General features: G+C 37.0%; 1 protein-coding gene across 1 annotated transcript; it reads left to right on the top strand.

The window, feature by feature from the left end:
• The first annotated feature begins 7,296 nt into the window (after positions 1 to 7,296).
• Positions 7,297 to 37,172, top strand: Rab1 (RAS oncogene family member Rab1). Its single transcript, XM_081730451.1, has 7 exons — positions 7,297 to 7,466; positions 13,839 to 13,911; positions 18,762 to 18,809; positions 20,699 to 20,746; positions 24,189 to 24,416; positions 30,178 to 30,390; positions 36,243 to 37,172. The coding sequence occupies exons 1-6, from the start codon at positions 7,444 to 7,446 to the stop codon at positions 30,373 to 30,375; spliced, it is 618 nt and encodes a 205-aa protein (XP_081586577.1). The 5' UTR covers positions 7,297 to 7,443; the 3' UTR covers positions 30,376 to 30,390; positions 36,243 to 37,172.
• Positions 37,173 to 59,084: the final 21,912 nt, after the last annotated feature.

Below are 59,084 nucleotides of genomic sequence, written 5' to 3'. Positions count from 1 at the left end.
TGAATTTACAGATGACTGATATTAGAAATAGACTAAGTGCTCAAACATTGTCTAACTTGTTGTTCATCAATGTTAATGGCCCACCGCTAGACAAGCTCAAAGTACACGAGCTAGTTATTTCTTGGCTGAAGGATGGACATCATTCCGCTGCGGATGATTTACCACGAAAATGTTACCAACAGGAAATAAACCCGATTTCAGGTTTGTTTTAAGGTGGCAAATTACGAGTTATAGAAAATGTATACTTGTATTAGTAATGGCTTATTTGTGTTATTCAACTTTGTACCTATTTTTTAGTAAGTTTCTTCTATGCTTTAAGTAAACTACTTTGAACAAATATTCATAATAATTTCAATTATGCATATTTGTAACTTAAATTTAACGTGGTGTTTTAGTGACTACACAAATTACAATTATGAGCATAGTTTATGGAGATGCTTTCACATAGGGTACCCGAGCACCTTTATAAACTATGAAAAACTGATTTTTCAAGTTTTTTTGTGAGAAAAATGCTGTAAACTGAGAAACCATAACCTTTTCCATATTGTACAGAGGTATTTTCCTGCGAATAGAAGTTTCTTTTGGAATGCGTTCAGAAATTAACACTTCCAAGAATACTCTCTTAGTACAAGTATATTTTAGGCACACACTAATTTCCCCCCACCTCGAACTGTTTCAATTTCCTCACTGACAAACACTTTACCATTTTATATCATAAAGGTCAGATCCACCGTTATTGTAACAGAGTGGTGCTTGAGCGATTGACTAGAAATTCAAACTCCGATTAGTGACAATTTCACAGTCTTGTTTTATTACAAGTGTAAACTCTTTAGTCAGTACAGAAGAGGCCGTGGATCGCGTTCAGAGTTGATGGCGATGGATTTTGGTTAGTCAGAATAGGTCACAGTGGATGAGAGTAATTCATGGTGGGTGGTGGGTCAGAGTGGGTCATGGTGGGTGGTGGGTCAGAGTGGGTCATGGTGGGTGGTGGGTCAGTGGGTCTGGGTCAAGTTTTCATTGACCCACGCCCCAACTCTGCCAGTAGAGTATTGAATTTGTTAAAAAATATAAAAAGATTGCGAAACGTTGTAATTTATCTTATAAGTAGTGAAGCGTGGGGACCCATTGAAAAAAAATAAAGGTTATCACCTATGTTGTATACTATCATCATACTTACACAAAGATAAGCTATATTTCATTTAGAAACATACATTGTATTTCCGTTACTATTGACGCATTGTAGAATTTATCCAGAGTAAAATTTACGTATGAAAAGCATAAGATTTCTTAAAAGCAAGATTTGCAAGACTTGCAGCAAGACCAAGAACAAGACCAAAAGTTCCAGTGCAAGACCAAAACCAAAAGTTCCAGTGCAAGACCAAGACCAAGACTGGATGTGCAAGACCAAGACCACCCGGGTCTTAGTCTTGGTCTTGCATTTGCTAATCACCACCAACAGATGGGGACCAGCATTGTCATGGATCAACACAATTCCTTTATTGAGCATTCCTCTCCTTTTGTTTTGGATTGCACGCCGAAATGTTCTGAGAGTCTCACAGTATTGTTCCGCATTGATGGCTTCAGCCCTGGATACGAAGTCAACCAGCAAAACCCCTTTCCTGTCGCAAAACACTGTGCACTGATTTTCTGTGCTGACATTGTCATTTTGAACTTTTGCTTCGTGGGAGATCCTGTGTGCCGCCACTCCATTGAATGCTGTTTCGATTCTGGGGAGACATGGCGAACACACGTTTCGTCACCAGCCACGTTTTGGTTTAAAAAAGTCCTCTCATTCCTCGCTGTAACGGGTAAGAAATGTCAAAGCAGCTCGGCAGCTCGGCAGTGTCATGGCGTGTTGGTCTGAAGTACCGGGCCGAAGCCCTTGCCTTCCATCTGTAGTGGTTGTTTGTCATTGGTGGTCCAGCGTTTCTGGTGTTGGAGTCTGCTACTGTCGCAGACTCTGGCTTGGGAAGATCTGGTCGACTACTGGGGTTGAGGCATCCTGTGGTGTCTTCTGGCTGGAGGCGGTGGTCTCGCTAGGTCGGTGACTGCAGGATTTTCGTGTTGTCGTGTTCGGGCCCAGAAGGTCGCTGAAAGGCTACGTCTGGTTTCGCTGAGGAGCGGTAGATTGAGGTCTTCATGGATCTGGTCGACTCTTGTGTCCATCGTGTGTCCTGTTATTGCCCTTGCTGCCCTATTCTGGACAACTTGAAGCGGTCTAAGATGGCATTGCGCTGTGTGTTCCCATGCTTGATGGGCGTAGAGCAGGAGTGGCCGTATGTATACTATGTACACATTTCTTCTCGCCTCGTGGGATAGTTGTCTGGTGAGGAAGATAGGCAGCAGGGCACGGAATCTCCGGTTCGCTCTGTCTGTGGTATCTGTCAAGTGCTGCCGGAAGGTGAGTTTCTGGTCCAAGAGTATACCCAGGTATCTGGCACTCTGCTGCAGTTGTAGCGGAGTCCCTTGGTACTTAATGTTGTATTCCTTCGGGGCACGTTTCCTGTTGAAGTCCACCAGGGCAGTTTTGTCCGTGTTGATCTTTATTTTCCAGTTCCGCGTTCATGTCTCAAGGAGAGCGATGTGTCTCCTAAAAGCCATTTCCGCGTACCTGTGGTTCCTGTTGCTGGCGAACAGTGCAGTGTCGTCCGCGAACGTCACTGTCATCGTTGCGGTTGTGGTGGGCGGGTCTGCTGTGTAGATGTTGTACAGCAAGGGTGAAATGCATGACCCTTGTGGTACTCCTGCTCGTATTGGCCTCGGATCTGTGTTTGCTCCGGAGTGAGTGACTCGGGAGCTCCTGTTAGAGAGGTAGCTCTTCACTATTCGGGTGAGGTATCTGGGAATGCCAGCTGAGGTCATCTTATCTAGAAGTCCATCATGCCACACTCGATCGAAGGCTTTCTCCACGTCTAAAAACAAGCCTAATGTGTGACCACCTTCTTTGAATTGGTGGGTGATTGTTTCTACTGCTCGGACCAGTTGCAGCGTAGTACTGTGTCCAGCTCGGAAGCCGAACTGGTGGTGAGGAATGATGTTCCGGTCTGCGGCGCACTGTGTCAGTTTCTTCTGGAGGATGCGCTCCACAACCTTGCTGAGATGACTGAGCAAGCTTATGGGACGGTGGTTTCTGAGGTCCGTTCTTGTGCCTTTTGACTTGGGAATCATGATCAGGCGCGCTTCTTTCCAGCTGGTAGGATAGTGGCCAGTTTGTAGTATTGCATTGGTGATTCGACACAGGAGTACCATGACTTTGCGCGGAGCGTGTTTGATCGCCGCTGGTGGAATTCGATCAGGACCTGCTGCTCGCTGTGTGTTGAGCTTCCTGACAATCTTCTGGACTTCCCTGGGTGTCACTAGTTGGTCTGCTGGGCAGGGCTCTGGTTGCTCTAGGTTCTGTATGCTTCTTGCCATGGTTTCCATTGTGCGTCGGCCGGGTTGGATATTGTGCTCCTGGAAGACATTCTCCCAGTGTGTTGCAAATAGGTCTGCTTGTTCCTGAGGTGAATACACCAGTCCTTGAGGTCCGCGTAGAGGCTGAGTCGGGGTGGTCCTGAGGGTTTGCTCAGTAAACGAAGGAGTTTCCAGAACTCTGGCGATGGCGTCTCCATTTCTCGGATCTTCTGGTACCACTTTTCCATGTTTCTTCTCTGGAGTCTCTTCTTGACTCTGGTTGTAAGGTCGTTCCAGAGAGCCTTGTATTGGAGGTTGCGAGTTGTTTGCCATCTTCTTCTGACCCAGCGCTTCATATGGATGAGGGCTGTGGTCCGCAAGTCACTAGGATCCGGCTGGGGTTGGGGTATGTCGCTTGTGGTGGTAGCCAGTGTAAGGGCGGATTTCATCGCAGCAGTTAGGTCCTGGACTGCGGTGTCGATGTCCTCCGGAGTTTGTAGAGGATGTCTGGGGTCAACCATCTCTGCTAGCAGTCTGGTGTACTCCTGCCAGTTTGTTTCCTTGATCGTTGGAATCCTGCGGGATGAGACGTGATGCCTTGTCGCTAGTGTGAGTACCACCGGGATGTGGTCTAATTGGAGGTCATCAATCACACCCGGGCCCTCTGTGATGGCTGTGTTAGCAGTGAGCGTAATGTCGAGGACATCAGGGAGTCCCCCATTCCTTGGGGAGTGCGTTGGCTCCCTCGGTGCTGTTGGTAGGAGATCAATTTGTCTGAGGAGCTGGTGGAGGCGCCGGCCGTTTTGATTGGAGAGTCTCGAATTCCAGGCCTGGTGTTTACAGTTCAAGTCCCCTCCCAGGAATACTCGGTGGCCTAGCCTTCTTAGCAGCTGCAGATCTTGAGCACTGATTAGCCTGTCCGGTGGCCTATATACTGATAGGAGATGTAAGGGACCATCTGGGGAATGGATGGTGATTCCTGATGCCTCAATGGATTGCAGCGCAGGAAGTTGAAGTGTGTCGTGTGGTATATGCTGCTTGATGATCACTGCTGTTCCTCCTTTGGCTCGACCCACACGGTCGTTGCGGTACACCACATAATTCCGGATGCGTAGTAGGTCGGGTGGTTTGAGAAATGCCTCCAAGAGCAGAGCCACATTAATGTTTTCCCTGGTGAGGAAGTCAGTGAACTCTGCTCGCTGTTTTTGTAGACCTTCTGCGTTGAAGCAGGCTATTCGGATGTCTCGGTTGAGCCTCATATTATTCGGTGCCATCATCCAGGAGTGAAGCAGCGACTTGGAGTAGGGTGATCATCTTGGAGGTGGGATCGGTAGCTTGTGCTATCTGGCGAAGACCGGTTTTCAGCCGGTCGAGCAAGCGATTGAGTTGAGCCCCGCTAGCAGGTCCTGGATTTCACGGAGTGTACCTATCAGTGAGACGAGTTCACCTCCGCTTGCTGGCTGATTGGTGGTTGGGGTGTTGTTGCCTGCGTCTGGCCCAGTGTCAAGTCGTTTGGTTTTATGGACATCTGTGAGTAGTTCGGTTTTCGGAACTCAGCGGGAACATAGTTTGCGATAACCTAAGCAGACGGTAACAATCTCATGCAAAACAGTTGTCGATACTTGAGGAAACTCATTTGAAAGCATCATCATTGTGTATGGTCTATTCTCTCGAAGTTTCTTATCCACTTTCTTCACCAACTCATTACTCACAACAGAAGGCCGCCCACTTCGTGGTTCGTCGTGAACATTTGAGGTATTGGATGGCAAAGTGGCGTAACTACATATATATATATATAAATGTTTATGAGATTGTCATTTCAGTGAACTTGAAACCATAACCTGTTGGATGGCAAAGTTTCATATCTCAGAGTTAAAAGACCAGGCCATAGGCCAAAAGATGGCAGCACAAACAACCGATTTTGTCTGCTTTTTCTATATTTTATTCTAATAAAAGTTTCAGTATCTCACTATATCTCAAATCTGACTTACGCCACTGTGCCATCCAACGCCTCATTTGACCGGCCTTCATTGAACTGCCTCACTCACTTTCGCCTCACATCATCTCTTATTGTATTTTTACCGTAAGTTTCTACAATTTGACGATGAATTTCTACAAGCTTAACGTTCCTTGCATTCAAAAACTGGATAACAGAACAAATCTCACAATCGGCAGCAATTGTTTTAAACACTGTAAACGACGACAGTGCAGAATACATTCACGACAACCCAACCATACTGGGGTGTGGCGTCAGTGGAGAGGCCAGAGGCAATGAACCAGTGAAACGAACGCGCATGCGTGGAGCACCGCAGGCACTAGCGCTGCGATGGCGTTCAAACGAAACGGTGCATACTTGACGGACACTGGTGGGATGTTTCGTTGAGGAAGGTTTGGACAATTGGTCACCCACCCGCTCTGATAAGTGTTTGAATATTGGTGGAAACTATGTCGAAAAATAGTTTAAAGTGTGCTCTTTCATGTAAAAATAAATTTGGCTTGAACGAAAGTGTTTTAGTATTTTTTTCAAACGGTAATTACTTTCCGGACACGGCTCGTACTTTTATTATCCAGTGTTACAAACTAAGATTACCACAATATCACAGACATCTAATTTTGGTGGACTCTACAGAGTAATAATGCAAGTGATAGAAGACGGTTTGAGATATCAAATTACTGTAAAAACAGTAATATGATTTTGACATCTATTGAAAACCATTTACTCATTGGATACGACACCATCAAAGATTATTATTGTTTTTTTTTTTTTTTTTTTTTTTTAAATAAAGTCTTTGCCCCCTTTGACAGTTTCCTTTGTTGAGTGCACCCGCAGCAGATTATAATACATTCTGGCAACACTACGACAGATTCGCATTAACCACTAGTGTTCATTCTCGACATCTCTGAAAAACAAATACATTTAGGCCTTTGGAACATTTTTCATTCGTTTTTTTTTTAATATTATGGGCCTAATGCAGAATCGTTTTGAAGCGTGATTAGTGCCTTATTAAAGAGTTCGATTAACATAGGTTTCCCACAGTAGCCAGCCAGGCCTTTAGTATGACGCTAATCATACGTCAAAACGACTCTGCATAAGGCGGTATATTTTTATTTTCTACTTTAATTATCACATTACCTCGAACATTTATAGCTGCTCGAAAATTATTTTGTCTCATTGCGAATGTGTACAAACTTCCAATAAAAGGTTAATTTTATCCCCTTATCCTTGGTGAATTTTCAACCTCAAACAATAGAGTTATTTCCTAAGCTTGGAGGATGATGGCACGTCCTAGAGAAATGTTTAGTTAAAATCTGATACATTTTACGAACAGTCACACGTGTTGGTTGGGTCGAATGGTAAAAGTTCACTTCCATTAATAATAATAATAATAATAATAATAATAATAATAATAATAATAATAATAATAATAATAATAATAATAATAATAATAATAATAATAATAATAATGACGAATGTACAGGTTTATTTACGGTCAAAGTAAGTCTTGTGTCGTCACTGCTCTCTTTTTATTCTAACACGAAGTACTGCCCAGTATTATTACTCAGACAAAATGAAGTCATCTAAAGCGATTAATGCATTCGTACATCCAAAAGTACCAATTCTTGGAAGTTTTCCTGATCATACGGTATGTTTTAAGAGTTATCGCCCACGTAGGCCCCAATTTTTTTTTCACCGCCTTGTTTAGGATATGTATACACATCCTGTAATTACTTAACTTTTATAAATTATTTAGTGATATTAATATATAGTTTGAGAGTAAGTATGCCTATGCTTCTTTCTTTGTGAGAGACGGATTTTTCAGTTGCTTTTGTCATGAATAATACCACTACGTTGACATGATACGTAATATTCTCATCAGTGCTGCCACCTTGGCATTACGTCAATGGTGCAGACCCCAATAGGATAAGATTGGCCTTGGGGTGGAGGAAGCCATAGTGGAAGTGAGCTGGGAAGAAAATTGTCGATAAATATTTGGTGGGATAGAATTAAGAACTATCCACAGTGCTGTCTAACGTTGTTTGTGCACGGTAATGTCTACAATGAATCCAGAATAGTAAGTATTCCATGTGAAAGTGAAAAGTTTCACCTTAAGATCGTAGTTGACATAGGACCAGCCATCTTATGAAAGCTTTTGTAAAAATACTGTTATGTGGTTGAAATGACGTTGTGAATTTGTGTATTGATTCACATAATGTCTGTAAGTGAACAATATCATATAGAAAACGGCCCAGGAACGTAGCACTAATTATCGTGTATATTGTATACATGATTCATTGTTTTTTTCATGTACGTGATAATGACTCATCCTGCAATTCTCTCATATGGAGAAATTGGAAAGTAATATTCTTTAATTGAAAGATTAAAGAAATTCGAGAAAATGATATCGAGACAATTATCTGAGGAAAGGAAAAAAATGAATGTTTTCTGGAAGATGCTGTATGATTAAAAGTGGAGGTGATAAACAATAGTGATTTCGTGGCGTAATGGGATGGTGTCAGTACCCTGTAACCTATTATTTCTTTCCTTCCGCTTTTTTTTTTTTTTTTTTAGAAGAGCGAAGAAAGATGTTTACTTTTCTGTCCAGTAATTCTGAGAGAATGCAACATAATTTCTAGTGCAGAAGCATTACAAGAAAAGATGTACCGTAGATATATGTGCATATTAGTGCTTGCTTGAATATTATTTACGGCGAATTCTTGTTTCTACGCACTTGTGATGAATCGTTGCCCCTGAGATCACGACCTCTGTTACGTATTAATTAAAGTGTACTTATTCATGTTTGTAAATTGAAACTACATAAGTAGGTCAATCTAGAAATGCAAAGGAAAAAGTCTGGAAACAGTTTATTTCCATATGTGCGAGCACAAGGGAAAAGCAGACAATTAATTATTACAATTACAACATGCATTTAAGAACAGGATTTTATTGGCTACATGCTTTGGTTTTTTTTTTTTAAATCATCAATACGTACAGTAGCTAGAATGATAGGGTTGATTTAGGTGGGTGCTATTCTATTTTAGGGATCCATAGATTTATAAAATTTACAGAAGGAATATTTAGTGTTATTTCAAAAGAGAAATACATAAATCAAAAGATGTGGGAATTTTACATCTAACATTTCTAATAATGTTCAAAACTTCATCCAAGATATATGCTTTTCATCATGTAATAGTTCATACAGAAGTCGTAATTAATTGACTTTCTATGTCAATGCACGTACGTATTGGTCATGATCCGTACGATACGGATGTCCGACACGTAATTCATCTAGTAACATGAGGAACATGGTGTAGTTCCACTACCCTAGCTGACACATACACCCATCGTCACGGGAAGGCTCTAGAACACAGCCCCCCCCCCCCCATATAGGTCAGTAGCTGGGTTGCTTCTTTTCTGTACCAAAGTTCAATATTTACTTCACATGGTATTGCCGAGCGATCGTTAGCGAGTGAAGGCGGGTTAAAGCCCCGCAGGGCACGTTGTTTTCTGTCTACAGCTAAATGGGAAGGGAGACGTGTGTTCTAGAACCTTGCCCATCGTCACTGACGCGCCTGTTCTCTACGGATGTACTCTCGTTTCCTTCTAGCTTGACTTCGTTAGATACAATTTTTGCTTTTTGTAACCACCTAACACAAGTGATTTCGTGCTTTTTTCCACTGTCGTTTGTCGTTTTTTTTATAACAAATGAAATGTGTTAGAAAAGTAAAGAGACTGGCAATACTATGCATGAACCGACAATGGTGGTGCCTCCACCTTCACACGGCTGTTACATTAACCCTTACCTTTGGCTCAGTGTGAGTTTAAACTATCTTCAGTTGCTATACAATTATTGAGAGCGTCTGAAGTGAATTTGTGTTTGTGAAAAATGCGTTACGAAAATGGACCAACAAAAGATTGAGCAATGTTGTGCCACCAACTTTTGTGTAAATCTTTTCGTATCCACTACTTAAAAAGCTACAAAGGGCTTATGGAGAACACTCCCTATCCAGGGCACAAATAGTACAAATCTTTTTAGAAAGGTCGAAAATAGGTGGAAGACTAACTTGATACAGAATACCTTCAACCTCAAACAAATGACAATGTAGAATGAATCAGGGATGTTATAAAATAGAGGATCTGCCCATACTACAAAATCGTGAAGCCATACGTCACAGTTTCGCCACACCTACTTCACGCCACCTACTGCCCCCGCTTCACGTCACTAAGATCGCAATGTTTCGAGCCAACAGTCATGGCGGAAACGAAGAGTAGCTAATCAAATCAGACGTGCCGGCTCGGACGATGCTCTGTTTTTTGGCTTCATTGAGTTCATATGATGAAGAGGTATGGGCAGATCCTGTATTTTATAACATCCGTGTAATGAGTAGTCTCGTGTGAGATCAGACCGATAGTGAGAATAATTAGTAGTTACTTGAATATTTCTGTGCATTTCCCGTCAAATTTTAACACAAGACTTGGACATGAGAAAAGTGTGCACCAAGAGAACCGTGTCACACAGTAGCCTTCAGCAATGAATTTTTGGCAGAAAAAATTTTTTGTGGTTCTTCAGACTCCCTATTTGCCGGAGCTCAGTCCAGTTTATTTCCCTTGCTCAAACTCTACTTGAAAGGGCGCCATGTTAGTACTTTAGATCTACAGGGTGGCCCGAAAGTATGTATACAGTACCATCTGATCAGCTCACTGTATTTTATATAATTTCTTTTGTTATCCATAGTTCCTTTATTATTTTCTCTTAATGTCTTTTGACGTATATATTAAGCCCAGAATAACCGAAGCAAATAAACTTATAAGCTAGAATGTTATACTTGATCAATGCAGGGGTGTATACCTACTTTTGGGCCACCATATAGTATTCAGAAAAGTGTAACCGACGAGCTGAGAGGTATTGCAGTAGAAGCTTTCGAACACCGCTACGAAGAATGGACACCACTCCTCTATCACTGTGTAGCTACCCAAGGGTATTATTTTGAAGGGAATAACCTTGATTAGATATCTATGTCCATATGCTGTATTTATACTCATTGCACTTAAGCCCTCCTAAAGTGAATCTCCACCCAGGAGTGGAATTCCTCCCATATGAATCTAAAATAGGATAGCACATAAACAGACTCTTGGTATATATCTTGTCTGTTGTGTTCACCGAACGTTTGTATTACCTAGAAACGCTATTCAAACCCAAGTGATTCTAACGGTTACCCTTGCACTTCCACATGATTTTTCTCGTAAAATATTGCATTTTTTTTTTTTTTTTTTTTTAGTCTATACGCGTGAATATGTAGTCCAAAGGCTTTTTCTTTTGTGATTGTAGTAAACTTATTTTTTATTTGAAGATTTGTGAATAATTGACAACAAGAAACTGAGGAATTGAGTGAGAAGTACTAAGATTTATGCTCGTTAAAAAATAATAAAAAAAAATGTACTTCTATTGGCGTTCAAATGAAGTCAATAGTTTTGAGATAGCTATTCAGATCGGACTTTTGTCACTCCAGATTTTCTCAGAATTCTCATGTTCACATAGTTTTAACATGAAATAGCTTTCGTTAATAACGCTTAGAAGTGGTAACACTAGAAGAACCATAGGCTGTTATTTGCCCATCTCAAAGTTTTTGTACATTGAAATAACGTGAACCCTCCCCCTCTTTCCAGGAGCATTTGGATAAGGTCTGTTTCACGTAATAATGTTGTTCAATGGAACTATATAATAATTTATCTTCTAACAGCCAGGGTTCTTCCTCTGGTGGGATACGTTTATAACCAATACCCAGTATGAGGATGGAGTTCCTGTCAGGGTGCCAGATCTTGTAAGCAATTCTGAATTAAGGCCTCATGAGTGTTGCATTATTTTTTTAGTTGATGAGGTGATTACTACAGTCGACGGTTGGGTTTCCTTTGAATTGAATGAATGGTTCGGATAGATTTCATGTTCATACATCACTACCGAGAGGCCATAAAATCATGAATATCTCTCGATAAAATATTAGATAAATGAAACAATTCGCACGCACAGCTATCAGATCACGGGCATTACTAATCACATGCAAAGAAATAAAAATAATAATGAAAACCTGTTTCGATCTATTTATTGCTTCTTCTCATTCCCACTCAAATACATGTACGTGAATACACAACTCAAACAAAATAATATAGTAAAAATAAAACTGAGCGTTTGGGATTAAGCACTGATATTTAGCCTATAAGTCAGTTTGCTTTTTGATGCCTCCCTCCCCCCTCATATATGCAATTGAAATTAACTTGCGCTGAACACAGTGGTAGTAAAAAGAGGGAGTGCAGTCCAGATGTCGTCTTCCTGAAATTCGTATAAATTCTTCAGATGAAATAAATGTTTCCTAGAGACGTTGGGGCGCTTGCCTAGCTTCAATATACCGAAAATGAATATTTGGTGATGCGTTATCTCTAGATGGGTATTAAGAGAGATGTTGGACTACGCATAATAATCCAATAATGTATTTTTACTACAAGAAGTAGAAAAAGTACTTCTCCACACGTCAAATGTAATCAGGACGATAACAAAACTGCCCAAAATAGACAACCATGCACTTCAAATATTTTATAGCGGAATATATCATAAGTAGTTGAATGGTTATTCGTACGATTAAAATGTAATCGTATACTTAATATTACACTACAGTGCAGAACAGCAGCTCAAATGTGGTTCTACGTCTAGGATTCCAAACGCGAATTGTCTCTGGTTTTCTTGTTTTGTCAGAGGACGAGTCACTATTTATTCTGCAGAAGGGAAAGTCCCGGGGGCTCGCATTCTAGTATATATATACATGAACACACAAATCAAACAAAATAATATAATAAAAAAATAAAAATGAGCTCTTGGGATTTAAACAAACTGTTTCGCTGAGATTGTTCTGGACGATTGATTCCCATAATAAATTTTGAGTTTGATAAAAAGCACAATTACCTTACGAAATGCATGGACATCACTAATATAAGAAAACGATTCAGAAAATAAAAGTGAATTGACACTGATGTTATCATGAGAGTGTTTCTCGTCCACCTGTATTCTACATTGAACAAGGAACATTATTATTCGTAGTTTCTTAATAAAGATTTTCTTTGTGTTTAATACGAGCTGGCTATCGACACTTAAGTCTGGATGAACATTTGGGTTACTTTTGAATCAAGGAGTGATTATTCGTTGCGTAGAAAGAAAAGTCAGTGTCTTTATATTCTGCTTTCTCACATAGAACGAAGAATAGCATGATAAATTAATTTTAATCGAAGTAAATTGTGCAGTCTGTAAGAAAAGTTGTCCAACGGATCAATTGCATGTCCTACATGTTTGAGTGGAGCTCAGGAGTTCAGTAGTCTATCAGACAGGCATTACGTGTTTGATATATTTATGCAGACGACGAAGGTTGCGAACTAATTTTGATGTTCGCGAATAATAACAGACACACGGCAGTGTTAGCAGGATACTGCTTTTACATAAAACTTCCTTCCAAGTACTTTTTCAAGAAAATAAACGGATAAATTGAACCTATCAGATTTGTGTGAAAGCACAGGTCTTTTTGCATTTAATGTATAGAACTATTTAGCATGCGATCCAAATTAAACCAGTACTTCCTCGTGGAATTTATTTTACTGTTATACATAAAACATTTATAACGAAGTGTATTTCGAAATGTATTAACTAAAACAGCTTCTATTATTTAGGTAGTATTAATGTTAAGTTTACTTATTTAGATTCCTTCAGCGTAGGGCACCGAGGTTCGATTGGCAGAGAGAGCTCATGTGGTTTGGATCGTACGGTAGTTGTAGGTCGTCGTGTCATCGGGCCTTGGTGCTAAAAGAGACGCAAAACACCAAACCATACAGATGACTGCTAATCATAGTTCTGTGTGATTAAATAAATAAATAAACATTCAAGTATGCTTAAAAAAGCATCAACTTCAATGCGGCCACAAGTAGTTTTTCTTCTCCATGGGATTTCAGTACTTTATATATAATTTTCCTAGTATCAAACATAGTTACTTCCTGTGGCTGTTGTTTTGACGTTTTCCTCATCAAATCACAACAATGGTATACAGTAAAAGAACAAAACGAGAAATAGATGAAGTTTACTGCTCTTATATTCTGGCAACCCTATAAAATAATGTAGTAAACCACTCATATTTCTCCTTCAACCAATAACATATAAACAAAACAGCAGCAACTCTGGTAACTCATTTACCTGAGGGTAAAAACGTAACCACATTATTTCCTGTGTATGTCGGAGCCCTAGAAATAGATAGACCCTTACCTTCACAACTCCTATGGGCCTTAGTGGTATATCGGAAATGGAGCGTGTATTCTTACATTTATCCTTACGTTGTAGAATAATTTACTATATACGACTAATGTAATTGTCGTGGCAGTGATTAATGTGATTTTTTTTTTCTTTTCTTTCCAGTGATTATTTGTTCAAACTATTGCTTATCGGAGACTCTGGTGTGGGCAAATCCTGTTTGTTGCTAAGATTTGCAGTAAGTATCTTTGGAAATCTTAAAACAGTTCTTTAGTTACAACGTAAAAGTGTAAAAAAATATAAGTTGAGTATCGTCATTTTTAAAATGTAACTATTTTTAATGATTAATTAAATTAGCGTTTGGATGATCGGAAATGGGAGGAGGAAGGAGTTACGAAATTAACAAATTCATATCAGAGCTACTGAAATCTCTCTCCCCGATTATTTTGTCTTCCTCTCCAATACTTCTCGCTGAAAATCTTGTCCCGAGCAATGAGCTTTGAACATTTATGTTTCTGTTGTTAATTTAAATCTGTAATAGCATTGACACTCATCGTTCCGTGATGATCATTAAGTTTGGAGCGCACATAAATAACTAAGGTCATTATTTATAAGCATAAAAATATAAATAATAGATATCACTGGGATATCAAATTCGATGAGGATGTGGCCCATGTTTCATTTTCTTTCTAGAATACTGTAAATTTGGGATTATTTGTATTGACGAAGATTCATGCTGCTTGAGGTTAAATATCACAAGTATAGAACATTGTATCAAATCTTTGTGAATGTAATTTTACGCTTGGAACAGAAGAAAATACACAACCGTTTATTTTGTAGTTACTTAAAGAACGTAAGAAAGACTTGAATTTTTCACACTCACATCTATATTTTGTGAAGACTGATAAAGTTGGAAGATTCGCATTGGAAAGTCTCAATATTGCCAGCAGTTGATGTTAAGATTGAGACCCACCCGTTATTTTTAGCTTATACAGGGTGTCTATCGGTCACGAAAGTCACGAAATTTAGCTGTTGGGTCACGATTTTTTTTAGCTGTGCAAATGTAAGTACAGATTGAAAAATTTTGTTCTATAAAACGTCAAAATTCACCACTTAAAATACCAATGGTCTGCTTTAGACGCTACCAAATCGTAACCAAAATACGTTTGTATCGCATGGATGAAAATTCGGCCTAATTCGTACCCAAATTCGCTTTGGAAAATGTTTGAAAATTGTATGGTTTGGTAAAGAAAAGGTCACGAAATTTCATTTTGGAATTTTAATAGACACCCTGTTATAACTCCGTTTATTAGATTAGTGGTCTCCAACCAGTGTGTCGCGAAATATTTGAATTTAATAATTCTGAAACTTAGTTAAGATCAGTTTTAAGACACTACCAGTCAGTGGCTCTAGTGGCAGCAATAATGCTCAGTACTACATAACAGCCATTACTTTGTAGAAACTTATAGGTTACATTGTTATAGTTTATATTATTAACAGTGTCGCGGTGTCATAGGCATTCAGTAAAGTGTGCCGTTAGTCAAAAAGGTTGGAAATTATTTTATTGATGTTAACAGGGAGACATTCTTCAGTACATGTTCCTTAAATACGTTTATCTACTGTATTTCTTGATTAATCAGTGTCCTGCTTTATGAGATTGGATTAATAAAGGTTTTAAAGGTCGTTAACATACGCAATTTTATTTTCTATGAACGAAACAGAACACACATGTCCTATCTTTTGTGTGCAATTTTTTCGCTATACCACTACTAAGGTATAAAATAAGTTTAATACTCACCGAAACATCCAAATAGCAGTCGTAAACGTAGACTTTTTTCAGTGATGATGATTCATTATTCTCAGTGCGTATCTTTTAAGATGTTGCTGGAAGAAGTACACTCATGTCCAAAATGATTGTCGCATGTCTGTAAATATGTTGTTGTAAGAATATAATTTGATAACGAATTCGCCCGGTATTTCTTATAATGTTAATATGTGTATAATAGGCAAAGACATGTATGTGACAAATTTCGTGTCAAAAGATCAGTAAATAAGAACAATAAAACGAAAGTAAAACTTTCTTACATTTAGCAACATTTTATTTTACTCATTACAATTTTTGTATTTATAATTCTTTTCCTATGAAATTTACCACAAATATACATTTCCCGATTATACACATAGTATCAGTATTAAATCGTTATCATTATCAAATTATATTTTTACAAGAAGACAGTTATAGATATGCGATAATCATTTTGTACATGACTGTACATTATTGGTAATTCTCCTACTCTATAGAAATAATGATTATGCTTGTTAAAATAATAATCTTCAGATGCCTTGTTTGTAACCCATGCTGTCTTTCTGTTAGCTATCCTTCTGTGTAGAAATAACGATCAAGAGTCAATGAACTATTGAGGTTAAGTTTCCCTTATTTCACATTTGTCTTGTCTTCTCATTACTGATACTCAAAATTAAGGTTGGGGATTTCCGATGTTATATATCTGAACACAGAAACCTTCAACTTTTTTTTTTTTTTTTATTTTATTTATTTCCTGCTAGAGAAATATCAGTATAAGCGACAACTTAATTTTAATGTTGAAAACCGCAAGGTGACGACAGACCGGAAAATGAAATGTGAGGGCATTTGAGAAAACCTGCAAGCGTTAGGGAATTCTGCTAAGAGTCAGGGAATTTCGATTTGCGGAAAATGAGATTTTAAAATCATTTAAAAATGGAAATTTATATATATTCTGGTCAGAAGTGTTCATTTTTTCCTTTAGTGAGTTCGAGTCGTGATGGATAGAGTTGGAAATTTTTAATCTTTCACTACTATAATTTATATTATTAATTAATTAAAAATAGTGTGTGTCGCGATGCGGTTTGCATTCAGTAGTGTGTTAGTCAAAACAGGTTAGGAGCCACTAGGTTAGATGGCACTAAGGCAGATAGAGTTGACAGTTCAAACATTTGTATTCGAATCCCAATTTTAATACAATTATGAGTCCTTAATCTAGAACTGATCAGTGTTTGGATGACTTTTGGCTGAAAAATTTGAATACTTTAGAGTACAGTGATTTAGATGTTATTAAAATTAACTGGATTTTTCTCATGGGAAATCAAATCTACAGGATTTTCAATCAGTGGGTAATGAGTAGCAGATAATGTAAAAGAACAAACTTTAGTAGCATGCATACTTGTGTACGATTCAGTACCTTCTTCCGGCAATCTTGAGAAACTATCCATTATGCACGAAATGCTCGGGCTCGTTTTGCAGGAGAGGAAATCAACGAGAGGAAGAGCAAAAGAAACAAAAGCTGAATAGAGGAAAATAAAATAGATCATCATGAACGTACTTGAAGCTAAGAAAACTAAAAAAAAAAGAATGAAAGATCTGCGCATAGAGCGTTTGATTAGGTTTGCTACTATTGATTTTTTAAATAATGAAGTTTCAAGAAAGACGTTTAATTTCTTCCTTTGTGCAGGAATTATTAGGTAAGTACTCTGTAGCTCATGGTTGGCAAAAAACATGTTTTTTTTTACTGAAAAAAAACTTTAAACCTGTTTTTTGTTGGTTTAAATTATTTGCTCTATGTATTCATATTATATATGGACAGAAATAACTTTGTTTCGCCTTGGTTATGCAACAACCGGGTTATGCTGGAAGGGGTCACATAAGCTTAAAGCGAAATCCAAACCGCTTCTTGACTTACATCGGAGAGAAACTGTCCTCCGTTTAAACGCGGAACCAGAACTAACTGGCCACAAATGCGATAGGTCTGCCGATTCACTCACGAAGGACACCTGATAAAAATACGTTGTACTGATCTTTACGTAGGCCTACTTGTTAATATAATTGTCAAGAGTCATTTCAGAAGAACAAAAAGATAAACAGTTGCAGAAGTGAAACCATTATACAGAATTACATATGGACAATTTCAAAGTACTACAGAGTACAGAAGAACTAATTTAGTCCAAGTTAGTTAACAACTACTTCTATTAGTCCAAGTTAAAAAAAATAATAATTTGCATATCAGTAAGAAAAGTGAATAAAGATAGAATTATTGAGTTCACTTTGCCTCACACACATTTATACATAAATAGATGCCCAAGATACTTCTCATTTCACTAAATGTCTCTCGTGGGTTTGTATGACACCCTCCCCCCCGCACACACAAAAGTACGGCATTTCGATGTATTTTATCAATAGTAAACATTGAAACGAAACAATATTTAGAATTTTTCTTTGATTGCAATTACATAACAATAATAACAAACTATAAAAAAATCACAAAACAAACATTCATAAACTTACAAAATAAACAAAAGTTGCTTTTGTAGTATAATCTTTTTGAGTAATGACGGGGAATTTAGGTCTGAATATAATACAAATAATATACAGGAGTGAAACGTGATAACCCAAAAATGTGTGTTCATCAAGATTTTACAAACACTTACACGTTTACGAACATTTTTCGCTTTTTGGTTTAAACCAGTTGGTTTTTTTTGAAGAAAAAAAAAACAGCTGGTTTAAACCAGCCAAACCCTGCTGTAGCTTCATAATAAAATACGTTGTATTTTGATATTGTTCATTATTCTAGTTAATTAAGGAAAAAATGTATCATCGTTGCCCTTTTTTGTGTTTCCATTAACATGGGAAAGTGTGTGTGGCTGCTAACATATCAGGAAAAAACTTAGAAATGTTTTGGAAAACTGGAGAAAGTCAGGGAATTCTTGCTCATAATTTCTGTCGCTACCATATGGTGTTTTATAGTAGCGATTCATGACCACACAGTCATTACCGCATTCCATACTAATTAGACTGTGCTTAAGTGTGTTATCTTTGTTGAAAGTATATACGTAGTGACTATTATGAATGAAAATTGATGTTTGAAAATCTAACATCATCATCATGCGTTTGATTGCTATTTAGATGGTTCGGTAAGTGCCGACCTTTTGTTAATATAAATGATTAATAAATCTAGGTTCGCGTGTTTTATCATATTGTAACCATACATAAAATTCTATTGTGCATTAAACACACTTGGAACTACTGTTCTTAATTTATGGTTTCTTTTCTTTCAGGATGACACGTACACGGAAAGTTACATCAGCACAATCGGAGTGGACTTTGTGAGTATACAGTGATTAAGTTGGCTTTTTCTAGTTTAGTCTTAACAATATGGTGTGATATGATGTAATTCTGTAGTTTTCTTTAACAGTGTCTTTATTCATGTCAAGACTCAAACAAAAGCGAAAATAAAACTGAAAATGGAGCCGCGGTGGCTCAGTGATAATATTACCCTCTGATGCATGGGGTCCTGGTTAATTCCAGCTCGTGGGGGGAGGGGGGCTCATGAGGTTTGTGGTGTACAAATACCGCGTACATGGATTTTCTCGGGTCTTCCCATTTTCATCATTCCATCACTTTAATCTTTCTCATAATTTTCATCTCCCTTTCTCCACACAGCATGACCGTGGGACGTAAAATTGAAAATGATTCGTGGATATAATTTCGGTGCAATTTTTGTTCCCATCTAAGGTAGATTGAATGAATGTTATATTTTAAAGTGCTAATAAAGATTTGAGTGAGGTGAGATAATTCTATAAAAGAGCAAATGTTACTTGCGTGGTGCGTCAAGTGTTATTGTTTTTCTGCTGAATATTTCATGTGGTTTCAAACTAGAAAACTCGTTAGGGAGAAAATGGGATTAGTGCCTCCAAAGAACTTAAAGGACATGGAAGAATTTTAAAGTTCTTTCTTAAGCTTGAAAAGGTTCAGAGCACAACTTTTATAAAGTTCAAGTTGGCAAGAAGTTTGCATCGTCGATAGAAAGAAAGGTACACAAAACCTTTTTCACTTGGATGAAGAAATGAAAATTAAGCTCCGATAACATCAGTCCAAACGGAAGATGCGGTAACGTCATTGACACATCCACCGTTATTATAAACCATAAAGGAAAAAGCACAGTAGGTTAAAAATTTTTGTATCATGAATACTCCTTACTGAAAACCTTGAAAATCTCTAGCGTCGTCGAGAAAACTCTGTCCCGATTTGGTACTAACATTTATTTTCAGTATGGATCTCCCTAAATTTCTCTTTCGTGAACAGCCCTTTTCTTCCGCATTTTATATTTTATCTAGACCTTTTTTTAGGAATGTACCGATATATCGGTATCGGTGATATGCACTTTTTTATTGTTCTGGTAAATAATTAGTTTTCTATTCACAGATCCTTTACATATACGTAATAGAAATAATTTGACGCGTGCTGTTAAGTTAACTCATAGATGTTTAATACTGAGCGCTCACATTTGATGCATTCATTCCTGGTTCGGACCTAGTGGTCTTTATGGTTCCAGTTCGCGTGGGGTTTCTCGGAATTCCCCCGTTTCCTTCCACTTTCTTCATTCCACCATTTCATTCATTATCATAACCATCTCTCTCAGTCTCGGGAGCATAATTGTCCGGCGTTAAACTCAAAAGAGAAGAAATAGTCCCGTTTCCACAGCTGTAATTAAGTACCGACTGGTGAAGATAAACGATGCTTTCTTCAATGTAGTCACTATTCAAACAAGTTACTAACATGTATAGTGTCGTAATGTTAAGTGCAAATGTGACATCTAACTATAGAGTTTAAATCATATGAATAGGTTTTGTGTTACGAAAGCCTTAACTTAATAGTTTTGTTTTACTGCTACAGTCTTTTTAAGTTCTTTACATATTTTGTTTATAACCATTTCTTCTGGAAAATAATATAAAAGGGTTGTAGTTGTGAAACAATTGAAGTTAGGCTTTTTAGGTGAGAAATTTTACTACATTGTTAAGAAAGTAGTAAAATAGTTGAGTGAAGAAGCTAAATTTCAGTGAGGAATAAGGTACAGTAATGGTAATTACAAAAATCAACTAACACGTCTATTAGTAGAGAGGATGCTCTATTTGAGTTGGACAGTTTTGAGAAACTATGTAAGAACCATTACCATAATGATGAATATTGAAATGTGCTTTTCTTTCTTTTTCAGAAAATAAGAACAATTGAATTGGATGGGAAAACTATAAAGCTTCAAATTGTAAGTATATATTCTGAATGATAGCTACTATGACATAAGAAACTCAGAAGCTTATCACTAAGAATCTAATGCTTGCCATTGGATTTAGTCCTCTTCCAAGCCAATCCAGTTATTTTGGTGTGATCTATCTCGAAATCTCTTTCCAACAAGATTCTTGATTAGAATAACAATATGCAAAGTGCACGCAACTATCGATTGTTCCGAACACCCTGTCTGTTATATCTGAAACACAATGAATTTCAAAAAGTTATGTTCCCTGACTTAGTCACACCACGATATTTTCTACGCGTGGCGTGTTTCTTCTTTGTCGGATGTCTTGTTCCTTACTATCTGTGGGGGCCGTGTGGGCTCAATGGTAAAGTTTTCACCTCTGGTGCATGGGGTCCTTCGTTGGATCCCCGCATGCGCCAAGTGAACTTTGTGGTGGACAAACATCGTGTGCGTGGTTTTCTCGGGGTTCTCCCGTTTTTCACTTTCTTCATTCCGCCATCTCATTCATTTCTCATCATAACCGTCTCCTTTACCCTAGCCGGCATAACCGTAGGACGTAAAGATGTCATTTCATTTCTTATTATCTGTGTGATATTCAGTTATCTGTAGCTAAGTATGTTATTTTCCATTCGCCCATTTGTTCGTCTCTTATTGCATCCATTACTAAAATCATTTGATCCTTTTGATACTAACAATTATTTTCTTGTTTTAGAAAACTCGCAGTTTGTTTTAGTTAGATTTTAGCTTTTGTTTTTCATATTCATACATAATGACAGAATTATACTTTTATGAGTAAGTATATTAAAATTTATGAAATTGATAGAAGAAAAATGTTCGAAGAATCGAACCCGGACCTCCGGCTCACCGTACTGTGCCTTAACCAATGTGCTACTTAATCCGCTTCCTGATTAGTCAAAAACTTCGAAGCATGTATGTTGGTCTTGAGTGGTAAAATGAGGTGGACGTTCTTTCTCGTTTAATTTGGACTCTTGGTAACATTGATAATTTCACTTAAGCCATTGTATATGTGCTCCTAACGATGAGTGACAGATTGTTTCGCTCAAAGTATCGGAGGAAAGATTGATGAGAAACTTCTAAAGTGAGTTTCTCGAAATTATGCCTTTTGAAGAAAGTCAAATTTTCAGTCTTTTGTAACTTTGTTCCTATTTATTCGAAATAAATCATATGGTCCGACACTAACCTACTTTCGATGTGCATTGCTCCGCCGTGCTCACTTGCGTTAATATTATTGTAAAGGCCTCCAAAATTAAGATGTTTGTGATACTGTAGCGTCCTTAGTCTGTAATCCTGAATAACAAATGTGAATAACAAGTTTTCGTGGACTTAAAGTATGTAATATCCTGTCACAGTATCATGTGAAAAAAGTGTAACTTTATATTGAGTTTGAAATACTTAATCTAGTAGCAGAGTGTGTCCAAGAGTAGCTCGCTGTTTATAATTGCATTGTACAGAATTAAACTTTTTGAATGTATAAATTTAAAATTTACAACGGCATTTCAAGATAAATATTCCACCCACTATATATATATATATATATATATATATATATATATATATATATATATATATATATATATATATATATATATAATATAATTTTTATTATTATTTCGTCAAATTTCTTCATTAATTTTTTTCTTCCAAGTGTGTACATTTTTTCCACACATTTATTATTCCTTCGCTCTTCTGCATTCCAGCCGCCTGCTCATCCCATTATTTCTATCATTCTTTACCAAGCCTCATTGACTTACAGCATCGTAGTACTATCACGTAACCGTGCATTGCACCATGGTGCCCATTTCATACTTCCGAGTTGTTTAATTTTACTTTCCTTTCTTCTTTTCGTCCTTATCTGATGAAGAGCTTTGAATTTTTTTATTGTTCTGGTAAATAATTAGTTTTCTATTCGCAAATCCTTTACATATACGTAATAGAAATAATTTGACGCGTGCTGTGCGAGGTGTTTATGCCAGTGTTCCTCAAACCACACCAGTAAATGTCTGCCTGTGGTATTGGCATGTTGTCATCTAGAAAGACTGGATCGTTGTTAGGGAACGTCTGAATCATGGAAAGAGGAAGGCCACCCAAAGTGTTCTCATAGGCACTAACTGTAATAGGACAAACGAAATACCATGAAATTGCAGCTCTCACTGAAATAGAACGACCATTGCATTTTGGTAGGAAGTAGGCTGTCCGGAGCATAAGCAGTTCATAAACTTGGCCTGTTAGTAACAAGATGATGACTCATTGGGTCATTGGACTGTATTACTCTTTGTCATCAGCTCCGTGTTCTCGCCATTACCATTTTGTCGCCCCCTCGAATGCTCGAAAGTTTGACAACATAACTGTCTTATCACATATGCATGACAAATCTGCTCGTGCGTTTGACTTTTTAAATTTTCTGTGCCATACTCAGCAAGTTGCAAGATGTGTCAAACTTGTTACAGAGTCTGCAGGAAAAGTGTGCGGACAAGAAAACAGATGGCTGTAGAGTAACTTTGCTCTCAAAACTCACAATGACAAAATTTAATTTAAAAAATCTAAGACAACGTCCTTGACTAAATCAACATAATTTAGCACACCCTAATTGATTGGAGAGTTGTGTAGGGTGTGGGTGGAACAACTCGAATTGCAGCCACCTCCTCGTGATGAGTTCTGGGCCATTTCAAGGAAAAAAACGTTGAGAAATGGGCGAAGAGCTGCAAAGTCATTATGAAAATGTATAAAATTACCCACATTAACAAATTATTAACAAACATAATCTCACACAACTAAAATAAGGTACTTGAGCGAAAAAAAAAAAAAAAAAAAGTAATTTGTATATTTCTTGCGTAAAGGTAAGTTTTGGTGTTTTTTGTTATTTTTTCGAACTTCAGGCCGTTTTTGCGAACTGAAGATCCAAAGTGTGACTTTTTTCGTTATTTTTCCATTGATTAACATGTGAATACGCTTTTGAGCCCTATTAAAATTCGATACTCGATTCGATATTTTATTTTTTCGCTCCACCCTAATAAACACGCATTGAATCTCCTGTGGAAAGTTCGAAAATTTAAATTAAGAGGAATTTTTGTGTAAATCAAGTTTAAATATTATAAATAAAAGGATTGTGACAAGACGCACATATGTCGTAACGTTCAATAAGCAGATAAAGAAAAAATCGAAAAACATTATGGCAAACAATCAATACAAACCAGTGGTTAAAAAATGGTACATTCTAACGAAAGAAGACCCAGCTAATCACAATGTAAATTAAAGCCATTAAAAACATTCGCATTTTAACTACTATTTTAAACTTCAGACTTTATATAATGTGAAAAGATTCCCTAAACGCTATTTTGCTGTGTGTGAAGGTTCTTGATCCAATTGCTTAGATTGGTTATTTGTTCATGCTTTTTTGATTTGGTTTCTGATATTTTACTTTATATTTCAGTGGGACACAGCAGGTCAAGAGCGGTTTCGAACTATCACATCCAGTTACTACAGAGGAGCACATGGTATAATTGTCGTCTATGATTGTACTGATCAGGAGTCGTTCAACAATGTAAAACAGTGGCTAGAAGAAATTGATCGTTATGCATGTGATAATGTGAATAAACTTCTAGTAGGAAATAAATGTGATCTCACAACAAAGAAGGTGGTTGACTACACAACAGCAAAAGTAAGTATTGTCCTCCAATAGTAGCAATATTCGATTTGCGAATGAATTATTGTTTTGCGGATCACCTATTGCATTGATTATTTGGGATTTTACTAACACCCATCTGTAATGTGCTCCGGGAACCCTAAAAGATTTTTATATTCCTAATATAATTTTGGCAACAAATCCTGTTTCTTCGACAGCTAGTCAGTAATACAAACCTTCGGTTTCACAAATAATTTTTACACTTTATTCAACTTAGTGCTTTTTCCACAAAACACTAAAATCAGCAATAAGTTAAAATTTCAGTATCATACACAACTAGGAATAGTAATGCAAACTTAATCTACAGTGTATTTATAACACGCGTTTCATACAATATCAAAGGTTTCATTTCAATTTAATTCACTTACTTCTTTTTCTTCCGTAACCTTGCATCAACTGTATACAAATCTACCTACGTACAAATCTGAAAAAATGCTATCCCTATACAATGTGAAGTCAAAGGACCAGGTTTTTGAATGATACAGTTCATAATTAAATCTCTGTGCTTGTCGAGGTGAAGTGAGATTTTTTTAATACTGTATAAAACTCGTGTTAAGAGTACATTGTAGATGAGGCTGCGGTATTTCAGTGGTAGAACGCTTATCTCTAGTTCGATTCCAGCTCGCACCAATGGGTTTTGTGGTAGGCGAACACTATGTGCATGGATTTTCTAAGGGTTTCCCCGCTTCATTCCATTATTTCATTCATTATCATCATCATCACTATCTCCCTTAACCTCTGTGCATAGTCGTGGAAAGTGCATCCATTTCAGCATATTGTAGATAGCGTTTATTGTACTGGTACTTCTGGATGTGAGTTAGTGTGTGTAATAATCACTAACATTTTAAAAACGCATTGCTGATTTTAGTGTTTCGTGTAGAAGAAAGACTTCAATTGAATAAAATGTATAAAATAATTTGTGAAGTCGAAGCTCTTCATTACTGACTAGCCGCTAGGATTGATTGCTGAAATTACAGTAAGAATATTAAAATCCATGTAGGATTACCAATATACATTGTAGGCGAGTTGTGAGCAACTTTTTAATTATTACAAGTTTGAAATTACCAACTTGGCGTTTCGACAACGATTAGAAATGACAAACTAGAGATACGTGTAATATCGCTGTGATTTTTTTTCTTTCAAATTGGTTACAACTAACACTTGAATAGTGTAACGTACCGGTTTACCGGTAGCGATTACATTATATTAATACCGGTATGCATATATTGAAACTCGTTACATGTTTGATGGCTCCCGTATTGTGCATTTGTGCCATTTTATTTTATTATTGTTATGTTCGTGTGTTTGTGTTAATTACATAGGTTAGTTGTTGTTAGGTCGGTTGTTTGGCACACCTTGGCAAACCTTTGCTTTCTCTGATATTTCGTAATTATATAGATTTAGGCTATTATTCTATATCTGAGCACACGTTTGACTTGTAAAACCTATATTGTTAGGCGGAATACAATTATGTATAAATAAATTAACCGGTGTCACAATGTGCATGGTGCTGACGAAGAACTACATTACGGTAATACAAATATAATTACGATAATAATAATGAAACATTACCAGTACATTTCAAAATCATATTAAATTGTTGAATAGAAGAAGGGGGATTTGTATTACACACTTTATTAATTTGAAAATGGTATTATTATTACTCACCAAGATTTTCAATCCAAAATTCTTGTATTTTTATAAGTAAGCATCAATAGAGCATTAGGCCTAATAATAATGACAATTCAGTGAAGCTTTAGTGAAGTTTTCTGCTGGGTACTACCAAACTCAACTGATTAATAATATTAGAAGTATTAGGATTATATTTATAAACAGTAAAATCACTAAATTGGGATAAAGCAAACATAATTCTAATGATAGTTGTTGATATACTGATTTTTCTAAATTAATGCAATTAACAATAGTGTGAATTAATAATTATACATAAAATAGGATATGCACGAGTAGTTAGGTATAGAAGAAGAAGAAGAAGAAAGTAACATACCAGCAGGAAAAGGGGGTGAGAGAACTCGATGTCGAAAATTTAGTATATTACGAAATTATTGGATTTGTGCCATTAACCTATATACAAAAAAATGATCTGGGAATAACCTTAATAATCTCTTTCGGTTGGCGAGTTCTCACAAAATTTTTATTTAACCTTTTCTGATCCACCCCCGCTGGTCATTAATGTTTGCAAATCGCCATGATAGAAGCAGACATATAACCTCAGTTTGAGAAGACTGGTGACGGCCGAGATTCCCGGCTTTTGGAGAAGGGAAAGTGGGCTGTTATCGGGCTCCTTAAGACTGTAAGTAATTGTACCTGGCTTCCAGGTAACCTGATTTTTCTCATTTTTAACAACCACATCTTTATGGAGATAAAAGTTCGTCTTCTAAGATGGCATCGGTGACGTAGGAGTGTATTGTGGAATCCAACAGTTGAAAATTTTTATAAAAACTAATAACTCTTGGAAGTAATCTTGCGAAAAATGATCAATATAAGTACTATGGATAGCTAAATTTCATTTGCGTTACGCATCTCACTTATCTGCCATAAATGTCTCCACGTTACTATTAATCTTTACAGTCAATTCAAAATTTTGCATGATAGAATGAATCTTAAGTCGGAATGCATTTAAATATAAGCGAATTTACCCTTATTGCGTATTCGGTACATGTTCTTAGTTACTGTAAACTCACGGTATGATTAGCTTAGCTCCGGAATATTTTATGAAGGTTGATTTCACCTTGTGGCTCTTAGATTTATATGACTGACAAACTAATGAATTGACCCACCACATTAGTATGAATTTTCTTGCATGTTGTAAAAAAGAAAAAGTAAATAAATAAAACAATAACGTTCCATATTAGTATTGAGAATATCCTGTCACGTACTTACGTTTCTTATCATCAATCATACCATATGTACATAATTCGCTGTCCATTATTTTTTTTCTTTCTTTTCCTTTCTTTTCTTTGTAGTGCATAAATAAAATATTTAATGTGTTGTCCGAGGGCGGGCTAAATGCTTAAGCCATATCTGATATATGCTACAGTTTTAGAACTCAGTTGGAGTTATACAGTAGCAACACAGATTGGAGGACATTGTAGAATATGAGTGACAATTATATAATTATGTCTTCAGAAATGGAACGTTCAGTTTTTCCTTCATAGATAATTAAAAAGGGGATGGATCAGTATTTGGTAGATTTTTTTTTTTTTTTTTTTTCTTGTCTGTAAAACCAGTCATGATACGAATTTAGTCGAAGAGCAATTATTGTAAAGTTCCGTAGTTGGCTACTCAAGATCAATCCTTGTTTGATATATTGTAACTAATGTACCGATTCGCTGAAACTGTCTTGTGATTATCAAATATATCAATTGAAGTATCGATATGCAACTTTATGAAACTGTTATGAGATACAATTGTCTTAAGTTATTAATCAAACTGGATTTTTTTTTTTCAAACTTGTCTCCGTTTTGTAATGATAAACCGACCTAAAATAATAAAATTGTTATTCTAACTTGAGCTTATGATTTCGAATAAACTAATTTGTTAAATAGCAATGTGAACAGTGATACATATAGAGGTTGTAATAATACGGAATCTTACTGCTGGTTTACTGCTTAAGCAAGAACCTAAATGTCATTTTCTAGAACCGAGTCAGTTGTGCGTTATTTCGTTGAAACAAAGCAGTATTACAGAACTTAGTTTTTTTCTTTCTTTATTACCTATTCAAAATTTGTAAATTATCATAGTGTATAATATTTAGAAATACTCATCACTCTGTTTTATTGGATTTTAAGAATCTTTAACGAAGTGGTAACCCAATTCAGGAATTTTGATTTATTTTCGAGATTTTCTCATTCCTGGAAAAGAGCGTTTTACAATAGTGCAGAAACTTAACTATTTAATTTTGTGTCTACTTGTAGTTCAGGTTCTGAGAGTGTGTTTATTTATTGATTCCATGTAAATAATTCATTTTTTCATTAGGCATGTTCAGAAAGGATAAATTAAACTGAGATATCAGTTAAAAGTAGTATTTCCTTTTCCTGGTTTTAAAATGAAATTCCTTTAAATAATAAAACAATTGATGAATTTTCGGTGATTAGTGCGTGCCATCTTTTGAGGAACAAATAGAATCTAGTACTGTATAGTGGGTTTTCTAGTGGTATCCCGTGTGCAGTTTAATGGTAGAGTATTGTGGATGGTATAATTTTGTTCCTTATGAAGTAGGGAATGAGAACAGTACAGGTGGACATGCAAGACTCGCGACTGTGAGGGGGAAGAGGTGGGGAAAATGAGTCATCGCTCGCTTAACTTCTTATAACTTCGCTCCTAATCATTCGATTTTAAGTTTCTTTATTTCAAGAAAGAAAGGTATAAGTACGTTCTATATATTATGTTAATAGCACCTAGCACCTTTTACGTAAATGCAGCCGTTTTGGTTAGTTTCAAAAAAGAATTTCTCACAAAAAATATTTTGACAAAATAACCATTTCTGTTTTATTTATTTATGCCAAATAGTTAAATTCATAAAAAGAGCATGAAATAAGAATAAACTTTTTATTTTCAAAATTGTTGTTACCTAGGTGTATAAAGCATAAGGAAAACAACAGTATACGAAATCTAATATTTCACTGAAGAGAAGGAATTAATATATATTTCTTAATTATCATTATACCTATTCCTACAGTTTATTATATTATGTGATCCATATTAATATTAGTTCTGTATATGTTCATAAGTATTTTAGAAATATGTTTTATTGTCGTGGAATAAGTACTCCAGTCATGTGTTTTCTTATTATATTCATTTACTGAAAAATAAAGTATACTCTTCTTTTGGTGTGAATGATCGGAGCACTTCAAGAATCCAAAGTTCTCCTCCTTCAATCTTCATAACATTAATTCTTCTTAATATTTTAATATACACTACGCTGCACTAAAACTCCACATTCAGAATGCACTAATAAAAAAATAAGAATTGGTTAAAAGGGGGACAAAGGAAATTCACACTCTCTCCCTGATTTTCGTTCCTTCATATCACAGGGATTTATGTGACTTGTTCAACCGATCGGCAGCAGCTCGGAAGACAGACGGACTAGTTCACGAAAGAATGGAATAAGAAGTCACATAACAAAAGCTTTCCCTTATACGAGTTATGCTCAGTTCCTTCTTGTTTCACAAGAGTTTATTATACTTCGCATTAACCTATCTCAGATTCCCTATCTGCATAATCCGCTTCGAGGTACACATCTCATAACCATGATCCAAGTTCATCGCCATCATCATTACCATCTGCATCGTCAGAAAAGTCGATTCCATTTGAGATTTCTTTCTCACTCACATTACTGAATTTTTGTTCATCAACAGAATAGGAACGCATGTCTGTGCAAGAAAGTTTGTTTAGAGCACACTTGCATGATGGAAACATTTTGACGGACCACATGAACATCTGATGACTGAAAGAAGTTCTTCAGATCCACAAGGAATATCACACATCATTGGCTCGTATCGCCCTTTCCTATTAAGAGTTCAACCGCAATCAGTCACTGTAGGTAGTTCAGGATTCGCAATATGTGCTTTATGCCATATTAGGGACATATCATGTCTTATACAACCGCATAGGTTTTTATACTCAGTAGAACTAAGATACGTCTAGGTATACGGACTTAAAAATTGAAATGATATGAACTTGCCGTATAATAATGTGGATTTTTTTGTGTACTTAGGAATATGCCGATCAATTGGGCATCCCGTTTTTGGAGACGTCAGCAAAGAACGCGACTAACGTAGAGCAAGCATTTATGACCATGGCTGCTGAAATCAAGAACAGGGTTGGTCCTCCTTCATCTGCTGCTGATACTACAAACAAAGTGAAGATTGATCAAGGAAGACCAATAGAAACTAACAAATCAGGATGCTGCTGAAGTTAGAATGAATTGGTAAGTTGTAAAAGCGCCCGGATTGTTTGATTTGACGTCCAGCATAATATTTAGGTACAGTGTGATGAGTCAAATACTCAGGATTATTTTTTCCTGTAGTAATCGGAAACTTCAGTATCTCAAATGTGCAAGTATAGGAATCTTCCTTTCCACGCGTTTTTTGTATGCTTTTCTTCAACTCACACTGGTACAGCCGTCCTCAATTAATGCAACCTTAATTTAACTCCTATCTTGACGTCATACAATCTTGAAATTTTGCACAGCAATGTGAGACAGGTGACAGTAAAACATTCCATTGTTACTTCTATGTATTTGTATAAATGTATAGATTATTAAAGTTAGATCTTGTTTGATTTTAAAGATTGATGTTAGTCCCTTTTCATATGCAAAACATGCTTTCTTTATAAAGAATATATATATATATATATATAAGAAGCAAAACAAATCATACTAAGTTTTTTGAAAAAAAATTTGAATACCACTCATTTTTAGCTTTGGAACTTCTTGAATACAATAAATTCTGACGAAAACATATATTAACTAATAAATAATAGTATTACAGTTTCGGTAAATTATCTTTGCCTTCATCGGGCACATGCTTTGGTCAGAATTTGTCTTTTATTGAAAAATTTCTGTTTATGCATGACTAAAAATAAAAGCATGAGGAGCACTCTTATACACAATCTATTTATAAATTCTTCAATTTTTCATGTAAATGAAGTTTTATATATTATAGCGCTCCCCATGTTTTTACAAATTTATATTTTTATTTTTTATTTTATTTTATTATTCTTTTTTGAGGAGCCGTGTTTTAAAAATACTTTTTAAAGTTTTATTGGATTATTATTATTTTTTAACTTTTCTAAGCATTATCATAGTTCATTCCAGCCATTCTTCCTACTGAATTTGATTTCTTGTCTTTACCATATTGTAAATTATGACCTAATCTCGAATTTCGTTTATTTATGACTCCAAATGGCAGTATCTCAGAAACGAAACTAAGTGTACCCCAAGTTGAGATATTTTATTATATTAGAACATGCATGCAGGTTGAATCTAATTGAGTGTTACAAGCCAATTTTCCGTCAAGTGTGCGTCAGAGAACCAAAGTAACAAGGATCAAAATGGAAGAGCGTAGAGAGGTCGATAAAAATATGTATAAAGCAAGTGCCCTTAGGGCCAAGAAAGTTTCAAATGGCAGCATAGCTTGAGTAATATCTCAGTCGATAATAGCTATGTTGGAAAAGAAAAGTCTTTGGTAAGAGATGAGTGTCTTGTCGGGAGACCGGTTTCTAGCTACTCGCGTCGGTGTAGTGAACCCAGACCTCTGAATTACATACTTCTGCATAATACGATTCACAGAAGCACGATTTACACATTTCTACGACGCGCAACGCCGTGAATTTAGCATCGCAAAACGCCACAGTGATTCACTCCCAGAATCTGTTCAGTTTCGGTGGCATCAAACTACGATCAACCACACTGCCCAATTGCGTGACTAACAAGATAGTGTTGCTTGCTTCTCACGGCGATAGGTTGCGCATGCGCGGTACTGTTGCACATTGACTTCAGTTCAATATAAATGAATCAACATATATACTTGTATGTATATATACTGTATAATATCAACTGATCTTTTAATGGTCTCTAACTTGTGCTACTGTAGTACATATATGAACATAACATGAAAACGCTGAGTTTTATGCATTGTGGGACCTTATAATCTAGAAATTAAGTTTAATGCATATTTTTTTATCATCACACTCTTTGTGCAGTTTATCGCTAAACGGTAGGTAAATTATTGAAAGTAAGTGTAAGGAGAAAATCGTTTACACCACAATTTTTATGACACTTCAGTCTTTTGTTACACCGCTATGGGCAGCTCTTAATGCTGCAAACCAACGAGATATGATGTTCACATATGTTTCACTTATTGTAATATCCAGTTCGAGGTGCCAGTTTCGAACCAGTTCCTCAGTGATTTGTCTCCCGGACATATATCTTCCCATGTCCTTTTTGTGATATAATATGCCACAGATTCTATATAGGATCCATATCCGGAGAATTGGTGGTTACCATCATCTTTGGAAATTCATACTTTGAAACCAGTCCGCTACACTCGGTGCTTTGTGACGGCGCATTGTCGTCTTGAAAAATAAATCAAATCAGGACCTGAGAAATAGTCAACACATGGTCGTAGTAACTTTCGCCATGTCAGAATGTCAATACAATATGCCACATTAACTCGTTACATTCGAGATTTTATTTCATCCCACTCCATCTGAAGTAAAGCATCCACACAACATGACACTTTCATCAAATTTCCTTCTTTTGGAAACATACTTTAGCTTTACATTTTCTCCTTTCCTCATCCAAAATTTCATTCCATTGACATTTCCAACAATCATAAAATTCTCCTCATCCAAGAAAATTACGTGCCACTACTGTTCATCACTCCTTGCTCCGTGTCTACTCTCGAACTCTCTTCTGGCGTTTACATGTTTATCAGTTAAAAATGTTTTAGTTTTCTTATTTAATCCTTTTTCATTAAATCGTCTGACAACAATCATCCGGCTTATGTTATAACCTGCATTAGAATAAATAGCCGTTTCATTTCATGTCCCTGGAAGCACTGTCTGATACAGCCAAGCGAAAAACCTCTTGATCCAATCTTGCAGCTGTTTTCGTTTTCTGCCACACCGTTCTCATTCAGAAGACATACTATGCTCTCCTTGCTTCTGTATTATTCTACCAAAGATAGTATGATGTAGACCTAGAATTTTTGAGATCTATCTATTTAAGTAGCCCTCACTTCGCAGTGCCAGAATTCGTCTTTGTTTACAAAGGCTTGTCACACACTTTTGTCATATTTCGAGTTTCTAAAGAATAATGAAATTCTTCAGCGTCTTATAATGTACATGAAGCACTTCCTTTTAGAACGTAAACAAAACTAACATTCAATAATACATAATTTTCATTAAAAATTGCACTTTACACCACTCCAGAAAAGCAAACAAAACAAGCATTTTAAGTCTCAATCACACAGTTTATATCACAGTACCGGTATATATATATATATATATATACACAAAGTTTGCCCTGAAAGTAATGTCAGTGAATTTATCGTGACGCGACTGTACGTCGGAGGGCGGTCTAACCGGTTGATTGTAACTAGTAGTGGGGGAACATAGCTAAGTAGCACTCCGTCGCTCAGTGTGTTCCGAGCATCCGGAGAGTGAGGACGGGCCTGTCCGTGAGGGTTGTTTTTTGATGTTGTGCAAGTGAAAATGCAGTGCTATTTAGAACAAAGATTTGCGATCAAGTTTTGCGTGAAACTTGGCAAGACCGCTACGGAAACTGTTACTATGATCAAGACTGCTTACAAAGAACATACCCTGTCAGATCGGCAAGTGTTTCGGTGGCACAAGGCCTTTTTGGAAAGCCCGGGACAGGTCGACGACGAGGATCGCGCCGGACGGCCAGCCACGACCACCACGGCTTGCAATGTGACGCGAGTGAGGGAATTGTTGAACTCAGACCGACGATTAAGCGTTCGTCGCCCATTAAGTGTTCGTTAACGTCCTTCCAAAAAGGCCTTGTGCCACCGAAACACTTGCCGAGCTGACAGGTCATGTTCTTTGTAAGCAGTTTTGATCATAGTAACAGTTTCCGTAGCGGTCTTGTCAGGTTTCACGCAAAACTTGATTTCAAAGTTTTGTTCTAACTAGCGCTACATTTTCACTTGCACAAGATAAAAAAAAAACACGGACAGGCCTGTCCTCACTCTCTGGATGCTCGGAGCACACTGAGCGACGGAGTGCTGCTTAGATGTTCCCCCACTACCAGCTACAACCGATTAGACCGCGCTCCGACGTACAGTCGCGTTACGATAAATTCACTGACATTACTCTCAGGACAGACCTTGTATATTAACCTACATATATAAATCCAGCTGTTTAGAAAAACCTTTCTTTCCTTCATCTGCCTTATTGAATTGGAAGGAAAGGGAATTTCCAGATTTCAACTGATCCCGAGCTGTTATATAATTGCTTCCAATGGACAATAAATTATAAAAATCTGTCACATATTACTCGTCAGATATTGTTACTTCTGATGACTACCTAGTTACTTTATAAATACTGCCAGAGGTTTGGAAATCAAAATTGGTACAATGTTGAAGATACATTGATATCCTTTGGCAAGATAGTATATGGAAACATGTGGAGCATGAAGAGCGCCAATCAGTTTTCAGAATGTCCACCTTAAGCCTAAATGCATGTCCGGAGTCCGACGAGTCATTCGTCAATGGAATTGCAAAGTGTCTATGATGAAGTGTCTAGGGCACACTTTAGGAAATCTACATTATTATCTCTCTTCTCGCAGGCCATTGATTGAAGCACAGACCACAGTTTGTAGTCGAGCGGGTTAATATGATTTGGTTTGCTTGTTATATATTTATCTTTTTCCTTTATAAAGAAAGTATGTTTTGCATATGAAAAGGCTAACATCAATCTTTAAAATCAAACTAGAGATCTAACTTTAATAATCTATACATGTATAAAAATACATAGAAGTAACAATGGAATGTTCTATTATCACTTGTCTCATATTGATGTGCGAAACTTCAAGATTGTATGACGTCAAGATAGGAGTTAAATTAAGGTTGCATTAAACTACAGCTGAGTTCTCACAATACAGCAAGACAGAATTTGGATAATACAGTGAAATTGCCGAAGCAGTGCGCTATATATTCTATAACAAAAACTGAAAACTTTTATCATTGTTCATTGAAGTAAAATTTCTCTGCATCTCTTACTGCACACGAAGTAAGTGTGGCATCTGAATTTAACACAATTGAGTACTAGTATTCTTGAGTCCAAATGGAAGTTGAAATGGTAATGGCATCGTATATAGCACGCAGCACAAAATTAAATTTTTGATGTAAGATTACGTAAGCAATCGTATATATGGGAGAGGTAATCAACGTAACTACACGAAGTATCCGGCTAAGTAAGTTTGTTCAGGACAACATCGTGTCCGTGGGTGTGTTGGAGTGGACTCCCATTTCTTCCCACTTCCTCATTCTACCAATTCTTCCATCATTCACTTGCTTAAATCATCGTGAGATGTTGAACCGACAGATTTCGTCATTTAATTTTTGTATCAGGCCAAAACTTGTCTAATTTGCGTGGAGGGTAACAAATGAAGTAAGGGATGCAATGTCCAAAATCTACTTGTGAGTTGAGGATTTTACACTCAGTTCACATTGATTCCAAGGTATTGAAATGCCATAGTTTGATTTTTGATAAACGTCGTAGTTTGATTTTTGACAACTTGATTTGTAATAGTCTGTTGCAATAACGTGACGTCCTGATTGAGACTTCAGGGTGACTCAAGAGAAGAAAGGCACCATATACTTACTAAATGCGTAATGAGATGAGATTAAGGTACTAAGTAGCGAACCATTGTATTAAGAGTGATAAAGCTCACCCTATAGGAAATCTGTTGAAGCGGGAATTGTGTTCTGCCACATGGATCTCAAGCAGTTATCTTGAGTGGAGCAAATTCTACATGATGGAATCATTGTGCGAAGCCTATTTTTGCCGTGTAGTTATCAGGGGTAGCGAGAGTTCTACTCATCATCCTTGGCATAATCAGTCTGCTTACTGCTGCTATTCGTACTTCATATAAAATACATAACATGTCGGATTGGCTAGCTTTAATGTAAAAAACAAGTTTTTGTTCAAATTCATTATACTACGGCCTGAGTACTTAAGTTTTTTCATTTTTCTGGGACACTACTCTGAGTAAAATTTTAAATATACTTGCTAACCTATGTTGTATTTTTGCAGGTTCTTCATTGGATATCATGCTTTCCTATGGAGATGTGTACTTGAAGTGCTGGGGAGAGGGCTGTTCCAGAAACTTTTCGCGAGAAACATCAAGATATCAGTGAATAGTTATCATCCAAAGAGTAGTACCAAGTCATGTGGTGTGTATGTAAAGTCTGAAGACAATATATATTTTTCATTATTTATCAGCAGATTCGATTCAGAAAACTGCTCTTAGTAGCAAGTGATAATGTTGTGGCAGTCCTGCACTAATATATTATTATTATTATACATATATATATATGATTTTTTTTTTTAAACAAGCATTGTTAGATGTGCCCTATACAGTTGTCGGCAGTGCTCATTCTGGAATAGCCCTATACGTTTACAGTGGGGGAGCATCTAAATTGTAATTTGTATTTTTAAAAGGATATTTCTAAAGAAAAATACACATGTAAAAATCTATACATAGAAGACGTGTGCGTGCATGTATGTGTATAGTGTATGTAAGTATGTATGTAATTTTTGTTTGTGTGTTAAATTTTGTATGTATGCATCTATTGGAGTGACCGAATGCACTTACATGCACGCAGTCGTGTTGAATATGCATTATTATACATATATATAGTTAATATATATATATAAAATGAGACACAACCAACCTTCGCATTTGTGAGTTTTTTTGTTGAGGTATAGGATTGATATCTCTGGGTGACAGAAAAATAAAATTTTTGCACGCCTTCGCTTGTCATTGTTAATTTTTCTTAAACTATCTTCACACCAAAACAGCCATAGATATTTCGAGTCACCCTCTGTTAACCGGAGGAGTGTAGTGTACGAATCCGTCATTCCATGAAAACGAAACTAAGGCATAGAAATTTGTGTAGTTTGTTGTAAGTGTTTTCTTCTGAAAATAAATGTACTAAGTATCAAAGTGTTCGCTTCTGTATATATTTTTTGTTTGATTTTTTAAAGGCAAATTAAGGCCATCCTTTAGTAAATATTAGTTCAAATTTTGTAAACTCTAATTTGTGACACTTTTAAAGCTTATGTAACTTTAGGGAGTTTAAAGATTCACAAGGATTTGACGTAGATTTGTATAGATATTCTATAGATTTCTTCACAACTAACACATTTGAGTTGTATTCAGTGGAATCTCTTTTCGTGAAACACAGGTGAGTTCCGTTAGCAGTTGAGACTAACGGACCAGCAGGGAAGACTATTAGTAGTTACGCTTTCAGGGTTCAGACATGCTAATTATAAAAAGGAAACTTACCAGTCTTTAAGTCACACTAATGAGTGTCACTGCTTGCACTATGTTTGTAATACAGATGCTCTTCCGTATGTGTGTGACCAAATAGAAAATCTATGGTGCCAGGTGCGTCAGTGTTCGAAGTCTCTTCTAGTTCCGATCAGTGTCCCGGGAACGTAGTTTCCATTGCAGAAGGCTCCATTGGATACCTATCCATTTCTTCTTCCTTATTTCGCTCACATTGCAGTAACTCCTTCATATCCTGGTAAAATGCGTGGGACGATATTCAGGTGTGCGAATCTTCGTCTTGATGAATATGTACCACGTTGATCTTTTTTCTGTACATTTCCGGTAGCTTCTGTTCGTAGATCGGCCTCAGGATCTTCTATTGGTAATACTGGAGTTGATTTGAACTTATTCACCTTGCTAATTTTAAGTTGGCCTCGGTAACAGTAACAGTCAATCACCATGAATGAATCCTTTCGGCAGAACCTTTGTATGCTTGGACCCACTTTGTGAAGCACTCCGCGCTTTTGCCCATGTACATGATGGTATTTAGTTTCAAGCAGTTAAAATGGTATACTCATGCTCCATTCATCTTTTGTTTTATGCCGCTCGTTAGCTTCCAAGCGTTTCTTTTGCGTCCTCTTCCCCCAAGTGTTTGACTTCCCAAGTTATGCATTTTAAGGTAAAGGGGATGGATGATTAATGAAAGTGAGTGGTTGTGAAATTATTTTTTTTGCTATCCCATCAGGATCACTGAAGGCACACGCACTAGCCACTAGACTACTGTGAGAGGGCTCCTTGCGTTTCCGTCGGTGGGCATCGGTAAGATGACGAAGGCTAACCTTGTATTCAGTTTCTAGATTCAGTTGTTAGCGCAAGGTGTGATTGACAATTCCCAAAGACATTTATGGACGGCGAATTGCCACCTGTCTTTAAGTTGGGAGATTTACTTGCATGGCCATTCTGCAAAATTTTGCCTGTATGCCAGTGGTGGTTTGTGAGCGTGGCCATATTCTGATAAGCCTTATTGAAGAACGAACACAGGGATCACGAGATCCTTCTACAAAGGAGGGGGCATCAAAACGGTCGTGCAATCACATGAAAGAAAACAGCTGCGCATACCTGTGAGACTGAATTAGTGTTAATCGTTCTTTACATAGTCGACGTACATCGTGACGCATTTTGCCAGCAGTCCTCACATTACGTAAATAGTTTTTGTAGAAGTTTGCACTTTGAACTTGAAACTATATTTCTAGTCAAGCTGTTCCTGCTGTTAAAATGGTAATAACATCTCTAAAAAATGAAAAGAAAAAAATTGTGTGGTTAATATGCAGAGTGAGGAAAAGTTTTCTATCCCCGACTAAACTGCCTTCGGCAGGTAGTCTGTCGTGATGATCCCCTGACAATCCCAGAACACGGAGAACATCAGTTTGGTGGCAGAATTTTGCACCTTTGTTTCTGAGTCACAAAGATATACTCAACTTTCACTCATTGTGACCAATCGTCCGGAAAAGTTTTTTCATTGCGCTCATAGCGATCCAACCTTGTTTTACTGATTTTTCTTGGAGCTATCGCCTATTTTAGCCACAACTGTTTTAGTGGTTATCGTCCTGTCTTCCAATATGATGATCTGAACTTCCTCCATCATGACGGCGTCATCTGTGAAAAATAGTCTCTAATCTAGGGACATGTGTTCAGTTTGAAATTCCCGTTTCCACTTGGATGTCATATCACAGATGTTATTCCTTCCCATGGGCTGCTTTCATGTCGTGAATGTGTTTTGATGATTTTTTTTTTTCTGGAGATGCAGAAACTTGATAACGTGCCGTGCCTGAAGTTTGTCAGTCATCGCACACAGTGATTTACCAGTAATATATCTATTTATATACAGTAAAACTTTCTCAAAGCGGAACAGTGGATATGGCAGAAACTTCACATTATGCAATGTTATTTATTTTTCATTTTTATTATTATTTTTGCATAATACAGAATCTATCCAACTTGGAAAATGAAGGCAAAAGAAGAATTTAGTAGAAACTGTGTGTATATAACGGAAATAGTTTCGAAATAATTTAAGATAGAAAAAATATTTTTAGTATATTCCAGTACTTTCCCAGGCTCCATCTTGTTCGCCTACTCCGCACCGTTTACGAATAATTTAGTACACATCTTTCGACATAGTACGAATAACTATGCTCGGTAGTGAAAAGATATGAGAATGATCAAACCATTACTTTTCGCTTTGTGAGTGTAGAGTGTCCTTTGTGCATAATACTCCAAACCAACAATTTGAGGGTGGAGGATAATGGAAACATCTAAATTCTTGAAAAGTATTCCTATTAAGCCTACTGACTCTACAATACAATCCACAGACATTTATACATCTTAGCGAACTAGTGTGTTCCCAAGTTTATAAGTGATCATTATTGCTAAGTTGCATTTCTCATGTTTGTTTTAAAGTTACCGAAGCCAAGAAGAAGACACACACTGTACAGGAAATAATGACGCAAATTTGTCTTCTTGTTTGAAAAATCGGCATCGAAAGCTTACTAAATGCTTCAACAGGCTTTCAAGAAGAATATTATGAGCTGCACACAAGTTTTCGAGTAGTTTGGACTCTTTAAACGTTGTGAGGATGAATTTTGAAAATCATTCTCGTTTTGGACTCCCGTCATCTCGAAACAATGAAACATTTAAAGAAGTAACGAAGATTGTCGTTTTACGATCGACGAAGTTTTAGAACAGGCAGGAGTGAGCAGGAGCTCGTACCAGCGGATTTTGATTAAGGATTTCCAAACTTAGACCTGTTGCTGCAAAGTTTGTTCTTCGCCTGTCACACAGGATTTAAAAAAAAATAAATAAATAATAAAAAAAAAGTGAATTTGAGCCAAGATTTGAAAAATCAGATTGAAAGTGAGTCAAACTTTTTCACCAAGATCATTGCAGATGACGAGAGTTTGTGTCACGTATATGACAGAAACCAAGCAAGAGTTTACCCAGTGGAAGACCCGACCAAAGAAATCAAGACAAGTGAGGTCGAATGTTAAGACAATCATATTTTTATTTTTATTTTATTTATTTATTTTTTATTTGTGGAATTGTGCACCGGGAATTTGCTCTCCCTGGTCAGACTGTTAAACAGCACTTTTATGTGAAAGTTCTAAGACGAACTCTGGCGGTAAGGTGACTGATTCCTTCACCGTGACAACGCCTTCCCCCTCCCCTCCGCAATACACACACTGCGTGAGACTTGGGTTTGATTCTAGGTGGGAGCTCATGTGCTTCAGGCTCCACGTTAAACGCTGTAGTCCACGTCTCATATTACCTTGCTAGTGAAAGGGACGCCGAACTCTAATTTAATATTAGAGTTATTAAATATTTAACAAAAGAATAGACTTACCAGCATGATGATATGAATTAGGCCGTCAAATCTGTTTTATGTTTTCATTTATTTTCCAGCAGTGTTTCCTCCAGGCATACTTCCGGAGGATTCCCCCGGAGTTTTCCAACTGAACCCCCTTGAACTAAGATAAAATTAAGAGATAGATTCAATATGACTTTCGATGCGAACTCAAAGTACATTAAGCTTTTGAAGACCGAGTGTTATTTTTGTCGTTCAGTTTTGCTATGTTTCTCTAGTACACTTCGTTTAGCATACATTTCTTGCTTGCATGCGAAACAATATGCTTGTGAACGACAACTTCTGTTAGGCTGGAACCAGCCTATAAATATTGGTTCATTTTCCCATGTCATTATACTTCTGCGTATAAACTGGTTTCGAACTCGACTCCCCTCGCACTTTTTTCTTAAGGATTTTCAGCCTGTGATCGCTTCATATTGATAATAAAAAAGACACTTACGAATAACTACAAATACAAAATATCCCGAAAGAAAATTTAAGACAAAAGTGTTTCAGTTTTCTATGAACATTTCCTTCAGCAATTCAGTCTGTTCGCATCACCTCTGGTGCTTGGGGTCCCGGGTTCGATCCCAGCACCCGCCAAGTGAACTTTGTGGTGGACAAACACCGTGTGCGTGGGTTTTCTCGGGGTTCTCCCGTTTCCTCCCACTTTCTTCATTCCACCATTTCATTCATTACGCATCATCACCGTCTCCTTTAGCCTCACCGGCATAACCGTGGGACGTAAAACTCAAAGATTTCATTTTTTTTTCAGTCTGTTCGCAGAATTGGGAAGTGGAAAAAGTATGACTTTATGTTTTTAGTAAGAATAACATTGTAAGCAATATTCAATGCATGCCGCTTCCGACAGCGCTGAAGCGTTTCTTTTAGTGGTATACTACTAGATCTACCCTGACGCACACCCTTATCTCAAGTTGTAAAGTGAGAAGAGACAAGAACATCCAATTAAACCACACTCAAGTTTCAGTTAACAATAATAAAACTACAGGGTAAGTAAGCGGTCTTTTGCAGGTCATTTATCACTTCTTGAATTAATTTTTGAACATTATTGTGAATTCAGCGACAACACAGTGGAAATACAGACCGACTTTATTATCGCAACCCTTCGCTATCATACAAGAGGGATAGGTGTTGACGATGGTTGATCAAATAACGTTCTCCACAGTAGGTTTCGCCAAGGCGCTAGATGGTAAGTTTGTGTGAATTATGCCAGATTTAGCACTAAGATGCTAGATATAGCTTCACTGCAAACTACTACATTTATCATTTTATCGTCCAATTGAATTAACCACTGTTTTGTGCAAAATCCTCGAACGCATTCTTAACAGACTTCATCTTTCTCGCCATCGTATCATTTCACTCTACCAAGCAGGTTTCCGACCTCATATTGGTGTTCACGACCAGATATGATTCACCAAGTTCATCACGAATCACTTCAATTATTTACTTCTCTTCGACCTTGAGAAAGCATTCGACAAGATAAGGCATCTTGCACTTTTTTCTAAGTTGCTGTTCCACATTTGCTTCATTTTTAACTTTCTGTCCTGTTGTATTACATATATGTATCTCAGTAAAAAATTCCTTATCACATCCTGTTCGTACATCTCTGCTTCTATATTTGCACTTTGTTGCCGATCTTCTTCCTAATGTAAATCTTTTTCAGTTTGCACAACCTTTCTTTCCCTCGGTAAGGCAATCCATCAACTAAACACAGCACTACAATCTACTAAGGATGTCTTAGTTCGTTGCTGAAAATGGCGATTACGTCTAACCTCTGAGAAGACTCAGGCGGTGGTTTTTCTTGACCTTAAGTGACTGTCTTGCGTCCACAGGAACTCAAATCGCCTAAATCTTTCTGTTCTTGATACTCCCATCAAACCTACCAAGGACGTCTCAAATACCTAGATCATCTTCGATACTTATTTCACATGGCGACCTCACTTAGCATCTTCTTCGAAAGCTCACTAGCACAACCAGCTTTTGTACGGACTAGCATGTCTTCTGCTTGATACACAGGATCTTGAAGGTTGATATCTTTGCGAAGTCGTTCGTAGTAAATGAAAGTGTCACTGACGAATAAATTATTAACATTAGGGTTTGTATGAATGCTGGGGTGTTATGAACAATTATTCATGGTATATATATATATAATATATTAAAGATCACTGTGGCGCTGTTCCTATTTCTACGTTCCGTCGTTCTATCACCTAGTTCTGTAACACTACCGCAGTGTTATCTTCACACTGCTCACTGGTTCCTTTTGATTTATATTTGAGCCATTAAATAATACACACTCCGTCCTTTTTTTGATTCCATTTTTTATATATATTATATATCTGGTTGCCCCTGACAACCTGCTATCCAAAATCTTATTATTTTAAAACATTTGAATATCTCTTCTTTTATATCGATCTTATATATTTATAATTAATATATTTCTTTTCTTTTTCTAATAGTAGAGTCAGCCAGCCTAGTACATATTTAAAATATCTTTTATGACCCAACAAATATACAACGTGCCGTTGTACACCCAGGGCCGACGCGAGGGTATCGAGCCGTGCCATCGCCCAGGGCGGCAAGTCTAATGAGCGGCAACTTTTGGAAAAGAAAAGAATACTATCAAAATATAATGCTTCGTAATAGGCCCACATGGAAAAATAAAGTTGTGTTTACATGAGAGTGTAATTGAACTTCTCACATTCAGGAAAATACTCACTCAGGAAATTCAGAGCATTCCCCCTAATTTTCAATTATTAAACTACTAGCCACAGGTATCTTGTTCAATATTTCCCTTGCAGCGGCGTAGATCAGATTTTCAGCTAGGGTAGATAAGATTATCAAGGTGTCTTTTATATTTTTCTCTATTCAGCAATGTTCTAACACTTCACTCCAAGTATGCAAAAGATACCCTCCCACTTGAGACAGGCCTTCTAGCCTACAGCATCAAGAGACATTAATGTTAAATGCCGAAGTACAACATTGGAAGAGCGTAATAAAACGACTAGTTGCAAAATTACAGTTTTTAGGTGAACAATGTCTACCGTTACGGAACATGAGATAAACTTTACACGAGTAATAATGGTAATTTTCTGAAACTGGCAGAACTCTTTGCAAAGTTTGACAGCGTCATGGCCGAATACATTAAAAGAACCATGGGGGTACAAAGTAAATACCACCGTTACTTAGGAAAAGATGCTCAAAATGAAATTATTCAAATTCTTAGTGAACAAATTAAAAGTAAAATACTGTCTCTGTTGAGAGCTGCAAAATATAGTATAATACTAGACTGTACTCCAGATATTTTTTAGTACAGAGCAAATGACAATAATCGTTCGTTTCGTACAAATTACATACAGTAATGTAGAATGCCTTGTAAAAATTATCGAACATTTTCTTGGTTTCGTACCGGTAACAGACACCATTAGTCTAGGACTGACACAAGTAATAATTAAACAGCTTAAAAAAAAGAAAAAAAAGGACATCCCTATCGGAGACATGAGGCGCCAAGGATATGACAATGGTTCCAATATGAAAGGCAAACATTCAGGTATTTAGAAGATGATTTTAGAAATAAATTCCAGAGCCTTCTATGCTCCTTGCAGTAGTTATTCATGAAACCTTGTCGTGAACGTTGCAGCCACAGCATCTCATTTTTTGTATAGTTACAAAAGTGTGTGGCTATTTTCTGCGTCAGTTCTACGTTGGGCCATACTAAAGGAACATAATAGCAGTCTCACTTTAAAACCATTAAGCACCACAAGGTGGGAGAGCTGAATTGATGCTCTGACTCCACTTAGATATCAAATAGGGGAAGTTATGGTGCCTTACTTCAAATAGAACATAGAATGGTCGCTCACGATGCTCTGTGTATAGCAAACCAGTTGCGTGACTTTCTTTTCCTTTGTTCACTCATCTGGTACCGTATAACTTGTTACTCCACTTAAATGTGTTAATTGAAAGTCCCCAAAGCATTGATTTTCAGTTGTTCGATGCAGTCGGGTTTCTTGAAAATATATCTGAGTACTTTGAGAGGAGCAGAAATGATGCAGTTTCAATCTTAGTTGATGCGATGGAGTTGGCATCAGCATTAGATATGGATGATCCACGGATAAGTAAAGTAATAGTGCAAGCTCAAAGTCGAAAGAAGAGAGAGTTTCAGTACGAGCAGAAGATGTAGCTACCCAGATAGCACGAATACTTGCGGCAAATTTTTGCTTCGTTTAGTGGAGCAAACAATCTGAAAGTTTGCGAAGGCAAAATTTCTTAATATTTATTAAAAGCTTTCAATATGATCTGCAAATTTTCGCTGATTTGTAAAAATAAATTCACAACTGCAATTAACTTGCATCTTTTTTGAAAATATAGCGTTGAAAGTTTGCCGTCGCAAACAGTTTGCAACTCCGTAAGAAAAACTTGTTTCGAAAAACTTGCTGAAAGCAAATATGTGATGATATTACCGAGTGCACGCGCATCGTACCCAGAATTCACTGCGCTACATCAACTGTGACAAAACAAGCGGGAAGTGAGAATCGAGAAAAACCAATGCACCAGAGGACTCCAGAATAAACTCACTGGTCTCTTATCAGATGTTTTTATTGACCCAGGCAGCCTGACGTTATTTTGTGAATGTGTGTGAGAGATATGATCGTTGAGTAAGTAGATAAATTGGGATATCCTTTTTCTGTGCGTTTATCGTTCGTAAGTTTCTTATCTTTGGCAAGTAGCTAAAGATGTTTAATGCTTGCCACTAAGAAAAGACGGATCCACATCATAAAAATTTTGATGTTTCACAGAGTTAGGTTTCAGTTTATAAATTTGCAGCAAACATTACCTGATACATTTGCAGCAAACGTGATCTTGCGATCGTGAAAACACTTTCTGCAATGTTACTGCAAACTTTTTAATATTTTCACCAAATTTATCAGTTCATTTTCGGAAATTTTATCAAAGAAAATTTGCACAAAATATTTGCAGCAAAGTCCTGGCAAACTTTCTTGCTATGCAGTCGCAAACATTTCGTTTGCATTGGCAGATGTTTTCATTTTCTAAGGCAACTTTGCTGCAAACTCAGCCAGCGTCAACTTCGTTATTTGCATTGAACTTTCGGCAAATTTTCTCATTTGAAAAGGCAAGTTTTTTGCAAACTTTTTAGTTTGCCTTTGCAAATTTTTAAACATTTAAAAAAATTTTTCTGTGCTATCTGGGTATTGAAGATCCACAGATAAGATACAAGATCGATTTTTATTACAAAGTTCTAGACGTGATAGTGGTAGCTTTAAGAGAAAGGTTTGAGCAACTTAAACATCACAGCAAGTATTGCGATTTTCTTTACAATATAAATAATCTTAAAGATATGCCATCTGAACTTTTGTCTGAAAAGTGTGCTAAACTTGCCAGCCCAGATAGCAAAAATGACTTGAAACAAACTTGCAGCAGATTTGCAATCCAAGTCTGGCGAACTTGCAGCACGCCTGCAGTGCAAGTGTATTGTAAGTTTGCAAAGGAAGTTTCTGCAAGGGGTTTACTTGCACAGCAACCCTACTGCAAGTTTCCACTTGCACTGCAAGTGCATAGCAAGTCGGCAGCAATTTAGTGCAGGTTTGACGCAAGTATCTGCAAGCATATCACGTGCAAGTTGGTAGCAAGTTTGTGTAGGTTGAAAGCAAGTCGATGCAAGGATATCACTTGCACTGCAAGTACCTAGCAAGTTTGTAGTAAGTCGTCTGCAAGTATATACTTGCATTGCAAGATTGCAGCATGTTTTCATCAAGTGAGTGTAGTAAGTGTTCTGCAGGTATATACTTGCATTGCAAGTCTGCTGCAAGTGTGTGGAAGTTAGCATAGCAGACCTACAGTAAGCACTTTACTTCCTCTGCAAGTCTTCTGTCTAGTGATAGCACATTGAGGCATGCATTAGTGACTACAGTTTGCACTTCCATTGCAGAAGAAAAGTGCATTATTTTACTATAATACAAATATACCACTTGGCGAGACCAAGTGATGTACTTGTAAAAGAAATAGTAAAACATGCATTTTTCTTTTAGATTGGAAAGTCTAAGCCGCGTATACGAGGTTAATGCCAGTGGCGGCTGGTACTATATGTTGCATTGTTGTGCAACCGGATATTTTTTTTTAATACTAAAGATATTTTTAGGTATTAAAGTAGTGTATCAGTAAGAAATAAACCTTTGATCTTGAGCGCAAGACAGTATTGATGCATTTCTAAAAAAAAATGAATTAAGAAAACTGAGAGAAAGAGAGAGATCTACATTTCCAGTTGCACCGAACGTTGCCACTGGGAGCAGTAACATTGAGCATATAGCGGCGAGCGCCTATCTCTTAACATGGGGTGCCTGTTTGTAGTTGCAGCTCGTTGCGCAACTGGTGTATCGTCAGCTTCTGTAATAGTTACGAATTCCTCCGCTTGGCAGCGCTTGACTCAATTGATAGGGTAACATACAGACGCTTGGAAGAAAGAAGTTATTCACAAAACAAACTCGCAAAGAACAAATACGCGTCTGGTGGTAGTATTGTTTCTTTCTTTGGGGGAGTTTTGCCCTCCCAAAGTTGGGTGGTTGTGGTTCTAAATATTCATTATGATTAAAACAGAGGAATTATCAAGATATAAAATAATTCTGTATTTTAATTTTGTGCTCGTATCGGTGCAGTTTTTAAGAATGTTTACTGCCTCAAGAACTGTCCCTATCGGTTCACTTTCAAGCAAGATGTTTTCCTTTTTTCTGGGGGGGGGGGTATTGTCATATTATCAACCATAAAATCAAGAGATTCCAACATGGAACACAGGAAGTATGTCTAATGAAAAATTGAAGTATAAATGTAGTTAACGGGACTTAATACTGTATTTATGATATTTCTTCCCACTCCACCCAGTTAAGTAATTTGTAATTAATTTCTCATCAATACTTTTTATGGCCATATGCTAAAGAAGATGATGAGAATGAATGAAATGTTGGAATGACGAAAGTGGGAGGAAACACACGTACACGGTGTTCGTCCAACACGGAGCCCACTTGACGCGACCTGGGATCGAACCAGGGGCCGCAAGTAATTTAGAATATAAGAAATAATTTGTGACACTGAAAGAATAATAATCTTACTATGCACAGAAGTATACATATTATTTTTGTGTTTAAGAGGTTGCTTGATTTTGTTTTCACAAAATTTCTCCAATTTAAAACATCGTTACAGTTCAGAGCTGAAATAAAGAAGACACAATAGTCAAACATACATGTAATATGATGTACAGAATGAATAGTAAACCAAATCAAATCAAATGAACATTGATAATAGCAGAAATATCTAGTCCTTGCAATCGCAGTTCGTTCTTTTTTTTTTCTACTTTGAGATATATAGCTACCATTCCCAAAAGAGAAATCCCTATATTCAAGATATTTTCAGCATCAAATTAAGTGATTTCGAATTCATGGTTAATTCCCATCGATTGAAAACTAACAAATCATTCCAAATATTAATATTTCGTAAATCATGTCTCGAAGGAGAAAAAGTCATACCACTGGTCTAATTCCTAGCTCTGTCTCTTTCATGCACATGGTCCCGTGTTCGATTTCCGGCTAAAAGCATAAAAAAATAATCTCAAATCATTCACTTTCAATAATCATCTGTCTTCTTTAGCCTAATTTGTTGGAATGTTAAACTATTTTTTTATTATTATTTTCGAAGGAAAACATCTTAGATTTCATGCTTCTTTATAGTAGATCAGCAGACAAAAATACGTGGTTACTGAAAATGGACTTTTTGTACCTTATATTCATACAAAGGAATGCTAACAAAATGCTTATTGTCGGAGGAGAGACGTGCTTCTGTACCCTAAAGAGAATAAAGCGGAAAATATTTCCGGTAGCGATGCTTTTTATTCAGAAAAAACTTGGCGAGCAGCATTTCAGATTTCGATGAAGTCATACAAAAATTTGAAGCTCGAAAAGAACGAAGAAAGACCTTTTATTTTAAAATAATGCATAGTTTATTTAATTAAATAATTTTTGTTTAACTGCTTGCTTGAATATATGCAATTTCCTTGCTTCTTTTCTTCTTTTGGGATTAACGCCATCATTCATGGCTTACAGCACATACTATATATTCGATTTATCTCTTGTTCAATAACACGAGTATAGAAGTTTTGTACCTGAGTATATAAGTAGTTTATGAACGTACATTGATAGTGGTTGTTTCAAATAAAGAAAATAGCTTATATATTAAATCAATATTAGAGAATACACTTTAATCAATAACTATACAAATATAGCTTTAAAAGACTTTCCTCTTCATATTTCCTGAATATTTTTTGGATAAAACTCAAGAACGCTGAGGGAGGGAAACACTTGCGCGTATCTACATACCTTTGATATTGCAACCGGTGCGTCTACAGACTACGAACCGCTAGTGGTTAATGCACAACTCACCATTGCCTACTGACTTACACAAGCCTTATGGAAGTGAAACGCTTGCAGAAGGTACTGCATGCAAACTTACACTCATACCAGCAAGAATTAAGAATCCAATTGATATCAAAGAAAATGACAATATGGCCTAAAATTCTGCAACAGCAAAATGTGACAAAATAATCTAAAAATTCTTTTGCTGTAACACACTTCCTTTCGCACACTTTGCAGCTATTACAAATGGCGGCCTGGTGGGGAGATTTCTAAGATTAGACTTTTGTGCAACCTGTTGGTGGAAACTAGAACTGACACACTTGCTACAAAGTTGCAGCAAGCTTCCGAGGCAAGTAAAATTTAGCAAGTGAAAATCAAATTACGACACTTGCGGATAACTCTTTCAAAAAGCCTGCAGCAGGTGTACAGTGCACGGAAAGTCTAGCAAGTTAAAATCAAATATAGTGGAAGACTTGCTGCAAAACCAACATGCTATTAGGGAGCATTTAAACACAAGAAGAATCAAAGTTATTAACCCCAGTGATTTGAAAGACGAACTAAAAGTGTTATCCGCTATAATTAGGGCCTAAGCCTAAAAGTTCACCAAAAGAGACTTTAAAATTAATTAAGGAACATGACTTTGCTCCCAATGTCAGTGTTGCATTTAGGATTTTGTTAACCTTACCGGTAACAGTAACAAGTGGAGAAAGAAGTTTTTCTGAACTAAGCTTATAAAAAACTACATTCTTCCATGTCTGAAATACGCTTGAGCCGTCTAGCGATGCTATAAATAGAACACGAGTTGGCTGAAACATCGGACTACGTGAATGTGATAAAGGAATTTGCTCATACCAAAGCAAGAAAATTTTCTTTCAATTAAGGTTTGTTAAATTTATGTCTCTATTTTGGTTTAGTACATTATAAGGTTTAGGCTAATTACTTAGATTGGCAGTAATATCTGATTCACTATATTATCTTCATACTCCATATTCTATTGGCAATACTAACCGTCATAAACGTGGGACGTAAAACAAAGATTTCATTTAATTTCTATTGGCAATAACTTGATATAAAATAAGCTTAAAAAATTAAAAGTCTTGGTCTGACTAAAGCTTTTTTTTGAAATTTTATTTTCTATATGCGCTGCTGTATATCAGACATATACAGCGAACTTGAGCATACTGAAATTGTGTCAAGTATGGAGTCGTTTAAATATTACGTAAGCATTCGAGAGAGGCAGTACAATTATTTGTTTACTTTTCCATTTCATACATATTTTTAAATGGAACATCTTACTTTTTCGTGACATTTGAATGTCTTCTGCTCAAGTAAGGTTTGCGGATTAAAGAGGCGGCATGTGAAAGTACCGCCAAGGACGACAAAACTGCTAGCGCCGGCCCTGATAACACCATGCCTGTGTTAACCATAACACTGGGCGCTTGCTCTTGAAATAACACGCTGGAGTGGTAGTCATGCTGTAATTACTGACTTGTGTTAAAAGTGAGTTGTTTTAACACATCAATTTTTTCTGTATATATTCTCAGGAAAAATGATAGAACTAAGTAGTTTCTATAAGGAAAGTAAGAGTACAGATATACGCACTTCAAGATCAAATCTTCAGGCAATACCAATAACTTCTCTGTTAAAGTAAATAGTTTTATAGAGAAATTGTACAAATGTTTGACGAAAATTGAAGGGGTCCTGGTGGACTCTTCGTGAGTGTGACCCTGGTACGAAGAGAAAATAAGTATTAAAAAAGTTACGATGTTTTGGGGTAGATTCGAACCCAGTAGACTCTCCGTAGGTACGACTACAGATGGGCAGTGGGAATATTCCCGGTGGAAAGGAAAATAGAAATGGGAATATTCCCTTGTTTTTCCCCTGGCATATAAATTTCCGGGAAGGAATTTATTTTCGTTTCTTTACTTTATCTTCCAAATTATCAGAACCATATGAGTAATTACTTTATTTTCATTTATTATCATTTACTTCTAGGATTACAAATGACAAAAGGAAGCAGTTTGTAAAGTAATGAAGAAATTATGTAGAAATAGAGATGAAGTACTATTAAGACACCCCGAACCACCGTTAGTAATAGACGACGGTCTGTTTCCTGTCTCTGACTTGAATTTCTGAATTGGTACTCGGACCTCTCTTACATGTGAATTAAGGCATGAAATTTCGAGAAATAGGTAGGAAGAAAGGTTGTGTGTGGCAATTTTACGTGCAAAATTATAAAGATAATTCAGTATCTTGCAAACATTATGAACATAAATATGTATGCGCAAATGTTGATGCAATGGTGAGACATTGTCTTCTGGCAGTTACCCAATCTAATTTGTTTATAACATTTAAAAATTTAATATGTTTATAATATCAATAGTAGTCAAGTTCAGAAACTCCACTTACATATAAATTTAAACTGTTTAGCGGTGTAAAAGTATGTGGACTTACTATACAATCTTTTCCCTGTATTTATTTGGTAGAGCATATTGTAAGTCAAAATACATTTATGCGTCCTTTTTAAATATAACAAAATATTAATAAAATAACAACACCGTTCAGAATATACATTTTAAAGAATCTGCAGACAACAGTAATAATATACTGTGATAAAAAATCAAATTTAACTTTGAAATCATAATATAGTAGTAGAATGCAATTTTCTTTTTGATTGTACATAAATTCCCAGAATATTCCCATCTTCTTGTACATAATCTTCCCGAAAAATATCTTCCCGGGAATTTACCCATAACTAGGTACGACCCTGCTTCACCTTTGGACAATATTTTTATTTAAACAGAAATTAAAGTGGAAAAAGGATTATAATTTGGGGCTTTATCTCGTTAATTATGGAATGTACTGACATCTTGCTAGCGTCATGATGGAAAGGTTTATTAGCGTGTAATTTACTATCTGCTTTATTTTAATACGTAACTGGTTTTTGAACAGCATCGATTTTTAGGTTTATATAAAAAAAGTTTATCTTGATTTTTTCAAGAACCATGCATGACCTTTTAAACTGACATATAGCATTTTGTTAAAGTTAATTATCGATCGGAATAAGCCATGTCTTTTTGACATCATTTAACAGTAAAATATATACTGTAAAAGTTTTACTGAAAATATTTTACGAGGCTCATGTAAAAAAAAGCACCGATAATTTTTACACGGGGTTGGCAACACTGATGGAGTTGAGCATTCGCAGAGGCATGCCCTAGCATTTGTGCTTGCAACAGAGATAAAATTGTCCAAACTGCGTGAATGCAAGTAGTAGGGTGAAATGGATGCCGTAAAACAAAATCCCTTCAAGTGTGAAGTGAAATCTGTCATACGATTTTTAATGCTACAAAACAGAAGGCAGCTGGCATTCATGAGAAATTGTGTGCTGTTTACGGACCGATAGTAATGAGTAAAGGGAGGGTCAGGCAATGTGCAGAGAGTTTTAGGAAGGACGTTCAAGTGTAGGGAAAGGACTGGTGTTCAGACCGACGATCTGGTGAAATACATTAACGAGAAAGTGCGATCTAATTGCTGATTCACAATAACTGAACTCGCCAAAGGATTTCTAGAAATGTCCTGCACTCGGACGAAGCACAGGTCTTCTTCAACTTCGCAGTCTACACTTACCCCGGCTGATCCTTCGTCTTAGAGGTCTGCATGGGCCGGAATTTTTAGCCGGGGCCCGGTTCGGCCCGTGAATTTACAATGTGAGGCTCGACCCGAGTCCGAAATATGTTTAAGCATTTAGGCCCGAGCTCGTGTGGTAATCAAATGAGCTCGAAATAAGCTCGAATTACGGAAACTTAATAATTAACGCAAAATTGTGTTTTTATTTACAGCAATTAAAGATTTAATTTTGCAGTTGTGTTTTAAAACTTGTCTAGAAAGAACGGTGCAATATATAGCGTATTTATAAAGTTAGGCCCGAGAAATATGGTTGTATATTTAAAAATTTACGGCCTGGACCCGAAGTAATATATGCTTCGTAGGCCCGAGCCCGGCTCGCAGGCCGGGTCGAGCTTAGACCCGCGGGCTTGGCCCGAGCCCATGCAGACCTCTACTTCGTCTATCGTTAAGCCAATGCCTGCTTCACAGCCTCCTGCCGCTCCGGCTGCTGGCTCCACCTCGACTGCCCCTAGTTCATCCATAGCCCAGAAGCAGACAAACAGCCAGCCTCGTACGAAACCACTCACAAAGAAGGAATGGAAAAAGCAGCTCCAGTCTCACAGTCAGGCTTCCAAGTCTGCCTCCATCTCTTCCACAGCTACTTCTGCGAAGCTACCGAAAGAAATCTCCACACACCCAGTCTTCTAGCCCACTTGGGGCGAAGTAACAGAAGCATACATCACGCAGTCCATCTAAAAATGACGAGTCTCTTGTGGATGATATGGTGGAGGAGGAACTTGATAATTTTACCCTTAGGGAAGGCCGTCAAAAAGGCAAGCGCAGTACTTCGCTTCTTTCTTGTTCTCGACATTTGTTGAATATCTCTCCTTCAATGGAATCTAAACGGCTATTCCACACACTACGAGGAATTTAAGCAGTTATTGACGTTGTTTCATCCCACAATCTTCTGTCTTCAAGAAACTCATTTTACCTCTATTAACAACTCAGTTCTGTCCGGTTACACTTTATATCGTCATGATCAGTTTACTGCTGGTCGTGTAGCAGGTTGTGTGCAAATCGGTGTCTCTGATGCCTACCACTCTGCTCTCCTACATGTGAACAGTTATTTACAGCTTAGCTGTTCCTGTTTTTTTGAGGCAGCCTGTTACTTTTTGTTGTGTCTACCTTAAGCGCCATGACGTCTTTACTGCTGCCGATCTTGAACTGATTGTCCGACAGCTTCCATCCCCATTTCTGTTTGTGGGTGATTTTAACTCCTACAATACACTGTGGGGTCCACCTCGTAATGAGCCTCGAGGTCAAGAGATTGTCCCTTTCCTTGACAACACTAACTTGTTGCTCCCAAACGATGGCAGTCCTACAAATTTTATACTGCTACTGATATCTACTCTCTTTTGGACCTCTCCATTTGTAGTCCTCCCTCACCTTCGTGCCCACCTCACTTGTCGTGTGCATGACGATCTCTGGCAGTAACCACTTTCCTATTATTGTCAATGGACTTCCGTTCCTTTGACTACCTGTAATCTACGTGAAGCTAACTGGGGCCATTTTTCTGCAACTTTTCAGTTCACTCTGGAACCCCGTTTCACTGTTGATCATCATTGAGGCCTTTCGGCAGAGTATCCTGGCAGCTGCACACGATTCTATTCCTATCTATGGTGGTTCCCGGTGTAAACGCACCGTTCTCTGGCGATGTGAGAAAATTGGCGACGTCATTCTGGTCCGACGTCGAGCACTCCGTACTTTTCATTGTGGTTCTACAGATTATAACTTGGTTCAATTTCGTTTTCTTCGTGCTCGAGCTCGCTATCTGATTAAGCAAGCTAAACGCCATAGCTGCCGCACTTAAATCTCTTACTGCTGGCTGTTCCATGACAGAAGTCTGGTCGCAGATTCGTCGCCTCCAGGGCACGTTTCCTCTGTTGCAGTTCCTGCCCTTGTCATCGATCCGGATAGAATTGTTGCTGAATTATGACGTCATTTTGCGGATGTTTCTAGTTCTACTCACTACTCAGCCGAGCTACTCACTCAGAAACAACACAACGAATGTACGTCACTTCAGTTCCGCTCTCGGAACGCTGAACCTTGTAATCTGCCTTTTACTGCTGCTGTTTTGGATTCTACGAAGGGCACGGCACCTGGCCCTGATGGCATCCGTTATACTATGCTTCGGCATCTTCCTGGCGATTGAAAGCAACATCTTCTTTACCTGTATAATCGTATCTGGCTTGAAGACTACTTTCCTGCTGCCTGGTATGGAACATAAATTATTCCTATTTAGAAGCCTGTCAAACCTGCCAGTCAAGCGGAAGTTACCGTCCGATCACCTTGACTAGCTGTCTGTGTAAACTTTTGGAGATGATCAACACTCGCTTAGTCTGGTTTCTTGAACACCATTGTCTCATTTCTAGGCTCCAGTGTGGCTTTCAACGTTTTCGTTCTGGCGCATCTTGAAAGTGCTACCCAGGATGCTTTTCGCCATCAAGAACATGTGATAGCAATTTTCTTTGACCTTGAAAAGGTCTACGATACAGCTTGGCGTTATTGCATTTTACGGCAAGTGCATATCGGGCTTACGTGGCAACTCGACTCTCTTTCTCCAGAACTTTCTCCTACAACGTTCTTTTAGAGTCAAGCTTGAAGCTACTCTTTCTGCTCCGTTTCCACAGGAGAATAGAGTTACGCACAGCAGTGAGTTAAGTGTCACCTTCTGTTCATGGGCTGCTTTATGTGGATGACTATGATTTACTGTCGCTCACATGATCTCCGTACTATTACTCGACAGTTGTAGTTAGCGCTCAACCGCCTTCACCGATGGTCTTCTACTATTGATTTCAGCTTTTCTCTCACCAAAACACACTGTGTACATTTTTGTCGCCTTCGTCACTGTTCCTATGACCCTCAAATCACCACTTAATATACCGGGTACACTTGACTTTTGTACGTCATATGAAAGTACTTGGTTAGTACTGTATTGGACCACAATGAGTTATAGTTTAGCTATAACAGAGAATGAAACATTAAGAAAACAAAATTGGGGGCTGTGTGAACCTGCCCCCCCCCCACCACGTTGTACAAACGATTTAGTTGGCTCATTTGAAAGATTTTCGCTTCTACTGGATTGTACTGTAATTTGTTTCGTTTGTACCGTCCTGGATTATGAAAAATTAACGAAACAAGATGGGGGCCTTTTTCAAGCAGGCTCTCGAATCAGGACTTCACACATCGGGTCCACAAGACTTTTGTATATCATAATTATGAAAGTACTTGGTTAGTACCGTATTGTACCACAATGAGTTTTAGTTTAACCATAATAGATCATGAAAAATTAAGAAAACGAAATTAGGGCGTGCGTAAACCAGGTCCCCCACCTCTCGTTACAAAGGATTTAATTGGCTTATTTGAGATATTTTCGTTTGTACTGTAGTTTGTTTCGTTTATACCACCCGTATATTATGATAAATTAACGGAACAAACTGGACACTCAACAGGATACATAGGACTTTCGAGAAATTTGAATGTCTCATGGCATGTCAACCTGGCCTACACCATCTTAGTTTCCTTTCCAATTTGAATCAAATCGTCACCAAAAATTTGTACCCAATATGTACCAATTTATAGCACCAAGGTTAGAATTTGTACCTCCATCAATTTCGAGGAATTTGAATTTTTGATGGCAGGTCAACTGAACCACAAAACATTTTTTTTAATTCGAATCAAAACGGTACCAAAAATGTGTACCCAATATATGCCAATTTGTACCACCAAAATAAGAACTTTTACCATTACCAGGTTCTAGACGTTTGAATTTTGTTGGCGGGTCAAGCTGGAACTCACTTCATTTTCTTTTCAATTCGAGCCAAAAATTTGTACCCAATATATACGTTTACCACCAAAATTAAAATTTCTACCCCCACAAATTTCGAGAAGTATGAATTTTTAATGGTGCGTCAAGCTGGGCCGGATAACTTATTTTGCTTTCCAATTCGAACCAAAAACTTGTACCCAATATGCACCAAATTGTACCACAAAAATTAGAAATTGTACCCGAATAATTTTGAGAAAATTGAATTTTTGTTGTGAAGTCAATCTGGACAGCACAACTCATTTTTCTTCGCAATTCCAATCAAACCGGTACTAAAATTTGTACCCAATATATACCAATTTGTAGCACCAGAATTAGGATTTGTACTACCACCAATTTCGAGAAATATGCATTTTTAACGGCGGATTAAACTGGCCCGCACAACTTATTTTTCCTTTCAGTTTGAATCGAAAAGCCACCAAAAATTTGTACCCAATATGTACTAATTTGTATTACCCACCAATTTCGAGAAATTTCAATTTTTGATGGCAAGTCAAACAGGCCCACACAACATTTTTTTCTATTCAATTCGAATGAAAACGGTACCAAAAATTTGTACCACCAAAATAAGAATTTTTACTCCCAGCAATTTCTAGAAATTTAAATTTTTGATGGATCACGCTGGCCCGCACAACTCGTTTTCCTTTCCAATTCAAATCAAAATGGTACAAAAATTTGTACCCAATATGTACCACAAAATTTAGATTTGTACTCCCACCAATTTCCGAGATATGTGAATTTTTGATGGCGGGTCAAACTTGCCCGCATAACTTATTTTCCTTTACAATTCGAATCAAAATGAGACCAAAAATTTGTACCAGATCTGTACTAATTTGTACTACCAAAATTAGAATATGTATTCCCACCAATTTCGACAAATATGAATTTAGATTTGCGGGTTAAACTGACCCGCACAACTTATTTTTCATTAAAATTCGAATCAAAACTGTACCATACACTTGTACCCTATATGCACCAATTTGTACTACCAAATTAAAATATGTACCCTCACCAATTTCGAAAAGGTTGAATTTCTGATAACGGGTGAAGCAGAGCCAAACAACTCTTTTTCCTCCCAATTCGAATCAAAATGTTACCAAATGTTGGTACCCAATATGTACCAATTTGTACGACGAAAATTAGAATTTATACCCCAACTAATTTCGAAAAATTTGAATCTTGTGGTGGGTAAAGTTTTCAACCTCAACTATTTTTTTATTCTAGTTCGAATCGAAACAGTACCAAAATTTGTACCCTACATGAGCCAATTTGTACCAACAAAATTAGAATTTCTAGCCCCACTGATTTCGAGAAATTAGAATTTTTGATGGCGGGCAGTTTGACAACGAGCTGGCCCGGACAACACATTTTCTTTCCAATTCAAATCAAAACCAAATATTTGTACCCAATAAATACCAATTTGTACCAACAAAATTAGAATTTGTACCCCCACCAATATCGAGAAATTTGAATTTTTGTTGGAGGTTCAATCTGACCTGCACAACTTGTTTTTCTTTCCAATTCGAATCTGTACAGTATCAAAAATTTGTACTCAATATGTACCAATTTGTACCACCAAAATTAAATTTGTACCCCCATTTATTTCGAGAAATTTCAATTTTTGATGGCGAGTCAGCTTAAGGTCAAGTTGTCATGCAGAACTCTTGTTTTCTTTGGAATTCGAATCAAAATTATACCTAAATTTTTGCCAATATGTACCAGTTTGTACCATTAAAATTAGAATTTGTATCCCCGACCAGTTTCGAGAAATTTGAATTTTTGATGGCGATGTCAAGATGGCCCTCACTACTTATTTTCTTTCCAATTCGAATCGAAATTATATCGAAAATATGTACCAATTTGTGCCACAAAAATTAGAATTTGTGCAACTATCAATTTTGAGAATTTTGAATTCTCAATACTCGAGCCAACTTGACGTCGAAACTTGGCTCGCGGAACACATTTCTTTTACCAATTCGAATCAAAATGTTACCAAAAATTTGTGCCAAATATCAGTTTGTACCATCTATAAACACCGAAGACAAAATTATTTAAATATTTTTCCACCGTGTACCAAATGTTAGAAAGAATAAAGAAAACCATTATCTCAAAACAACTTGTTGGATATGCGGCAGATTAAATTGATAACATTTGCATTTGTACAACTTGGTTGGGGGAGAGAGAGTCAAACATCTACATATGTTGAGGACTCCAAAATATTTATAGATGGGTGACTTTTCTCCAACCATTTGTGATCATGGACAATATTAATTTT

This window comes from Thermobia domestica, chromosome 11 (assembly GCF_964235325.1).
Source record: "Thermobia domestica chromosome 11, izTheDome1.hap1.1, whole genome shotgun sequence".
NCBI classification, from domain to species: domain Eukaryota; kingdom Metazoa; phylum Arthropoda; class Insecta; order Zygentoma; family Lepismatidae; genus Thermobia; species Thermobia domestica.
The sequence above is the reverse complement of the archived record's forward strand: the minus strand, read 5'-3'. Positions and strand labels throughout refer to the sequence as shown.

Bases quoted from the DNA above. Each gene is read 5' to 3' on its own strand.
- Rab1 (XM_081730451.1), top strand. From the start codon at position 7,444: ATGTCTACAATGAATCCAGAATA. The intron at 13,912-18,761 runs GTAAGTATCTTT...CTTTTCTTTCAG, and splicing joins GTTTGTTGCTAAGATTTGCA to GATGACACGTACACGGAAAG. The intron at 18,810-20,698 runs GTGAGTATACAG...TTTCTTTTTCAG, and splicing joins GCACAATCGGAGTGGACTTT to AAAATAAGAACAATTGAATT.